Below are 72,089 nucleotides of genomic sequence, written 5' to 3' on the forward strand. Positions count from 1 at the left end.
ATTGAAGTGGTTGCGGTATTTTGGTCTATTACGATTTCCGACAAATCTAATTACCAAAACAATTTATCGCTTCAAGGTACTTAATTCAATTAAGTATATGAAAAACAATCCATTGTAAGTAGATGTGTTAGTCAAGAATCAAAAACCTGTTTGATAATGAATAACTTTAATCTATACTCTTTACAAGAGATCATTAGCAATGGTTCATTTGAGGTTTTAGAAGCAAATTCATATTTGTCTTTAGTTACGATGTTTTAATGGAGATTTGAATAAAAAATCGAAATGATATCGTATATAAATTGTGGTAAAGAAATATAACAATATGATAACGGAATAATGAAAACAAAACATTCATCATTATAATAATACTTGTAAATAACAAGTAAAGCATTTACATAGTGTCCTCTACCCAACTATGATAAATGATTCCAAGATCCAAATTCATATTAACTTGGGGCACGGTGTGCCGAAATACCCATCATCAATATAACTCGGTGGATTAACTCTTTAATCGATTCTACTTTTAGAACTCTTGGTCGATAAAATTACATTAATATTTATCTCTAGCCCGAAACACATCCGGAAATCGTCGTGAATACTTTCGTTGAGTTCAACCCAAATTTCGAATAAATGTGTCCATGATCCAAACTCATATCAACTTAGGGCACGGTGTGCCGAAATACCCTTCATTAACATAAATTCGGTGGATAGACATTTATCCCCCACTTCCCCTATGTAACAAGGTTTGTACCCCGGTGTGGCCGAGTGCACTCCCTCACGAAATAGGTTTTCATGGCTTCTACTCTTTGGTAAGGCTAAGTCTCAATTGTTTATTTTTAGCGAGAGGTCATGTCAATTTATTATCTATCACGTTTTAAGTGAACTAAAGCGGTGAACTACGACAATTGTAATTGACACGGTCGATATACTCGATTAAAATGACAATGCATGTTTTAGTTATGGCGATTTAGTGATGCATGCAACATATAAATAAAATGCAAAGAATAAATTAAATCCTAGTATGGCCTTCCTAAAAAAGAAAATCTAATTAACTATTACATATTCGGAAACCAACTCCATTGGTCCCTTGAACTTCGGTTCTTGGCACGCATCTCGAGGTAACACCGTCTTTATGAATCGCCTTCTTGAGTGACACCGTCTTCAAGGAACTCCGAAATAATTAAATTACATAACAAATTACATAATTTCCCATTATACATTTGTAATTAAAATAAAATAAATCTACTAAATTACAAAACGGTGATACGAGATCACAAAAAATTACAACCGAATCGATATTCCCATACATTTCGGGTAATACCAATTAAAAACTAAGGTCATACTAAGTAAAAATTACATAATTAAGAATTACATAAAATAAAATTATTACAATCATAAATAAAATGAAGCATTATAATATGTATGAACATGCCCAATTTTATGCAAAATCGCCTTTAAGGAGCCAATATCGTATATTAAACGGTTTTTACCGATTTGCGTGATTCAACCTTTTAAAATCACAATAAATTACATAAAATCATATTTATGCATAAATTAATTACCCTAACCAACTTAGGACTTAAAATTAGTCTCCACTAACTTATGACAATAATTAACTTATATTTCTTAATATTGTTCATTAATGGACTTAAAATTACAATAAAATGCTATAAACTTCAAATAAATCACAAAAATTTCAAATAAATTCAAAATTCAAAATTTAAACTCATGAACATTCTGGAAAAATACCATGACGCTCATAATGTTCAAAAACTTAGGTTAAAAATTTCGAAATTTATCGGGAAAAACAATGTTGCGGTCTATCGGATTTATTAATTATAATCATAAAAACATGAGAAAAATTATATTTATCAAATTTTCAATTTTAGATCTGAAATAGGTAATAAAATGCAATATGTGACGTTTTTCGTTAGTCATGAGGTATGTTTTAGCAATTATTCACTAATTAAAGTGACTATTTATGCTATTTTTCATCAAAAATTCATAAATCATGCATGAAGACTTCATTATAGCCTATTATTTTACACAACTCTTGTAACATTGCATGTGACAACATACTAAATATCTATGACCAGATTCGAAATTAATCTCATAATAACCTATTTTTCATCTAAATCCGATTTTTTACATGAGAAATCCATATTTCGAGCATAAAAACTCCAAAAAATATGAAAATTTACAGATCATCTAAAATTAATATATGTGAAAACATATCCAAAAACCACTGGAAAATTCAAAGTTTAGCTAATTTTCGTCCAAAAATGACATTTTTATCATAAAAATCACATTTTAATGCCAATATTATATAAAATGAACAATAAAATCCATAAATTAAACCAAAATATCCTAAAACATTTTAGGACCAGAAACTTTAACATGCATAATAAATTTCGTGATATATCATAATAAACACAAATTTATAACCGATTTGCATGCAAACAACCAAAGGCTCATGATACCGCTTGTTAGAAATCTATATCTCATTACTTAACATATTCATATATGTGATGATTTAATTTAGTCATAAATCTAAATACAAATCTTATGCATGCAAATTAAAATAGATAAGTGAAGAAATCGTTTTCCTTACCATCTAAATTTCGGTCATCATATGGGCACCAACAAGATCTCCTTCTTGCTAGTTCTTGAGCTTTCTAATAATGGATGAACATTCATGACTTCAAAATAGAAGCCCTCCAATTAGTAGCACCCAAGACTATCCCGAAATCCCACAAACTAATATGTTCTAGATATTTGTAATGTGGTTTACCTTAAAATCGGTTACTAATACTCATATACTACTACTAGTATTATTAGTGATTGATATGAACAAATTAGATTCATAAAAAGAACATTTATGAAGAACAAGAGAGAGAGAGAGAGAGAGAGAGAGAGAGAGAGAGAGAGAGGTATTTTCATAAAAAGTGTAAGAATGAATAATAGAGAAAAATCTCTCAATTTTTCTACCCAAAAACCGGTTGGCACAATGGCCATATAGACCATTTCTCTTTTTCCTTTTTGTCTTCACAAGACAAAATGTGTAAGCCTTTGTCCATAGTCATGTCACTATCAAGCATTTTGGACAAATGAATAAGACAAATGGAAAAAGACAAAACTTCTCTAAAGCTCACCAATATTTCGGTTTATGTAGTAAAATGGATTTCATTTTATTTTTGTCAATTATACAATTGTATGTCATGTGACATGTGACATGTCTTATGTCATGTTTTAATTTAAAATGCATATTTAACAAATTAAATATCATTTACAAATTAAATAAATCACATTTAACAAATTGACTAGTAATACAAAATTACTTTCACATAAAATGGTCATTTAATTACTAGTTAATATAATTCACAACATCTTGTAATTATAACTAACTTATCATTCTCATCTCGCGTGTTTCGCAATCACCGATTAATTTTAGTAATATAACTTCTTAAATTACTAAATAAAATCTCATTTAATCACATTATAGTAAGATGTCATACTCTCTTATGATAATAATTTGTTCAATTTTAAGGAATTAATTAATCTGTATCGACATACAATTAATTAACCTTTTCAATTAAGGGAATCGTCCTTTAGGTGTGACCTCAAGGGATCAGTTGATCACCACCGTCGCACGACAGTAATGTCAAACTCTAGCCAGCCAATCATTACCGATATGTGTGGACCAGTTGACTATATATGTAATGTATCATCCCTTTCGTATTCTTGATATGAGATTTAAATATGTAATCAATATGATCGACAATTGTGATCGCATTATTGCCGGGGACACTTACTACAACAGACACGACACAGCCATTCACGGCCAACAACTCACGACACCAACTAACACCAAAACTTCCCATGTTTTCGGGTGATTCAAGCCACCACCACCACAAACCGCCACCTTTACCACCCATGACCACCCAACATGGTCGACTCACCCCCATGGTCCAACCCTACCCCAGGTCCGGTCTCAAAACAGTCACAACATGGTGTTTAAACGATTGAAATCCGGGGTACAAACCCGACAAACAACCCACGTAAAACACCTCCAACACCCCCCCCCCTCCCGCCGGTCAACGGTGGTCAAACCTAGGTCTGGTCACACCCTGGTGTCCCACGGTCAATGTCATGGTCTCCGGTCGGTCAACGGTTGTCAATTTAACGAGTTATAGCAAAGCAAAGTATATACATGAAACGGTCTTAAAGAATTACCTTGAGACGATAAATTAAAGCTGAGTTCTCCCTTTTCGCCCCTCTAAATCTCCCTCTCTCCTTTTATTGTGAGATTATTTATTTTATAAGTGAATAAGGTCTAAAGTTGTATGTTCCCATCTATTTATATAGGTAGGTTAAGGCTATAAGAATTTAATTAGGAAATATGTAATTTACTATATTATTAATATTATACAATTACTCTTATTATTATTGTTATTATTATTATTATTATTATTATTATTATTATTATTATTATTATTATTATTATTATTATTATTATTATTATTATTATTATTATTATTATTATTATTATTATTATTATTATTATTATTATTATTATTATTATTATTATTATTATTATTATTATTATTATTATTATTATTATACAATTACACATAATACTATAATTTTCATTATTATTATTGTTACCCGAGCACACAATCCAAAGCATCCACACGGCTCAATTAACTATTCTCGACACATTCATTATTTTATTATATTATTCCGTCTTATTGCAATTATTATTATAAATACCTTTTAATACCTTTTAAATTAATTACTCGAATTACATAAAATATTCTCATAAATTATTATTAAATTACGGGGTATTACAGTCTTCCCCCCTTAAAATGAACTTCGTCCCGAAGTTCGCCCACAACTACTACCAGAACACTTATAAAATTTCTCATAACTACTACCATCCAACACATTTACGATTATCACCCACATCAATCATATCACAAGGTATACAAATAATAACTCAAAATATTTGTACTATTACATTCCTTCCCCCCTAAAAATAAACTTCGTCCTCGAAGTTCGGAATAACAAACAATAGGACAACCAAACCATTGTTGTAACGTCACACAACATGAAACGCACATTGTAACATAAGACAATACTTATTTCCAACACAACACCAATTAATGGCTAAATGAATAACAAAATCTTTGAGTTACTTCTAAATAGCTAAACTAATCATATAATATATTATAACTAATCTTTATTTAAACTTCAACTTATTACTTTAGCTATCGACGAATACATTGCCAGACTAGATAATAATCTATAACAAAATACGCATACTTGTTTAGTTTAATATTTTCTTCATAATGCTATCTAACTTAGAGATGGATGCAATTAATGTGAACAATATATATATATATATATATAGGCTTAGGAAAACACATTCCGCATGTCACTAGACATGTCATCCTACTTCACATAATTTACAACATCGAAATATCAATGCTCAAAAGATAAGAAACAAAACTTATACTTTTCAAGGCTAGGAAAACAAGTTATACTTCTAAAAATCATAGATAAATAATAACGTAATTAGTTATTGAGAACTTATACTTTTTTAGAAAATAAAGAGAGTTAGTAAACCATGAGAAAAAGAATCAAGTCAAAAACTCATAAGGCCAATTTATAATGCATTTTACAAATTATTTGGTCGAAACAGAAATTTTACAGCAACTTGTCAGAAACTTAGGTCAACTTGTAAAAATTACCATAAATTGTCAAAATATTTCCTTACAACATGGCATATTAACTTAGAAACATACACGAGTCTATTAAACAGTGGAGTTAGAATTTTACCAAATCATTAATTAGTTTTTAAATGTCAAATTTTACAAAAACATGGCGCGAAAACATCACTGTACAGGAATATTTCGACTATTGTCCACTATGTTGGGAAATGTGTCCTCAACAATAGTGCGATCACATGATTTAAATATCATTATTAAATCTCATTTCAAGAATACGGAAGGGATGATACATATATATAGTCAACTGGTCCACACATATCGGTAATGATTGGCTGGCTAGAGTTTGACATTACTGTCGTGCGACGGTGTTGATCAGTTGATCCTTTGAGGTCACACCTAAAGGACGATTCCCTTAATTGAAAAGGTTAATTGGTTGTATGCGTCTGATTAATTAATTCCTTAAAATTGAACAAATTATTATCATAAGAGAGAAAAATGACATCTTATTATAATGTGATTAAATGAGATTTTATTTAGTAATTTAAGAAGTTATATTACTAAAATTAATCGGTGTTTGCGAAACACGCGAGATGAGAATGATAAGTTAGTTATAATTACAAGATATTGTGAATTATACTAACTAGTAATTAAATGACCATTTTATGAGAAAGTAATTTTATATTACTAGTCAATTTGTTAAATATGATTTATTTAATTTATAAATGATATTTAATTTGTTAAATATGCATTTTAAATTAAAACATGACATAAGACATGTCACATGTCACATGACATACAATTGTACAATTGACAAAAATAAAATGGACTCCATATTACACTATAGAAACCAAAATATTGGAGGTAGTATGGGTGAGTGGGTGTTTTGTTTAATGGATAAATAAAACACTATGATTACATACAATGTAGGGTAGTCTTACACCTATTTTACTTAATAAGAACAAAAGTAAAAAGCAAAGACCATGCATTGGTCTTAGAGGACTCCTCCAACCGGTTTTGTGGGCATTAGTAGAGAATATTATTCTCTTAATTTTTCACTTGTATTCATTCTAATATTACATGCAAAAAGTTCATGTATTTTTCCTCTCTTCTCTCTCTTTAATCTTCATAAAAAAGGATGAGTTTTTGATTCAAATTTGTTCAAAAAGATTACTAAAATTATTAATGTAATATATGAGTATTAGTAATCAATTTTAAGGTAAACCACAATATAAATATCTAGTACATATTAGTTTGTGGGATTAAGGGATAGTTTTGGGTGCTACTAATTGGAGGGCTTCTATTTTGAGGTCATGTATGTTCATCCAATATTGGAAAGCTCAAGAACTAACAAGAAGGAGATCTTGTTGGTGCCCATTTGACCGAAATTTATTTGGTGAGAAATTGATTTTCTTATCTCTTTTGTTTTAGTTTGCATGCATAAGATCTAGTTTTAATTTTATGACTAAATTAAAATGAAACATATATGAATATGTTATATAAAGATATCTAGATTTCTAACAAGCGGTATCAAGAGCACAAGGTTGTTTGCATGCAAACCGGTTATTGTTTTTCCGAGTTATATGATTAACAAACAAAACTTATAAATTTTTGTTATTATGATATATCATGAAATTTATTATGCATATTAAAGTTTCTGATCCTAAAATGTATTTAGGATATTTTGGTTAATTTATGGATTTTTATTGTTCATTTTATATAATATTGGCATTAAAATGTGATTTTTATGATAAAAATGTCATTTTTGGACAAAAATTAGCTAAACTTCGAATTTCCCAGTGGTTTTTGGATATGTTTTCACATATATTACTTTTAGATGATCTGGAAATTTTCATAATTTTATGAGTTTTTATGCTCGAAATATGGATTTTTCATGTTAAAAATCGAATTTAAATGAAAAATAGGTTAATATGAGAAATATTTCGAATCTGGTCATAGAAATTTAGTATGTTGTCACATGAAATTTTACAAGATGTGTGTAAAATAATAGGCTATAATGAAGTCTTCATGCATGATTTATGGATTTTGATGAAAAATAGCATAAATAGTGACTTAATTAGTGAAAATTGCTAAAACATACTTCATGACTAAGGAAAAACGTCACATGTTGCATTTTATTATCTTTTTCAGATCTAAAATTGAAAAGTTGATGAATATAAGTTTTCTCATGTTGTTATGATTTTTATTGATAAATCCGATAAACCGCAACATTGTTTTTCCCGATAACTTTCGAAATTTTTAACCTAAGTTTTTGAGCATTATGAGTGTCATGGTATTTTTCCAGAATGTTCATGAGTTTAAATTTCAAATTTTGAATTTATTTGGAATTTTGTGATTTAATTGAAGTTTATAGCTTTTTATTGTAATTTTAGGCCCATTAATGAACAATTTTAGAAATATGAGTTAATTATGGTCAAATAGTTAGTGGAGACTAATTTTGAGTCCTAAGAGGTTAGGGTAATTAACTTGTGCATAAATATGAATTTATGTAATTTATTGTGATTTTAAGAGGTTGAATCACGCAAATCCGTAAAAACCGATTAATATACGATACTGGCTCCTTAAAGGCGATTTAGCATAAAATTTGGCATGTTCATACATATTATAATGCTGCATTTTATTTATGATTGTCATAATTTTATTTTATGTAATTTTGAATTATGTAATTTTACTTAGTATGGCCTTAGTTTTTAATTGGTATTACACGAAATGAATGGGAAAATCGATTCGGTTGTAATTTATTGTGATCTCGTATCACCGTCTTGTAATTTAATAGATTTTTATTTATTTTAATTACATATGTATAATAGGAAATTATGTAATTTGTTTTGTAATTTAATTATTCCGGAGTTCCATAAAGACGGATTCATTCAAGACTTCCGATACATACAAAAGACGTGTTACCTCGAGATGCGTGCAAAAACCGAAGTTCAAGGGACCAATGGAGTTGGTTTCCGAATATGTAATAGTTAATTAGATTTTCTATTTTAGGAAGGCCATACTAGGATTTAATTTATGCTTTGCATTTTATTTATATGTCGCATGCATCGCTAAATCGCCATAACTAAAACATGCATTATCATTTTAATCGAGTTAATCGACCGTGTCAATTATAATTATCGTAGTTCACCGCTTTAGTTCACTTAAAACGTGATAGATGATAAATTGACATGACCTCTCGCTAAAACAATCAATTGAGACATAGCCTTACCAAAAAGTAGAAACCATAAAAACCTATTTCATGAGGGGGTGCACTCGGCCATCCCGGGGTACAAACCTTGTTACGTAGGGGAAGTGGGTGATAAATGTCTATCCACCGAATTCGTGTTAATGAGGGTTTCATCGGCTATCCCGTGCCCAAGTTGATGTGGATTTGGATCATGGACACATTTATTTGAAATTTGGATTGAGCTCAACGGAAGTATTCGTGACCGTAGTCGCATGTGTTCCGGGCTATAGATAAATATTAGAGTAATTTTATCGACCGAGAATTCTAAAAGTAGAATCGATTAAAGAGTTAGTCCACCGAGTTATATTGATAAGGGTTCCATCGGCTATCCCGTGCCCAAGTTAATATGAATTTGGATCTCGGAATCATTTATCATAGTTGGGTAGAGGTCACTATGTAAATGCTTTACTTGTTATTTAGAAGTATTAATAAAACGATAAATGTTGAGTTTTCCACTATTCCGTTGTCATATTGTTCTATTTCTTTACCGCATTTTATACGATATCATTTCGTTTTTGATTCAAATCTCCATGAAAACATCGTAACTAAAGACAAATATGAATTTTCTTCTAAAAACCTCGAATTAACCATTGCTAAGGATCTCTTGAAAAGAGTATAGATTAAAGTTATTCATTATCAAACAGGTTTTTGATTCTTGACTAACACATCTACTTACAATGGATTTTTTTTCATATACTTAATTAAATTAAGTACCTTGAAGCGATAAATTGTTTTGGTAATTAGATTTGTTGGAAATCAAAATTGACCAAAATAACGCAACCACTTCAATGAAAGTTTTAAGACTAAAATGAACAAATGAAGAGTAATCTTCATGAATTCAATTTTGCTCCTCAAAGCAAAGACTCATTGAAAAGAGTGGGAGCATTCTCTTAAACCGTTAAGATGAGGACGAGGTTCAAGAAGTAAAAATTATAATGGAATTGATATAAGGTAATGTTAAAAGTAAAGTTGTTGAGAATAGCGATACTAAACCTATCAATCCCGACCGATAAAGTTTCCATTGTCTTAAATGTTGAACACAAGAAAGGAAACTACCCCAAATTATTGAAGAATCAACAAGTTAGTTGTGGGACATCTAATGGGACCTTCTTCTTTAAATGTTTATTTTATTAAACATAAGTTTTGCTAGTACCACTTCGTCAATATTAGAAACCAGTGGAGGTTTTCATCTTTGTATTCGACACATAGGATGATTAGAATATGACGACTAGCAACAATAAAGTCGAGATAGAGTCATTGTGTACTAAATCTAGTTTTCGGGTTTGGAGTTGTACTTAATTGTGACTATTAAGTGCATAAACTCTAAATAAGAATATAAACTTGTTAAGATACAAAAGAGGTTTTCACTTTTGTGACCCTATGCACCACGATTTGATGTATGGCTAGCCCATTATCAAGGTGATTATATTCTAAACCAAACTAGAATGATATATCATGAAGATGATGCAAGACTCAAATTGGTAACCCAAGATTAAACCTTAAATTCTGGAATGATTAACGCAAAGAGTTATCAAGTACTCTTGAAACCATTAGATTGTTAATGGTATATGCGTATCTTGTATTCAAAGCAAGATATATCGTGCCTTTTGGTTGAAAAGGAGATCGAGGTTGTAAATCATTGATCCAAAATAGGTTGATCATTTTCTTTTACCAACGATTTAGGTTGACATTAATGTGTTCACTTAATAAGGTAAATAGAGAAATCTTTGAAGAAGTTCAAAAGTTCAAAGAAGCACGATTTAGTCGTGATGGGATTATCAAAGTGAAGACTTTGATATAAGCCAAAGGAAATGTGATATAGTATCACAAGTTAATCTCTCTTAGCACGCATTATGGAATAATGTGTGATTGGATAAGAAATCAAACGCTATTCGATATGGTTTGAACTTCAATCAAGTTACTTTGAGTTACTTGATCCTTTTGGGGATTTTATCATTTTGTCTAAATTATTTTTCCATTAAATCGAATCATATGAGATATGAAATGGTAAGGGTACCATGCTTGTAAGTTTTCACAAGAAACAAATGCTCATTTTTCCCTTTCAATTTTCACAAGTACAACGGGTTTGCGGCTCGTAAAGCTGTCTTTCTAAAAATACAAGTTTATTTCTAGAAGACAGAGTGGGAGAAATTATTCAAGAGCCACAAAGAATGTTTATTCAAGAGCCACAAAGAATGTTATGTCGCAAGAAACTGGTCTTTCTTGGCTACATGAGACGTTTTGTGTAAGACATTGTTTCTTTAAAACCTAGGAGGTTAAATTCGTCACTTGTTAAAGATGATGAATTCATGCTACTTTTTTTATTTAACAAAAAAAAAAAAAAAAACTTACAACTTACAAAGAAATTGTTTGATTCAAGTTAATTACTTTTGGAAAGTAATCAACAAATGACTTACATAAGAGTGTTTAAGTCACAACTCAATACAAGGCTTAGAGCCATGAAAATCCGAAATAAAAGGCTTGATTAGTGTCAAAGGGTTTTGCACTAATAAAGACAGTTTTCAAGGCTTGATTGGTGGTAAAGGGTTTTGCGCTAGTTTAAATGCTTAAGTCTATTTGGATCTTCTTAGGGATTGTGTTTCATTATTATGAAATACATAGCGAGTGAATCTAAAACCCACTTCTTCAGTAGAAGGAATGTATTCAATACATGTCTTGAGTTTAGTAGATTCTTGCAATCCTAAGATAATGTGAAACTTAAGAGAGGATCTTAAGTAGGACATCAATGAGTTAGAATCAATGTTTTGATCATGTTATAAAACTTTTCTCGATAAGACGAGAAGTTGTTTTTATACATGGAGTTTAGTGGGAGTTACGGAAATTTTATTTAGTCCGATATGTGGATGACATATTGATCATTGAGAATGATTTAAGACTTTTGGAGTAATATAATACATCTTTAATATCCAGATTTATGAAGATAAATCTACATGATATTAGCATCAATAAGAAGTCTTATGTTGATCAGATTCATGACTAGTTCAATTAAATTGAACATATTTGATCGATTCCATTTGCTTTCGCTGCCGGATCAATTAAATGAGTAATGATGTATAACACTTCATATACTTTGAGTATGATGAATTGTTTTCAAAATCGAATTTAAGTAATCTTTACCAAGTAAGCCATAAAGATTACCCTTAAGTGCTTGTAGAAGCATTAAGGAGGTAAAGCAAAGTGTTTATGATGCAATTTTGTGTAAGGGTGTTACACAAGTGACAATTGACAATTGAGATTGCGCATGGTTTCCGACAAAACCATAATCAAAACACATTAGGATGGTTAAGATACCATTGTGGCAATGATATTTAAGAAATAGATTTTCTAGAATCGTTCTAGGCAATAAAGAACAATGAGAAATGTTTACAACGGAAATTGAGTACACTTTCAATCATGAGATGTGCAAGAAGGATGAGTCCCGCACACTGTGAAAACAGTGGGAGATATTCTAATGCTAGAGGGCCTATGTCTTGATTGGATCTCGACACGTACTCAGAAAGTTTTGTAATGCAAATGTATACATTACAAAGGAAAACGAGTATGTAGTAAGGTTGAGTAAGGTACAAGAAGTTGATAAAACCTACTAACCAAAGCCTTCTCATAGGATTAACATGATGAGTCATGTCATTTCAATTAAATTGAGATGAATAACTACATAAAAGATCAAATTAGATTATAGAATATGAAGTAGTAATCAAGCATTGACTATTCATATGTGATAATCACATTTGTCGTTTGAGTTTTACTCTAAAACTCTTCTTTTATACTTTGTTACATCCAAACGGGTTGTAGAGACAACATTGAACCCCGTTAAAGTGAACACGGATTAGCATTGTATTCACCCATAGTCACTTGTATGAGGTGACGTCTCGAAGTGACTAGAGTGTGATGCGATTGATGGCAAGTTCAAGTGCCATAGAGTCATGTGAGATGACTAGTCGATCACATAGGCATCATTAGGAACACTTTGTCGGGCGGACCGCTTATAGAGTTCTCGCAAATTTATATAGCCTGGTCGTGGCAAGAGCTACTATAGTATTCTAATGAGTCGATTCTTTTGACTAAAGACCTGCTCGCCTAAGATGGCACAGTTTTCGATTAACTTTGATTTGTGTTACTACGACCTTCGTAAATGGGGTCAATTGGGCATATTTTGGGTTATGATGGTCCGTGGCTAGTCAAAGGAATAAGTGCGATAGGAATTGTCCACCCTTTGTCGTGGGTTAAAACAATATCTCAGGGCCACTCGAGGAGTAATGAACTGGAAATGCGTGGCCACGCTCGGAAGGTATCTATGATAGATAAATCCGGTCAATCAGTTATTCTCCAGATCGAGGAAACCACTCTCGATATGATCACTTGCAAGTACGACCCGAAAGAGACCTTGCATTGAGTGGGAGATAGTAATAGGACAAGATAATTGGTGACGCACACTTGTCGAGGACAAGTGGGAGATTGTTGGGAAATGTGTCCTCAACAATAGTGCGATCACATGATTTAAATATCATTATTAAATCTCATTTCAAGAATACGGAAGGGATGATACATATATATATATATATATATATATATATATATATATATATATATATATATAGTCAACTGGTCCACACATATCGGTAATGATTGGCTGGCTAGAGTTTGACATTAATGTCGTGCGACGGTGGTGATCAGTTTATCCCTTGTGGTCACATCTAAAGGACGATTCCCTTAATTGAAAAGGTTAATTGGTTGTATGCCGATACAGATTAATTAATTCCTTAAAATTGAACAAGTTATTATCATAAGAGAGAAAAATGACATCTTATTATAATGTGATTAAATGAGATTTTATTTAGTAATTTAAGAAGTTATATTACTAAAATTAATCGGTGTTTGCGAAACACGCGAGATGAGAATGATAAGTTAGTTATAATTACAAGATATTGTGAATTATACTAACTAGTAATTAAATGACCATTTTATGAGAAAGTAATTTTATATTACTAGTCAATTTGTTAAATATGATTTATTTAATTTATAAATGATATTTAATTTGTTAAATATGCATTTTAAATTAAAACATGTCATAAGACATGTCACATGTCACATGACATACAATTGTACAATTGACAAAAATAAAATGGACTCCATATTACACTATAGAAACCAAAATATTGGAGGTAGTATGGGTGAGTGGGTGTTTTGTTTAATGGATAAATAAAACACAATGATTACCTACAATGTAGGGTAGTCTTACACCTATTTTACTTAATAAGAACAAAAGTAAAAAGCAAAGACCATGCATTAGTCTTAGAGGACTCCTTCAACCGGTTTTGTGGGCATTAGTAGAGAATATTATTCTCTTAATTTTTCACTTGTATTCATTCTAATATTACATGCAAAAAGTTCATGTATTTTTCCTCTCTTCTCTCTCTTTAATCTTCATCAAAAAGGATGAGTTTTTGATTCAAATTTGTTCAAAAAGATTACTAAAATTATTAATGTAATATATGAGTATTAGTAATCAATTTTAAGGTAAACCACAATATAAATATCTAGTACATATTAGTTTGTGGGATTAAGGGATAGTTTTGGGTGCTACTAATTGGAGGGCTTCTATTTTGAGGTCATGTATGTTCATCTAATATTGGAAAGCTCAAGAACTAACAAGAAGGAGATCTTGTTGGTGTCCATTTGACCGAAATTTATTTGGTGAGAAATTGATTTTCTTATCTCTTTTGTTTTAGTTTGCATGCATAAGATCTAGTTTTAATTTTATGACTAAATTAAAATGAAACATATATGAATATGTTATATAAAGAGATCTAGATTTCTAACACACTAAAATATTTATTCCTCCTAAACCGTATATTATTTGAACATGAGACCAGTGGAATATGAAAGCTAACTCACAAGGGTATCACTCATAAAAATCTCGGACAACAATTTTAAACAGACAGTAAATGGAAGCCAAAACAATCAAGGATAAAATGTCGAGAAATCAACCAAAATCACATTCTTCACAATTTCACTTATACCCATCACGCTTCACATATTAATCACAACTATGCCTCCCCAAATACATACCATCACACTTTTCCATAACCATACACATCTACCAATGCTTAAAATCATATCACATCCCCTCTTCCTAGAAGCAAAGTTATGTCCCCGTAACCACAGTCATCAATGAAAACAATATTCAAACAAGGCAAACAAAACTTCCAAGGCAAAATAAACAATATTCATTTTAAATTATCCCACACTCTCAACTATTCTCTAAGGGTTTCCGGTTCAAAACTGAGAGGGCCATGATACGAATTAATGGCGTCTTCTTAACCTCACTAAGAGGGGCACCTAACAGTTTCTACCCGGGGTTCATTTTATTAGACACATCCTAAATTCATTATTGTTCATTAGTTAGGCCTGGGGATCGTTTCGCGCTGATACCACTTTGTAACACCCCCATTTATTCAGGAGTCTTTAGCTAGGCATCCCAAGTAAATGAGAGTGTTACCATCTCGGTTTCCCGAGGTAGTGAATAACAAAGTACAACAAACCAAAGTATTTTACATTAAAACTTTAGTGAATACATGTTTATTACAAATTAACCAACTAAAACTTAATATAAAATATTACAACTCGCAGCGGAAATAAATAAACTGATCTCATAATCTAAGTGGTCTAGACTTCTAGGTAGATTGGCCTGTCCTCATGCATCCTATAGATCACAAGTCAGCTAATCTTTAGTACCTGTCAAATCTGCTCCCCATAAAACGGTTCACCGCAGGTGTTCACGAATACACAGTTAACCACGAGGTTGAGTAGGATAAAATACATTAAAACAACCAATCTCTCACAACTGTCAATATTTCAATCTCAACTGCTCACATGTCACATATCGACATCAACCATCCACGTTATCCACCAGAGACTAAGCCCGGGGCCTTCCAATTATTCACACACGTTATCCACCAGAGACTAAGCCTGGGTCAGTCTAATCATTCACACACGTTATCCACCAGAGACTAAGCCTGGGGCAGTCCAATCACCACTCACGTTATCCACCAGAGACTAAGCCTGGGGTAGTCCAATTCTCATAACCATTCAACAATATAATCGTATAAAATATACACAACTCCAACAACAGACATTAATCACTCAATTAACTTAATTAAATAAGCAGTCATAAACAAATCATCCATCCAATAACATCCACGTATTAAACATGCAAACAGATATAGTTGAGTAGATTATCCTACCTCGTCAGCAAATTCCAATAACGCAATCCGAGTAAACATAAATCCAATTAATACAGCTTCTCACAACTCCGTCACCTAGACAAGTAATTATTATAATTACTAATTATTCACTTGTTCAAATATTTCCATTAATTATAAATTAATTAATTAATTAATTACGTTAATTATAATCTCGTATAATATAATTCAAAAACCCATTTCAATAAGCCAAAACCCGATTACCCATTAAAACCTATGTTTACCCGTCTTTAAAAACCCGACTCAATCCCGACTAATAACCCGCTCTACAACAAATAAAACAAACTTATATCACCAACAGTCTTCACGACTTAAACTTTGCAACACTCACACACACACCTCGTAAGACACCCCTCAGCAGCACCCGACTCACACAGCCTCCACCGTGGACCACCCAGCCACGGTGGCCACCCCCTGATCAGCACCACTTCCGCCCAACACTCCCTGCAACTCCCTCAACAGTAGTAGGTAGAAACGACAACAAGCACGGCCTGCACACCATAACACATCACGACACACAAAGCACCACCACCCATACACCCACAAACCGGCAACCACCACCACCTGAAACTCTCTACGCCACCCCAGCCATGACACTAACCGACACGACACAGCCATTCACGGCCAACAACTTACGACACCAACTAACACAAAAACTTCCCCTGTTTTCGCGCGATTCCAGCCACCACCACCACAAACCGCCACCTTTACCACCCATGACCACCCAACATGGTCGACTCACTGCCATGGTCCAACCCCACCCCAGGTCCGGTCTCAAAACAGTCACAATATGGTGTTTAAACGATTGAAATCCGGGGTACAAACACGACAAACAACCCACGTAAAACACCTCCAACACCTCCCTTTCCCGCCGGTCAACGATGGTCAAACCTAGGTCTGGTCACACCCTGGTGTCCCACGGTCAATGTCATGGTCTCGGGTCGGTTAACAGTTGTCAATTTAACGAGTTATAGAAAAGCAAAGTATATACATGAAACGGTCTTAAAAAATTACCTTGAGACGATAAATTAAAGCTGAGTTCTCTCTTTTCGCCCCTCTAAATCTCCCTCTCTCCTTTTATTGTGATATTGTTTATTTTATTAGTGAATAAGGTCTAAAGTTGTATGTTCCCATCTATTTATATAGGTAGGTTAAGGCTATAAGAATTTAATTAGGAAATAGGTAATTTATTATATTATTAATATTATACAATTACTCTTATTTTTTTTTGGTGAAATATGAGTGTATATATATATATATATATATTTTAAAAAACTTTTCCAATTACAAGAGGACCAACGAACTTTCTACAAATAGAAACAAAAAAGCATCGTTCCTATTAACAGAAACCCACACAAGTCCTTGCATCCAACTCAGTTTGTCCACCTCTACGATCGAAGAACTGCGAATTTGTTGTTGGACCATCATCTTCATCCGTTCTCGCTACTACCACAGCCTCGGACACCGCACCAATTCGCGCATGATTACGTTGAGACCAAACGTGTATCCAGAATAAGACAACACCAGCTAGTGCTTTCCATTTCATGCGCTTCCGAGAGACATTCAAAGACTCACTATCGTTGGGGAAAGGACGTTCAATCCATTCTTCAACATATTCTCAACTTGACAACCGAATTTACATTCAAAGTGAATGATGCTCAATAGTTTCAGATCTGTTCAAAGACATAGGACACACATATCATCCTCGACAAAGACCCCATAAGCAAAGAGCTTAACTTTAGTATTCAGGCCTTCCTGCATTATCAGCCAGGAATTGAAAGAATGTTTGGGCACATTCCATTCATTCCATACTATTTTTGCCCAATCCTGAGTAGGATTTGTTCCCATTAGCCATTCATATCCATTGCCAATTGTATACCCTTTTTGATGAGGAGCCCAGCAGTTGTCAATGAAGCCATTCTTAAGCTGCTCCTTCACCTTACATATAGTCTTCCAAGTCCATGTAGAGTCATTTGAAGGTGTATAATCATTCCAGTTTGCTCCTTTGAGATAGACACTATCTATCCATTTAATCCAGAGCCTATCAACCTTCAAATATATCCAATTCACCAGTTTTTCCACTGTGGCAATGTTCTAAGTACTGGCTTTTTTTATCCCAAGTCCTCTTGCAGATTTTGACATAGGTACTCTGTCCCAACCCACCAAATGAACTCTATGGTATTCAGTGGAACTATCCAATAGGAAATTCCTGCAAATAGTCTCAACTCTCTTAATAGCAGCTTTAGGAATGACAAACATTGCAGCCCAGTAGTTATACAAAGTGTTAAGAACTGAATTTATAAGGACAACCCTACCAGCATAGGATAGCTTTTTAGCTCCAATACTTCTGATTCTTACCATCAGTCTGCAATTCCACATTCATAACATTAAAAAATATTTCTGACTTTGTATTGTTCATCTGCAGGCCTGATGCATTAGAAAAAGAAGTGAAAGCTCTCACAAGGAGGAGGATAGAAGGGGCATCTCCTTTGCAAAACATCAGTAGATCATCAGCAAACATGAGGTGAGTTAGCTTAATTCCTTTGCAAAGTGGGTGATAATGAAATGGCCATCTGGCAGTAGCAAAAGCAATGAGCCTTGTCAAATAATCCATACAAATAGTAAAAATAAGAGGAGAAACTGGGTCACCCTGCCTGAGTCCCCTCTTACCCTTGAAATACCCAAAGTTACTTCCATTCAAGACCAAAGTATAAGAAGTTGTTATACATGCCATAAGGAGTTCAATGTCCAACCAGCTGCTGTTCCACAAAATCCCACTCTACAGTATCATAGGCTTCTTGCAAGTCAACTTTGAATAAACATCTGGGAGAGACATTCTTCCTAGAGTATTGATGGAATATATCCTGGCATATCAGAACATTCTCAATAATGGACCTACCTTGTATAAATGCCCCTTGACTCTCATGGATAAGATCAGGCAACACCAGGGCAAGCCTATTGCAAAGGAGTTTATAGATAACCTTGTAAAGGACATTGCAACAAGCAATGGGTTTAAACTGCTTAACTGATGTAGGTATCTCACACTTAGGAATCAAGCTTATGTTTGTTGCATTTAGTTGGGTTAACAGTTGACCTTTAATAAAGAAATCTTGAACAGCCTCAACTACATCACGTCCAACCAAATCCCAGGAGTCCCTAAAAAAACCACTTGAGTATCCATCTAGACCAGGGGCTTTATCAATAGGAATGGAAATGACAACCTGTTTAACCTCCTCATAAAGCACTGGCTTATTCAGAATAGAGATGTGCTCCTCTGTACAAAATTTCCCAAACTCAAGGACTGTAGGCCTCACATGCTCAGTTTCCTTTCTACTGCCAAGGAGACCAGTATAATACTCTAAGAAGGCATCCTGAATACTCTGATTATCAGTACATATATTCCCTTGCTGATCCTCAATCTGTATAACAGTATTCCTGATGCACCTTCTCCTTATGCTGGCATGAAAATAAGCTGAATTTATATCCCAATCATCAGTCCATTTAATCATAGCTTTCTGTTGGAGAAAACTATTTTTGGCTTTAGTCAATTCTCTAAGATTCTCCATAGCTTCCTTCTCCCTAGTGATAAGAGAAGGATTCATAGGGTTACCCATAATTTGACTCTGAATATCAACTAAGCTCAGTTCTGCCTCATCAGTCTTGACTTCAATATCAGAATAACATTCTTTATTCAGTCCTTTTAACACAGTCTTTAATCCTTTCAATTTCTTAACAATGCAAAACATTCGTGTACCATTCATAGTACTTTCCCATACTTCCTTAACCCTAGGAATAAAACCAGCTGCACTCCCCCACATATTAAAGTATTTGAAGCTCCTAAACTTTGTGGCAACCAGCTGCTTGTTAGAAACAACACATGGATTGTGATCAAGGAGTCCCTCGGGATGGAAATGACCCACCATTTCTTGATACACACTTAGCCAATCATTATTTACTAAAAATCTATCCAGTCTACTATATTTTCTATGCTCAGCATCTTGCTTATTCGTCCAGGTATAGAATGCTGTTGTAGCCTGTATATCAATCATCCCACAAGCATTCATACAGGCAACAAAATCATCCATATCCTCATCTTTAGTCTGCCCTCCTAGTCTTTCTTCAGGATTTAGAACAGTATTAAAGTCTCCAGCTAGAGCCCATGGTCCAGTGCAGGTAGTAGCAAACTGATTCAGACACCTCCACAATTCAATTCTATCCTTCCCCTCATTAAAAGCATAAATCAAAGTTAAGAGAAAGCTTTTCCCACTGACTTTAACATTAATCCGAGCATGAACAAACTGAGGGTTATACTCCAGAACATGAACATCAAATAACTGTGGTTGCCATAACAGCCACACCCTTCCACCCTTATGAGTATGACTATTAGCGGTAACACACCAACCATCAAACAAATTGAGAGCTATATTAGTCACATTGCCACCATTTATTTTTGTCTCAAGTAAGCCAAAGAGGCCTACCTTCTGATTATTCATAAAATTTTTAACTACTTTCTGTTTATTTACATTATTAAGACCCCTCACATTCCAAAAACCAATGTTATTCATGAGAAACAGATTGGTTGGGAGGGTCACTAGTTTTCTTGGCACTACTCTGTTGCTGCTCAATTGCATCCAAGTCAATTATTTCATCTTCAGAGTCACTGTCACCTTTCACCTCAGGTTGCTGTATAGGACGTCCTGGAGTAATTGGACTTGATAGAACAGGGAACTCAGTCTCTGATAACTTTGATGTAACCTTTGGCACAGGTCTCCATTCCTTTCTAACCACAGGCTGTGTTGGTTTCTTTGATTGAGCCTTTCTGCATTCAGTAGTTTCATGCCCCATGCCTTTGCATTTCAGACATATACTAGGCTTCCAATCATACTCCACTTTAACCTTTAGGAGATTACCATTCTCATCTTTAAACTGCACACTAGTTGGGAACTTATGTCACACCTTCAATTCCACCATCACTCATACATATCCCAGTCTGGTTTTTACTTCAGTAGGTTGATCAGTCCTAACAAAAGGCCCTACCAATGCAGCTATTTTAGGTAGGTACTTCCCCCAAAATTTTAGAGGTAATCCATATAATCTTACCCAAGCAGGCACCACTTTTATCTCCTCCTTGAGAAGATCCACATCACTCTGCCATGGTTTAACCACTAATGGTTTATTATCAAACATGTGATATCCTGCTTTAAGGACTTCTTCTTTATGTTGCACTAATGGTTTATTATCAAACATGTGATATCCTGCTTTAAGGACTTCTTCTTTATGTTGCATTGAGTTAAATCTTACTAGAAAAATTCCATTAGGTAAGAACGAGATCTTGTCAATCCCATACTTACTCCAAATTCGATAAATAAATCCCTCTAAGACCTCCCATGGTGGATTTGCCCCTAGGACAAAACACACAACTGCCTGGTTCCAATAGTCCACCTCCTCCTGTACATCCTCAGTAGAAAATTGCAAAATGTTTTCATCCAGTGTGTTGTTAACAGGCAGGGAGTCATCTATCTTGTCAGAGGTCTCTACTATATTCTGAACATTCAAGGTATTATCAACAGGCTTCTTACCACGTATTGTTATCCATTGAACATTCTATGTTGGCTCCTCAACATCATCAAAAGATAGGCCAGGAACCCCATTGATTTCATGCATGGGCTTAGTACGTAACACTTCATCATCAGAAGGCCCCTGTTTTCCTCCTCCATTACAGCTATTACTTGCTTTCTTTTTAGAACTTGGACGTTTGCTACTATCAGATTGCTTTTTCCTTGATTTTGTTGCAGAATTCCGAGCCATAATGAAGAGAAATCAAGCCCTAACAATGGCAGAAAGTCGCCTTTTGTGTCGTCTCAATATCACCTGTCATTAGGGTTGTTGATCTTTTATTATTATTATTATTATTATTAATTACTCTTATTATTATTACTCTTATTATTATTATTATTGTTTTTATTATTATTATTATTATTATTATTATTATTATTATTATTATTATTATTATTATTATTATTATTATTATTATTATTATTATTATTATTATTATTATTATTATTATTATTATTATTATTATTATTATTATTATTATTATTATTATTATTATTATTATTATTATTATTATTATTATTATTATTATTATTATTATTATTATTATTATTATTATTATTATTATTACTCTTATTATTATTATTATTATTATTATTATTATTATTATTATTATTATTATTATTATTATTATTATTATTATCATTATCATTATTATTATTATTATTATCATTATTATTATTATTATTATTATTATTATTATTATCATTATTATTATTATTATTATTATTATTATTATTATTATTATTATTATTATTATTATTATTATTATTATTATTATTATTATTAGTATTACTATTAGTATAATTATTTTTATAATAATAATAATAATAATAATAATAATAATAATAATTATTATTATTATTATTATTATTATTATTATTATTATTATTATTATTATTATAATTATAATTATAATTATTATTATTATTATTATTATTATTATTATTATTATTATTATTATTATTATTATTATTATTATTATTATTATTATTATACAATTACACATTATACTATAATAATCATTATTATTATTATTATTATTATTATTATTATTATTATTATTATTATTATTATTATTATTATTATACAATTACACATAATACTATAATAATCATTATTATTATTGTTACCCGAGCACACAATCCAAAGCATCCACACGGCTCAATTAACTATTCTCGACTCATTCTTTATTTTATTATATTATTTCTTCTTATTGCAATTATTATTATAAATACCTTTTAATACCTTTTAAATTAATTACTCGAATTACATAAAATATTCTCATAAATTATTATTAAATTACGGGGTATTACAGTTATTTATAACAACCCGACCCGCCACTGTCGTAACACAACCCCAATAAGATGGGTGTGTACTTTAGGGCCCATTAATTGTCCTCACTTAAGCCCAAAAGCACAAGGCCTTGTTACCAAGTGGTGGGTGGAAGCCCTTATAAATATATCACAAACTCCTTATTTTCCCGATGTGGGACAATTTTTTTCTCTCAAACTCTTGGGGTGTTACAAACTCCCCCTCTTAAATAACACAACGTCCTCGTTGTGCCCGGAGGCTGACCGCAGCCAAGCCCAGAATCCTCCCCCGCTAGATGGGCGACCCAGGTACTCCTGACCACAGACTCACCACACGGTCGCAGGGTTGCTCTGATATCATTTATAACAACCCGACCCACCACCGTCGTAACACAACCCAATAAGATGGGTGTGCACCTTTGGGCCCTTATTTGTCCTCAGTTAAGCCCAAAAGTACAAGGCCTTGTTACTAAGTGGTGGGTGGAAGCCCTTATAAATATATCACAAACTCCTTATTTTCCCGATGTGGGACTATTTTTTTCTCGCAAACTCTTGGGGTGTTACATCAAATCCCAGGGATACTTCCCGGGAATGCCTTTGAATCCTATCTGAAGCAACACCTTTGCACCCTACAAAGAAGGCAACTCACAAAGAATACCACTTGGACTAGGATACAAACTCACTAAAGAAGAAGTTCTCGAGATGCTCGCTCAAGTTCAAAATCGTAAGAATGTGGGAATCCAAATGCGACCCTACTTCCCTACCCTAAATGGATACTTCTTTTGGGAAGGAAGTCAATATATCTTTCACGGATTTCCCGAACCTTAGCACTATCTCTAAAGGAAGCTAGCTGGAATCGAGATCTTTCACGATTGCTACTTCATTCCTCCCGAAATGGTTCCTACCGTCAAGACTCATCAAGCACCATGCTTAGACGAACAAGCTGTTAGTCTACTATTTGGAGAAGGTCGATTTGTTAGAGCCGCGCAGGATGAGATCATTACCATGATACTTCAAGACGATCACTTCAAACCTACCGCGTTAATCACAGAAACCAACACCAATCAGCAGAAAGGATGGAGAAAATCGATCAAGTGGACAAACAATCAAGGAAGACTCTTCAAGCTCACCACTGGAGAAAGAGAGATGTTCAAAGGAGAACCAGAAGACGATGAATTTGAGTCAGAGTCAGAGTCGGAGTCTAGAGAAGTTCCTAGAGAGTCTCCTCCTTTCGTCATTCCCATTCCCCCTGTTTCTCCTAGCTTAGCATCAGGTAGTAACAGTAGTTCGGGAAATGTCCCAACGGCTGTCCCTTTACCGCCACTTACTACAGATCAGATGGCTTCTCTGTTTCAACTTTTTTCAAACTTTAATATGAATAAATCAGGTTCTTCTTACTCTCTGTGTTATTCTGAATGCAATTCTGTTTACAATGATACTAAGGATGACCCAGATCCAGACTCGATCGAGATACCTCCTTACATATCCAAAGAAATACTACAAGAGGGGAAAGGGGACCAGTAATAGAAAACACTGAACCCATCAACGTAGGAACAGAACTAGAACCCCAAGAACTTAGGATAGGGACGACCTTGAGCTCTACCGAAAGAGCCAGTTTCATAGACCTCCTACATGAGTTCAAAGACGTTTTTGCTTGGTCCTACAAAGACATGCCAGGGATCGATAGGGACATCGCAGAGCATAGAATCCCAATCAAACCGGGTTTCAAACCCGTGAAACAGAAGCTTCGTCGAATGAGGACATAATGGGCTCTCAAGATCAAAGAAGAAGTCGATAAACAGTTCAAAGCCGGGTTCATCAAAGTTTCCGAGTACTCAGACTGGGTAGCTAACATAGTACCCGTACCCAAAAAGGATGGGAGAATTCGTTTTTGTGTTGATTTTAGAGACTTTAACAAAGCAAGTCCTAAGGATGACTTTCCTCTACCACATATCGACATATTGGTGGACAATACAGCAGATCACGCGTTACTATCCTTCATGGATGGATACGCAGGATATAACCAGATCAAGATGGCCATAAAAGATATGCATAAGACCGCCTTCGTCACTCAATGGGGAACCTATTGCTACACGGTTATGCCGTTTGAGTTAATTAACTCCGGAGCTACATACCAACGCACCGCAACTACGCTCTTACATGACATGATGCATAAAGAAGTTGAGGTATACGTAGATGACATGATTGTCAAGTCCAAGGATAGAGAGGGGTACATTGCGAACCTTCGCAAATTCTTCTCAAGGCTACGGAAGTACAACATGAGGCTCAATCCTCAGAAATGCGCATTCGGAGTAACATCTGGTAAACTCCTGGGATACGTTGTTAGCCAACGAGGAATAGAAATAGACCCTTCTAAGATCAAAGCTCTAATCGGAATGCCGCAACCTCAAATGGAGAAAGAAGTTAGAGGATTCCTAGGCAAGGTGTAATACATAAGTCGATTCATATCAAAACTCACCATGATCTGCGAACCTATCTTCAAGAAGTTAAAGAAAACAGATCACACCTATGGGATGATGATTGTCAAGCTTTCAACCGAATCAAGGAAATACTAGCCAAACCACCAGTGCTCATGCCACCTCAACGAGATCAACCTCTAGGTTTATATCTCACGGTAACTGAAACGGCCATGGGCGCCATGCTAGCTCAAACCGTAGGGAAAGAAGAAAGAGCTATCGACTACCTTAGTAAGAAGTTCTTGGAGTACGAGTACAAATACACACCACTCAAGAAGACATGCCTCACTCTTGTGTGGGCAACGAAGAAGCTACGCCATTACATGCTTAGCTACTCCGTCAAAATATACTCCAAAATGGATCCTGTCAAATACCTCTTCGAGAAACCCGTTCTCAATGGGCGCTTAGCAAGATGGACTTTGATGCTCTCAGAGTTTGATCTCAAGTATGTACCTCTGAAAGTTATAAAGGGGCGCGCCGTTGCCGAATTCTTCGCAAAAAATCCCATTAATGATACACAAATGATAGACACCTAGTCGTTTCCGGATGAGGATATACTCCAAACCGTTGTAGAATCTTGTGACCTTTATTTTGATGGAGCATCGAACTTAAGAGGATTTGGAATAGGAGTGTTGCTCATTTCTCCTTAAGGCGAGCATACACCAATCTCTGTCAAACTCAACTTCGAGGTGACAAATAACGCTGCAGAATACGAGGCTTCTCTCATTGGATTACAAGCAGCAGTAGGTTTAGGCATCAAGAATCTTCGAGTGCATGGGGATTCATCTTTGATCATCAACCCAATTACGGGATCTTGGAAAATCCGAAGTGAAAGCTTAGCACCTTATCAAGCCAGAATAGACCAAGTTGCCTAATTCTTCGATCAAGTAACCTACCTACACCTACCTCGAGAGGAGAATCAATTTGCAGATGCTCTTGCAAAACTTGTATCTTTGATTAATATGCCGGATAGCATGGTAGAAATGCCTTTATGCATCGAACGACGGTCAAAGCCAGCTTATGTGCACCAAATCACCGATGAAGAGGAAATCACAGAGGAACCTTGGTTCCAAACAATCCTAAACTTCAAACTCAACGGCACCTATCCATCGGATATATACAAAAGGGGACAACGCATTATACGCTTACTAGCTTCCCAATACATTCTCATTCAAGGAGAGTTATATAAAAGAACACCTCTTGGTGTAATCCTACGCTGTCTTGATCATTCACAGGCACGGAAAGTGATGGAAGAAGTCCATAATGGAGAATGTGGCCCTCACATGAGTGGACCCATGATGGCAAAGAAAATCACACGTTTAGGGCATTATTGGACCACAATGGAATCCGATTGCATCAAATATGTAAGACATTGCCACAATTACCAAATCTTCGGGAATGTGCAACATGTCCCTCCTTCATTGCTTTACACCATGAAATCTCCCTGGCCATTTTCTGCTTGGGGAATTGACATCATCGGCAAGATCACTCCAGCCGGAACAGAAGGTCACTGTTTCATTCTAGTAGCAATCGATTATTTCACCAAGTGGGTGGAAGCGGCTTCCTACACAAGTCTTACAGCCAAGAACGTGGCAAAGTTCATACAAACCAACATCATCTGTCGATACGGTTGCCCACATGAGATCATCAGTGACAATGGATCACATTTCCAAGCTGAGACTGAGCAATTGCTAGCCAAGTACAAAATCAAGCATCACCACTCCTCGCCATATAGACCACAAACTAATGGCGCGGTAGAGGCGGCAAACAAAAACGTTGTCACAATTCTCAAGAAAATGATTGACCACTACCGAGATTGGCCAAGCAAGATACCATTTCCCTTATGGGGATACCGTACATCTGTGAGGACGCCCAGTGGGGCCACCCCTTTCTATTTGACCTACGACATGGAAGATGTACAACCACTCGAGCTAGAAATACCATCCTTGCGTATTTTACTCGAAAGTCAAATCCCAGAAGCCGATTGGAAGAGGGATATATATGAAGAACTCATCCTCCTGGATGAACGAAGATTGCGTGCATTACATAATGTGCAAACATATCAGGCACGTATCAAACGAGCCTTCAACAAAAGGGATAAGCCAAGGAACATCAAAGAAGGAGTCTTGGTCCTCAAATCAATTAGAGCTCTCTTACCTGTCGATCCACGAGGAAAATTCAAACCCAATTGGGCCGGACCATTCCTAGTCAAGTCCATACTTCTAGGGGGTGCGGTTAGGATCACAGACTTAGATGGGAATTAATTTTCCAACCCGACAAACCATGACCAACGGAAACGTTACTATGCCTAGAATAGGAGCAAAAAAACGCGCCTCGCGTAACCTCACGTGTCGCTCTTATGGCACGAAATAAACGGCCCCTGGCTAAGCTGAAATAAGCTAATGTCATCTTTCTCTTGCATTTTGACAATTTGTCATCCTCATATCATCAAATAAACTGAAATGCATTTTAGGAGTAAGTGAAAGCTCATGCTTATTTTCTAAGTTCATTACAAGCTCTTGCTTAGAACAATTATTCTTTTACATTTACCTGAACTACGCGCAAGGGTTTGATTTCATTTTTTAAATGAATACGTAGGCAATCCTTCACAAGATGCAACCCATTAATTATTTTAAATGTAAATAGAAGGACAATTGCAAATGCATTTGGAATTCAACAAGAATAATGATAGAAAATCGCAACGGTTTCATAACCAATCAACCTCTTTTATTCCATGCCTTTTAAATAATAATATGCCACATAATATAAAAAATAAAAATAGGCTAGAATTCTAAAAACCCCACCTTCTTATTACAATAATAATAATAATAAATAATAATAAAGACTCAGGCTATTCTTCCATTTTCCCTTTGCCTTTGTCATTTTTATCATATTTCTTGTCTCGACCTCGAGCCGGACGCTCTTACGCCACTTCATACCTAATCACCAACGGTCTCTCTCGTGGTCTAGCCTTGCCATTCTTGTCAACCACCATCTCGACGACGGGAGAAGTCTTCGGTTTCTTCGAAGGATGAACAACTCGAAACCCGACTTCTTCCTCTCCCTCAGTCAGATGCTTCTCTTTCTCCTTTTCTACATCACGAACCTTGTAGTCATCAGGCTCGCGTTTCCTCAATCTCTCGCGCTCCTCCGGAGTAATAGCTTTCCTCCACCGCAGATAGGAATCCGACACCCATAGAGCACTAACAGAATAGTTCAAGAACCACATATTTCTTTGAGCCCATTTGATGGCCCATTCTCTTTGACTCCCAGTAGTAAGCGACATGGTAGTCTGCGGGACAGTGTCAAGCTTCAGAATCATCTGTTTCAATCCAACCTGCCTCATCAACCTCTCCGGGAAGATGCATATCATAAACTCCAAGCCAGGAATACGCATAGACCGGTTAGGATCCAAGGATGATACTCCAGTGACAGATTTAAGATGCCACCATGGTACGATCCATCTAATCAAGGGGCCATCGTCACTCTTCAATTTGTTTTCCCAATAGTTGCAGACTCGAGTGAATTCCACCATGTAGAGCCTGGTCCTCATCGCGATTGAGCGAGCATCATAAGCAGGAACATTAAATGGGGGTTCGATCAATCGAAGACGCTCCATAAGCCAGACCTACCAAAAGCAGGTATTAGAAACGAAAAAAAAGGAAAAAAAAAAGCGAAAACCAAAAAAGGGAGAAAAAGAGTTCTTTTACCTCCAAAATAATGGGACTTCCCAGATAAGGAAGGTCACGGTTGGCTTTCCTGTTATCTAACCCCAATAGGATCTCTCCTAAACACAGGCAAGCTGGGCTTCTGCGCAGCTACATTTGCTCAATCAGGCTCAAATAACGAGGATCACCTCTCCAATCCTCATCCACATGCCCTTGAAGGACATATACATGTAGTAGGCAAAACCCGAATGCCCTTCGCGTGGCAACATAAGAGATAATGGGATCTGCTCTATTGATGAATCGATCAATGAAGTCCAACATTCGCACTCCCTTTGAGGTCACAAGACGGCCCACCTCAGCTGTTGTCAACCCAAGCACATCCCTAAACTTGTTCTAATATCCTTGAGAAGTAGAGGGAATAACAGGCAAATGTTCCGGGGAAGGTAAATACGTGATAATTTGGGTCCCAATAATCAAGACAGGCCTCTAGGAACGGTTTGAACACCTTGATCAACTTCAAGCTCAAAAGTGATCCAAAATTATAAGCACCCATGTCGTGTTTCTCCACATTGGAGAACTCATTTGTCCATTCTTTTAGACGAATTTCGAGAGTATTCATGATGTATGCTTATTTTGAGAGCTTTATGTAATAAGACGAAGGAAAGACGGAAGAATTATGTGAATAAAACCTCCCTCGACGTCTCTATTTATACTTAAAGCTGTTTCCTAAAATCCGTCAGGGAGGATACACTGGGGAACACGCGCAGCACTTGCTGCGCCTCTTCCTGAGCCTTCTTTCTGTGTTTTTCCGCGTTGGATCTTTCCTAATTCCTCAAATAATAATTTCCTATTCATACGGGTTATTATTTTGGTAAATTCGCCAAATTGCCATGTTTCGTGTTTCCTAATTCTACGGCACGCATTTCGAGGCGATATCGACATTTTCGTCATCTTAGCACGATAATCCATTTGTTTTTTTATTTTCTTTTGGGGAATCATTTCACCAATTTAATTTATTCATTTTCAAACTTATACATTTTCTTTTTAATTTTCTTTTTGGAGAATCATTTCACTCCCGTTCCACATTACATTTCAAACTTATATGTTTCTTTTTTTCCTTTTTTAGGGGGTAGCCCTCCCTACCGTCCGGTCATTTCTGGCAATTTTTTTGCATTTTTTGTTTTGCGCTAATTTAGGCCATGTGTACAAATGTATGTTCTATGTGATTTCTGTGTCAATTTCGGCATCATGACGGCATAAACCGTCATCTACCAAGCCTGTTCAAAGCTAACCTGCAGGTACAAACAAATCAACCCAACAGCAAAGGCACTCAGGTCATCATATATACAACCAAGAGGGGATATGTACACCAAACTGGGGGCTCGAGCCCCAAACCAAATCCGAATGTCCAAAATGTTGGTCCTAAAAATGTACAAAATGTGCAAAATACAGCCGAAGACAAAAAACAACAAGCAAACTACTGTTGGTCGCCGCCTAGCTCCGCAACTCTCGCCTCGAGAGTAGAAATCTCGGCGTCATGGCCCTCGAGCTCCCCTAGCAGACGAGATGTCTCCTCCCGAGACTGGGCAAGCTCTCGCTCCAGCCCACGCTCCCTCTGCAAATGATAAGAATTGGCTCATGTCAATCATTTCAAGCAATACGGAAAGTTAGAAAATTCGAAAATGAAGTAAACGGAAGGTTCATACCGGACGTCCTCGACCGCCAGCTAGTCCCTCGACGGCAGTAGCCCGCAGCCAGTTGGCTACCCTCCACAAAGCCATGAACCGGGATGGCGCATACTGCATTTCGAGAGAAGACATTCTTAACAATTCAACAGACTCAAGCAAATGTGTTCTTATATAAAATTATACAAGTTAGGAGACTCACCCTCCGAATCACATGCTGTCACTCGTCCAAGCCAGCATCTCTCACCGCCGCATCAAAGTCGCGAAGCTCGGAGATCATCGTCATCCCCGTCGCGTCATTGTACTCTAGGGTCTCAAGGTACTCTGGGGGCTCGATGACCGCAGCTTCGACCTCCTGCAAAGTCAAATGATTTCCATTAACCGATGATCATTCATCGTGTGCTCAAAATGATCAAAAGTAAGAGTAACACACTTACCACGACCGACTAGTACGCCAGCCTCCCGTAGAGGAACGCCGAGTAGTCCTCGCCCGGAAGAAGGAGGGCGTCACCACCAACGCCAGCTAAGTCAGCCTCCCTCTCAGCATCAGAAGGCTCCCTAAACATCGTCCGAGGCAGATCGATGGGAACCGTCAAGACATCCCGAGAGCACTGACGAGCCAAACGCTCGCCCAAGTACCACACAGGACCTATCGACGTCCTAAGCAGCAACCAGCTCGAGCTCCTAGATCGAAGGACCTCATCCACAAAGGGAGGAGTGCCAGCGTAGTCCACCCAAGGCCTGGGCACCCACTAGAATAGCAAACGAAGGGTCATTCTTATGATCACATGTTAGGATCAATTTATTGGATGCATTACATGCATATAAATCGACAATATATCGAGTATAGACAATTTTCCCTAATCATTAGTAGAAGCCGCTACTGAGGTGGGCGGGATTAGATGTTCGATCAAAAGAGCTTCCTAATACGTACCCTCACCCTTTACTCCAGATCTCTGTGAACATCCGTGTTCATTGGCATCCACGAGAGTCATTCTAGACATAGAATGCTAAGGGTAACGAGTGCTTAGTGTTCATGTCATTACTTTGTTTCTTGACATGACACGAGGTATTCGAACGGTTTCCAATTTTCCACAATAAATTGGTGGCGACTCCACAAATGCAACCAAACAAAGAGGAAAAGCTTCCTTCGCTTTTCACCCCCGTGGGCCCGCGTCCACAACCCCACACCCTCCATGCCAAACTACCATCCCCCACGGTTCTCAACCATTTCGGGTCGAGGAAGTAGGCCCGGTCTAAGGTAGGCATTGTGGTGGTCAAAGGAGTATAAGCTGAGAAGGCCTCAAAGGATGTCAGTCTCTCTGCTAACCGAGTGGCAATGGCCCCATAACTCAGGAAGCGGGTGTCGGAAGAAGCCATGAGCGCTAAACTGGCACACACCATGGCAGGGGCACTAAAGGTAACTCTCTGAGACCGCTCGGGGTTAAGGTACGCCATCAACAACATCAAATCATGTGAGTTCAACTTACTCACATCCTTTCTCTCGTAAAGATGACATGTCAAAGCACGAAGAAGATATTCAAAGTGACATGTTGAACATCATTAATCAACATGTTACTTGAAGTAGGAGCTGGTTTCCCGGTGAGACAAGGCATAAGACTACTAACCCCACACTCCGTGGGTATGTCCCGAAGAGCTCCCTTGGCGGGTTTAACAAGACCAAGGTGAGAAGCAAACAGGTCCATGGTCAAGATAAAGTTGGTGTTCATAAGGCGGAACTCCACAGTTTGTTGAACCGCCTCGTATTTAAACGAGCTCATGAACTCAAGAGTCAAAAAGGCATAGGAGTGCTTACGGAGGTGATACAACCCAGTCATCCCCAAGGTCTCGAAAATATGCCTAACGTCGGTTTCAATCTCCAAGTAAGTTAGAAGGGTCGTGTCTATACAGTGGGTGGGTCTCTTCTTACGGCTCTGCAAAGCCACAAACCTCTTCATTTGTGTGAAATCCAGAATGACTACAGAGGGGTATTCGGGTACAGCCGGAACTACCGGTCCACTCCCCTCTCCTACCTCTGCCTCAGAAGCCCTCCCTCTCTTGCTCTGTCGGGTTCCCACTGTTGGTCTCGACATCTGTTTCAACATATAACTTAAATATACAACCACATATATATGAAAAACATACAAGGCAATTCATGATGATCATAGAAAGAAGCAACTAGGTACACATTATCACCATCAATCCAAAATTTTTAAGTAAAATTCTAAATTCTAGTCATCAGACGGTCTCTACAGCTGTAGAAATTTTGACATATTTAGCATGAATTAACATAACCACTACTACTTTTAGGATTCAAACCTTCAAAACATCCTCATATATAAACCAATTTCACAACAACATGAGACGAATTTCAGTTTGGGGCACTTTTAAGACGGAGTTTTAAGACACATTTTTAAGTGAAAATCACAAAAATGAACCATAAACATGATATATATGACATAGATTACCCAATTTTCATCCTTTTACACACAAAAGACAACCAAAAATCAATCTAAATTTCCAAACCCTAGAAAAGTCGAGTCACTTAAACCCCTATTTTGATTCGTTTTTTGCATAGCTATCCACAATAATCATTAAAGGAAAGCATCTAGATCATATTGCAACAATTAGAAGCAAGATTTAATTCATATAAATCGATTTCCAACAATTTCCAACATCTTATATGTGTCTAACTAATTAAAAACATCAAAATAGGATAAACATTCATACCTTTACTGATTAGCAAGTAAGAAGGAACGAATTAAGCAAAGAAATCACCAAATCCAAGCACCAAACCAACAAGAATCAAAGTATTTTCGGTCGAATTTTCGTAGGAAATTCCAACTTTCTCGACGTTATAGCTTCCTAACTAGATCGAATGAGGTCAACTCGGTCTAGTAGGCACTCATACTCGGTCAAGTAAGGTTAGGTATAAGATCGGAAATATCTATAAGATTAACTAAAGATTCCTGTAAAACAGCAACGCGTGTCGATTCCAAAAATGAATTCGAATATCGGCACTGGTTAATATAATCATTCACATCATATCACTACTACACAAGTATAACGTATCAATTCAACTAATACATTAATTCATTCAACTCTTCATTTTTATTCCATGACGACCATTACGCAACCATATGATAAAACTTTCAGCTTTCTAATGCATATTCTTAACATGTTCCCTTTGTTTATAAGCATACAATTACAACCATAACAAAATAACTTTTAAGCACATCATTCTCATCATTCATATAACATTCAACCCTTCATTAACTTTCAAGATTTCTACAATCTAACTTTATCACGACCATCAACGAAATAACTTCTAACCATATTACTTTAATCATACATCTAACACTTACCACACACTAACTTGATTACTCAACTGAATTATACAACACGTGGAAGCATTCAAGCGTTCATCTATCACATTTACTCCCATACTTTCTTGATAACTACCACAACAATTTTACAACCTACTAACCATCACTATCACTACCATATACAAGGCTCACAAGCTTTTATATCCGTCACTAATATCAACCATGTAGAACAGGCATTACCAACACCATATCATGCACACTATCTCGTATTGCAAACACATCACCACTTCTGCTACTACTCAACTATAGACTTTTCAAAGTTCTAATCACGACCATAAACATTTAGAATCCAAAAAGACTCCGCTACAAACGTCTCTATATCACTATCACACACACTCTAGGCACATAATTCCCGACTCACTATCCCCTTGACCAGTTGAAGTAAAAACCTCAAGACTCGGATTTTGGTCGAAACTGACTCGATTGGGACAGTGATATGGACTGTTTAATTGTGATAAAAACGACTAAAAACTTAACAGAAACTCCGAGGACTGCAATCGAACAGTCGACAGAACTGTTTATAACCACGGTTCCAGAACTCTACAATCGAATAGAGTAAAGGATGTGATTGGGATATGACTTAATCCAAGCACTAAGCCACTAGATTAAGCCTAAGAGAAATTTCAAGAACTAAGCAAAGAAATTACCCAAACCTCAAGCACTAAGCAAAGAGGACTATTCAAGCACTCAGCAAAGAATAGGTTTTGATGAAGAAAACACTTGGTTTCTTACTCATTCTTTAATTCATCCAATCTGATTTTTACATGAGGAAAAGCCTTGCTTTTATAGGCCAAGCCAAGCAATCCTATCCTTTCATCTAATCCTAGCATCTAAAGGTCCAAAAGACCCTAGAAAACTGGTACAAAAGTGGCCCTAAAGCCTTACACAAGTTCTTACACAAGCTAAAAATCAAAAGCTAAAAACAAGGAAAGTAAACTAGCAAGACAAGGATGATGTAAACATAGAGAAAAACCCTCTTGGAAGCTTCAAGGGTCCAGCCACCAAGGTTTATAAGAGCTAGAGAATGTAAGAAAAACTCAAGGGATTGTCTTGGACAAATTGGGAAGCTTGAAAGCGACCTTTGTCCTTGATGTTGCAAACCGTGCAAAAAGGGGCCACCAGTTTTGTTCCTTGCCTTCCTTTATGATTATCACCTTCCCAAGACACAAGCTCTTAAACAAAAATACTCTATACTCATCATATAAGTGTCTAGAGTCATAAAATAGCACATCTTGCTAGACGTATTTGGAGTTGGACCTTGAATTGTGATGATGTCCAAAACCGGGCTTGACAGCAGTCTCAGGAAACCAGGCGCATCTTGTAGAGGGCATATCTCATAGCTCACAATGAATTTAAGGGATCATGATAGCTAAATGGAAAGCTAAATGCGTTAGCTTTCATCTCCAAAAGGAATAAACCTTAATCATTGAGTAAATATTGATATATTGAACCTTTAGTGCACATAGGTCATGGGCTGTTCCGAAATGCGTAGTCTGTTTGCATCGACCATAACTCAAGATATAAAATAGATATGATGGTAATTCCAAATCCCTGATTTAGATAAGACCTTAAGCTTTCCAATGGCATAGGAATCATATGACTTGAACCGTTAGAACTTGAGATATAGAGATTGGAAGTCAGGCCTGCTGGAATAATACTTCAAATAGCGATGAAACACTTTCAATTGTTAACCATTCCTTGGACTGTTTCTTTTGGCCTTAAAATGAATCAAAACGAAACAATATTGAAACAATTTTGTTTCAAACTCCCTTTCTTGAAAAGAATTTCTCCTCAAATTCTGTTGGTTCAAATTAAAGAGACTTGTTGCCAAGACTTTTGTCTTACCACTTATCAAAGCGCCTAGCACACTTCAAGAGATGGCTCTCATGACTTCCTCCCGGATCATAGACCCAAATTGTGTATAGAAAGAGAGGTGTCGTGCCATTCCCAACTTTACTTTGCTCACTCACCCAAATACCTCTTAGCCTCCTTGGAATAAAGCTCAAAGTTTATTGGTTAGGCCGAAAGTGAGTACCACCATCATATAGAGACTCTCTTTCTTCATCCGGATCCTTGATTGAATCCCAACAAATGCCATCATTGAACATGCCCACGGACTGTCCAATCCCTACAGTTTGAAGGTCAAGTAGTCCTTGATCGACAATCACATCTCTCGGCTCCAAATCAGTTGCTTGTTCATTGATGGTCACATGGGAGAGGATATGGCTATTCTCCTCCTCACTAGTAGGCTTATGTGTTGGGTTGAAGGGGGTTTTAGTTTCAAAACATGGACTCTCAAATGTAGCACTACATGGGTTAATCATCTCACCACAAATGCTAATGACTTTTGGCTGAAGGGGTTTAGACTTAGGACAAGTAATGTTCAAGCATGGCACAACATCTTCTTGGTCTAAACTCTCCTCTCTCCCATCTGTTTTGGTTACCTCTAAACTAACCCCTTTAGCTAAGACCTCATGGTTTTTAGGCCTTGCTAAGCTCTTCTCAACATCCAAAGCCAACCCAAGCAATTCTCCATATGAATGCACCATTTCTAAGTTAATTTTTCGAGCAATTTCAGATTTCAAGCCAAGAAAAAATCTGATTTTTTTTTAAAAGATTAACTTCATTGACACACACAAAATGTAGTTCCTCAAATAATCTAGCATACTCATGAACACTCAAGGAATTTTGTTTAACGGTTTTAAGTTTAGCCCATAATTCATTCATGGTAGAGTAAGGTAGAAACTTTAGTCTCATGTTCTTTTCAAGTTTAAACCAAGACCTAATTTTACCCTTCCCTTTCACGATCCTTGCAAAATTAAGAGCATTATACCAAAACAAAGCACTACCCTTTAAACAAGACACAACCAACTCAAGCTTCCTTTCCTCCGAAAAATACTTGCCCTTAAAATAGCATTCAACCTCATATAACCAAGACACAAAGGCCCTACTGTTTTCACCATTAAAAAAGGAAGTAATGGTGTTTTACCTTTGTCTCTAAGGGTGGGAGAGGACTTAGGACAATCACGGAGCAAGTGGTGCTCTCCACGGCTTAAATCTGGTGGTTTTGGCTCCCTCGGAACTCCATGACAACCGGTTGCACTCCTTGTAGGCACATCACCTTTAAGCCTTCTTATTTGGGCTTGCAACTTCACCTTAGTTGCTTGTAAGGACTTGGAAGTGGAACCAAGATCACAAGGCTCAATCTTTGAGCATGGAATATAAGGAACATACTCCATTGGTACTGATTTTCCAATGGGAAAACCGAATGACAACACTTTAATAAAAACAGATTTTTCAAACAACAAACCAAAGTTTTGATAAACTCTCTTCACTTATTGGGTTTGTTTTTGTGTTTTTGAAAGTAGTTGAGGTTTTGTGGACTCACAAGAAGGATTACCAACCCAAGACTAACACAACAATGGAATTGTGTTAAACCTTTGCTCTGATAACCAATTTGAAGTAAAACCCTCAAGACTCGGATTTTGGTCGAAACTGACTCGATTTGGACAGTGATATGGACTATTTAATTGTGATAAAAACGACTAAAAACTTAACAAAAACTCCGAGGACTGCAATCGAACAGTCGACAGAACTGTTTATAACCACGGTTCCAGAACTCTACAATCGAATAGAGTAAAGGATGTGATTGGGATATGACTTAATCCAAGCACTAAGCCACTAGATTAAGCCTAAGGGAAATTTCAAGCACTAAGCAAAGAAATTACCCAAACCTCAAGCACTAAGAAAAGAGGACTATTCAAGCACTCAGCAAAGAATAGGTTTTGATGAAGAAAACACTTGGTTTCTTACTCATTCTTTAATTCATCCAATCTGATTTTTACATGAGGAAAAGCCTTGCTTTTATAGTCCAAGCCAAGCAATCCAATCCTTCCATCTAATCCTAGCATCTAACGGTCCAAAAGACCCTAGAAACCGGTACAAAAGTGGCCCTAAAGCCTTACACAAGTTCTTACACAAGCTAAAAATCAAAAGCTAAAAACAAGGAAAGTAAACTAGTAAGACAAGGATGATGTAAACATAGAGGAAAACCCTTTTGGAAGCTTCAAGGGTCCGGCCACCAAGGTTTATAAGAGCTAGAGCATGTAAGAAAAACTCAAGGGATTGTCTTGGACAAATTGGGAAGCTTGAAAGCGACCTTTGTCCTTGATGTTGCAAACCGTGCAAAAAGGGGCCACTGGTTTTGTTCCTTGCCTTCCTTTATGATTATCACCTTCCCAAGACACAATCTCTTAGACAAAAATACTCTATACTCATCATAGAAGGGTGTAGAGTCATAAAATAGCACATCTTGTTAGACATATTTGGAGTTGGACCTTGAATTGTGATGATGTCAAAAATCGGGCTTGACAGCAGTCTCAGGAAACCAGGCGCATCTTGTAGAGGGCATATCTCATAGCTTACAATGAATTTAAGGGCTAATGATAGCTAAATGGAAAGCTAAATGAGTTAGATTTCATCTCCAAAAGGAATAAACCTTAATCATTGAGTAAATCTTGATATATTGAACCTTTAGTGCACATAGGTCATGGGCTGTTCCGAAATGCGTAGTCTGTTTGCATCGACCATAACTCAAGATATAAAATATCTATGATGGTAATTCCAAATCCCTGATTTAGATAAGACCTTAAGCTTTCCAATGGCATAGGAATCGTATGACTTGAACCGTTAGAACTTGAGATATAGAGATTGGAAGTCAGGCCTGCTGGAATAATACTTCAAAAAGCGATGAACCACTTTCAATTGTTAACCATTCCTTGGACTGTTTCTTTTGGCCTTAAAATGAATCAAAATGAAACAATATTGAAACAATTTTGTTTCACCAGTAACTGGCTTAAGCATGATGGGGCCATGATTTTGAAATGAGGGCGCCTACTCGCCCAAAATCTAGCATCAGTTGGGGCTCCCAATATACATACACCAGGTTCATTTTATTAGACTCACTACATTCATTAGGCTCATTTGTTACAGGTTCCAAAATCGTCGCTCTGATACCACTTTGTAACACCCCCATATACCAAGGAGCCTTATCAAGACCTTCCCTAGAATATAAAGGCGTTACCATCTCGGTTGCCCGAGGAAAGCAATCATCAAAAGTCGATAAAAGAACATTTAAAATTTATTACAAGTGATTAAACCAAAATTACTAATACAAAAGATACAACTCAACATCCTTATGTGAACTATCTTTGACGTAACTTGTGAAAAACCCATCCCTGCCAAGACTCCAGCTAACTTTCAAGACATCACCTGTAAGACCGAGTGCTCACCATAAGGGATCACTGCAGACACAACAGAAGCAAACAAGTGATGTGACCATTATTTGAACATATTTAGTCCCCGAAATAGCCTTGTTCCCATGCTTTATAGTGCATATTTAGGTCATTTATTGTTTTTAGTCCTTTGTTTTGCATATTCTTTGAGGTTTTGATCCCTTGGTTGGAAAGGAGTGCAAACCTTGCATTTTCATGGCAAAATGGAGCTAAATTGATTGAATTCAATGACCAAGCATCAAATAGAAGACAAGACTAGAAAGCCTTTGTACATATTATAGTAGTTGGGCAATGATGAGAAAAGATCCTTGCGTCTCCGATGAAATCCCCAAGGATTGTATGAAGAAGAAGGAAGAAAAGAAGAAGGGAAGAAGCTGATCAAAAATCCGAGCGGATTGCACCCTAGACGCTGGTCCTGCACAAGGAATCCAAGCGTCTTCCTCAGAAGGACGCTAGTCCAAAACCACCATAATCCGCCCGTCCACCCCACAAATCCGCTCGTCAAAAAGACCCACAATTCGCTCGTCCTGTGCACTGGACGCTCGGATTGTGTGACAACTATTTAGTTTTCTACTTGTTCTATGAAGGATGCGCATACCTCGGGAAAGACTAGCAAAAAGGAGACTCGCATATTTTTCTAAGAGGAGCGATTCCTCAAGGACTTAATCGTCATTTAAGCCCTTAGTAAACCCTAATTTGCGTACCTAATCCCCACTATAAATACCCCAATAGTCTAATTAGATTATCATGTTCTTCTTATCAATCTCTAGTGTAGTTTATATCAATCTAATCTCTCTTTAATCTTGTAATCAACTTTTAATCAAGTCTTAATACAAATCTCATTTCCTTAATCTCTCTTTTGTTCATCTTTTATTTTGGGTAATTGAAGATTATTTGGGTTATTATTGGGAGATTGACAACCTTCCAATCAATCATCAAATACTTCTATTATTCTTTGCTTTATTATTGTAATCATTAGTAGGTATAATTCTCTTAATCCCTTTTTAATTATTGTTAATCATCTTCATTTATTCATCATGTTTTACTTTGTTGGTATGATTGACAACCTTGCTAGCATGTTAAACATGATAATGAGTGAGTAGTTTCCTTAACTAGGGTTAATGGGTAATTAGGGGAAACCAACATGGAGGATGATTCATGCTTAAATTAATATGTTTTCATAGTTTATTTGCTTGCTTGTTGTGATCTCAACTTATGCACATGTTATGTTTGATGAAATGCGAGCCTATGAATCCTTGTATTTTTTACCCATCACCTATCTTTTCAATGAGACTTGTAAGACATAAACCAACTCGAGTCTCATTAGACCATGCATATAGTTGAGAAGGGAAGATTAAGTCGACTTGTAGGTGTTGTATAATCTAATCGATTCGGCTCCGGGACCCAAACTTTCCTAGGATTGTAAGATATAAACCAACTCGATCCATCATAACAATAATTGCTTGCTTATAATTTGAGTATATGTATGTATGATCAATTCCCATGAATCCCCACTGACCCCATGACACCCTAGTGTCTTTTATCAATTGTTTACATCCCTTTTTAATCATCTTGCTTGTTTACTTTCATTGCTATTTAGTTTAGTGATCTTCAATTCAAACCCCAAATTGTGACACCCCTAGACACCGCTAGTTGCAATGGAAAATCTCCCTTCAATACCCGTCCCTTGGGATCCGACCTTTACTTGCCTCTTTACTAATAGTAGAGTTGTTTGTGGAGTTATAAATATTGTTTTGGTCTAGGTGCTCCTAACGACAAGTACCGAAAACTAAACCTCTCAAGAGGGCTCGACCAAAAATGGCGCCGTTGCCGGGGACGGTGTTAACTTGATTTAGATTTTCTTAGATTGTTATTAGTTGTGTCTTTCTTTGCCTTGGGGAAGTAAAAATCCTCAAGGTTTGTTCTAATTATTTTCAAGTTGTTTGATATTTTGCATGTCTAGAAGATCACAGGGCTTGTTACCCTTTGATCATGAAATTGAAAGGACTTTGACAAACAATAGAAAACTTGGTAGAGGAACTTTGATAGGTATTGGTGAGGTTGTAGTTATTCAACCAAATACTATTGAGTTCGTCAACCCTTTTGCAAGAGAAGGTGAGGAGAACCCAACACAAAATCCAACACAAAATCAACCCACAATGCCTAAATTTTCATCACATTCCGTAAAAACCGAGGAGAACCTACCCAATGGTACTCCCACACCTCAACACTTAACCGGAAATTTCATTGCCAAACCCGCATTTATCCAATTAGTCGAAAGAAGCCAATTTGGGGGGATGCCTAGTGAAGACCCTCACTCTCACATGGAGACTTTTTGTGACTATTGTGATGCGATTTCTCAAACCGGTGTAACTCAAGACCAAATTGGATGGGTCTTATTTCCTTTTTCTCTAATTGGCACTGCGAAACAATGGTTGAAAGGCCTTGATAAGGCTACTCTCGGAATTGACTTTTGGAAGAAATTGGCTCTAGCTTTCTACAAAAAGTTCTACCTACCAGAAAAGACTAACATGCTAAGAGCTCAAATTACGGGCTTTAAGCAAAGAGATGAAGAATCTTTGTATGAAGCTTGGGAGCGATTCAAGGGAATTTGTCGCTCATGTCCTCATCATGGACTTAGCGAATGGTTCTTGGTACAACAATTTTGGAATGGTCTTTATGAAGACTCACGAAACATTCTCAACATGGGATCAAATGGTATGTTCACCAAAGTTGACGATAATCAAACTTGGAACAAGATTGAGGAAATGGCGGTCCATAATTCACAATATAGTAGACCTCGCTAGGCTGCTAGAGGAGGAAAGCATGAAGTGGACTCTATTACTCAATTGGGTGCTCAACTTAGTGCTCATATTGATATCATCAATTTGAAGTTCGAAAAAGCTATGGCTAGACTTGAAGAAGCCTCAAAATCACCAAAGCAACATGTTAATTCCATGACGACATCTTCATCAATCCCAAGCGGGATATGTGAGAATTGTGGAACTTTGGGACATGACCAAAGTGAATGTAGGGGAACAAGTGAACAAGTGAATGCTTTTCAAGCATACAAGAGTGGTACCCCTTATTCCAATTATTACAATAAAAACACCAAATTCCAAGGATGGAGAACCATCAAAAGAAGAAGTTTTAAAGAAAAATTAAGACAATGCCAAGGAGAAGGAACCCATTGTGATTTGATTTCCTTTTCCAAGTCGTCAATCCAAGCCCAAATTTGATGACCAACTTGGAAAATTTATGGAAATTGTGAAGAATTTGGAAGTCTCGATTCCTTTCACGGAATTAATCAATCACGTGCCGGCCTATGCAAAGTACATGAAAGACATCCTTACGAAAAAGAACTCGATCCGGAAGCTTGAAACTATCGCCTTCACTAAGGTGTGTAGTGCAATCCTTCAAGGGAGTTCACCTCCAAAACTTAAAGATCCGGGAAGCTTCTCAATACCGTGTACCATTGGCGACACAACGATCAACAAAGCCCTATGTGATCTAGGGGCTAGTGTGAGTGTTATGACGTATTCGGTAAGTAAAAGGTTAGGGATGGGAGAGCTTAAATGCTCCAATATCACACTCCAAATGGCCGATAGATCGACGAAGACACCATTAGGGATATGGGAAGATGTTCCCGTAAGAGTTGGGAAATTTTTCATCCCGATGGACTTTGTCATTGTTGACATGGAAGAAGACTCCAATATTCCAATCATTCTAGGTAGACCTTTATTGCACACCGCGGGTGTGGTAATAGATGTGAAGCATGGAGAGCTCACTCTAGAGGTGGGAGATGAGAGCATAACTTTCAATCTTGACAAGACCATGAGAGCTCCCCGTTTGCATGAACCATGTTTTATGGTTGATCATTATAGCCGGAAGGATGATAGGAAGAAGTCGGAATTCCAATGGAAAAAGAAAGTTGATGATGCTACATCAAAAGAGCAAGAGAATAGCAACAAAGAGAGCTTGAAAAGCTCACCCATGACAAGTGAAGAGGATGGCCTCATTGGCCAAAACAAGAAAGAAGGAGAGTTGTCTTTATAAACTCAAGAGATTTTTAATGATCAAGTAGACGAAGTTTGTGGTCTTTGGGATGATGAGTTTGAAGGGATTTTCAATCCTTATATTGGTAATGCTATCGATCAAGACCAACATGAAGGACAACAAGTGCAAAGATCTATTGAAGATCTTTATCATGATAATGAACAAGCTTTTGACTACTTCTTCAAGGTGTTGAGTAACATCAACAACACCTTGATCATGACCCCATGACATCTCACTAAGGATGAGAGTTTGGTGGAGTCCTCTCCAAACCACCATTTGTAAATATTTCTAACTCCCTAACTCGCATTTCAATTCTTGTATTGTATTTTTTGTCATTTTTGGATTTTTAAGCCTTCATCAAGATAATTATCATTTTTGAGAGAAGTGAGGGAGGGACTAATAATTTCAATTGATGTGTAGTGCTTTAGCTTAGTGTGGGGATAGCAATTGTCTAGGCTATTCATTCCTTTGTAGTGCCCCTACAATGAAGAACACGGGATTTGAAGAATGAAAATGACACGGGATATGCAAGTGCACGGATGGACCTGAATCCAGGTAGACCAGGTGGAATCCGAGCGGCTTCATGGTAATCCGCTCGTCTTATAGGAATCCGAGCGTCTGTGGAAGAATCCGTCCGTCTAAATGAGCTGCAAAATGAAAAATTTTGGTCTGTAAGAGAATCCGAGCATCCCATCTGAGAAGACGCTCGTCTGAAACAGGCCGCTCGTCTTTGTAGAAAGACGCTCGTCTTTTTGCCAGTGCATATTAAGAAAAGTTCCTGTAAGAGAATCCGCTCGTCTTTGAGGAAAGCCGCTCGTCCTGAATTGCAGAATCCGCTCGTCTTAACTGAAAGACGCTCGTCTTTAGGCGAGTTTTCCTGAAGCCAATTTGAGCAGAATCCGAGCGTCCCGATGGGAATCCGCTCGTCTTCCCCCTGCAGTTTTGAATTTTTCGGGTGTTTTAATACCCCTTCCCACATTCATTTCATTCATTCAAACACTACCCATAAACCCCAAAACCCTCATCCTCTCCATCACCAAAAACAAAATTTCCTCAACCAAATTCAACAAAATCAAATCCAAACTTCCTTACAACAACAATTAATCACTCCTTTTGCAACAATAATCAATACAAGCACCAAAATCTTCAACCTATGAGTCGATTTTTGAAATACAAAGACAAATCCTTTCATCTTAAATCGATTTGGGTATAATTAGAAATTGAAGGTTTTCAATCTTTTCTTGGTGTGATCAACAATGGCAAGAACAAAAGGAGCAACAAAGGCACTCAAGGCAAAGACACTTTCGAAAAGGCAACAAAGCCTTCAAGCAAAGAAAGCTTCAATGGCTATGGTGGTCTCTAATGCAAACTTGGAAGTTCAACAACAATAAGATCCTCCCTTGGAAGCAAAAATATCAACAACTCCAGAAATCGCTCAATTACCCAACTATCCGGAGGTAATTTTCATTTCTAACTCCCATAGGGATACATTTGCCAAGTATGCTAAGAAAGCCGGTTTGCCCACAAATTCATTTGTGAAGATGCCTTGAACAAATTGGGTGTCTTTGAACAAACAAAAGCCTTCTTTGAAGCCATGAGGTTGGGTAAATTGTTTACTACAAGAGAATTGACATACCCCTCCCTTACCTTTGAATTCTTAAGTTCATTGAAAGTGACTAAGGTAGAGACTAGAGAATACATCGAGTTTCGTCTTGCCAGTGTGAATAGGCGCATCACCTTTGATGTTTTGAGTAAGGTATTAGGCCTTAGTGATACACCATATTATCACAAGATGCCCGAAAAGTATGACCCCGCTCCTCTTTGGGAGGCGATTTCCGGGAAGAAATTTGTGAGCTTTCATGCTTGTCGCGCTCTATTAGTCCACCATCCGGGCATTAGAGTGTGGCACAAGGTCATCGGGAATACCATAATAGCGAGAAAAGGCACTAATCACTTTACAAAGCTCGATTGTGTTCTACTTGAGTCGGCCTTAAATGTGGGAAGGGAATTCACCAAGCCCTACAATGCTCTAAGGCTTTTGATGGAAAGATGGCTTAATGTTGATTATGGCAAGGAAGGCACCGCTCATATTGTAAATGGAGGTCTAGTTACTCTCTTGGCCAAGCACTTTGACGCAAATTTCAACAAGGATAAAAACTATGTGGCGATCAAAGGGGGTCATCTCATTGACATGGATGCCATGATTTACAAGTATAAGTGGGTTAAGCATAACTCTTTTGACACCAACTATGGGTGGCTAACCAATGATACTAGATCTTTCACTTTGCCTTCCAAGATATGCCGATTAAGTGCTCATCGAACAAACTACCTTCTTCCACTCTCCAAGGACGCCGAGTACATCATCCGTCAACAAAGGGGCGAGATTGAAGAGCCCTCCTCCTCCATTGTCACACCACCATACCCATTCAAATATCAAGATTTCAAACCCAAAGATGTTGAAGTGGGCAATGACTACATGACCCTACATGACCCTACTCATGCAAGAGATGCACAAACAAGCTTATAATGATCGAGTAGATACATACTTGGCCCAATATCCACCCCTCCTTCATTTAGCTAGGAAAGGACTACTTGACCCATCATGTCCTTTGCCTAGTTGGGCGGATAGGGAAGTCTTCTTTCCAAGCACATCTAGGGGTGAAAGACCGGGTGAAGATGAGAATGTCGATGATGAGGTTGTTGATGATGAGGGTGTAAATGAAGAGGTAGATGAAGAAGAAGAGGCTAATGAAGATGATGAAGGAAGTGAGCTAGATCAAGGAAGTGAAGATGAGAGTGGAGATGAGTCCGCTTTTATGGAGAAAAATGATGACAATCATGATATGGTGGAGGACTAGCAAACTTTGGAGGCTCCTACCCTCTTCAGGTTTGTCTACTTCTTTCTTTGTTTTCTTTATTTTTATCTTGATCATAGTTTGGAGAGTCCTAGCAACATGAGGACTAACACCTCGGCCCCATTGAGGCGTTCTTTTTATTGTTCCCATTTGAAAAATCCAAAATGACAATATATAGTTTCATGCATTGCATCTTGTGCGCATGAACTACCCCAAAATTTAAGACATTAGCAATAATGTCTATCTCGGTTTGGGGAAGTACATGCATACGCAACGGGAGGTAATCTAAATTACGCTCTCTATCATAAACAAAAAACCCATGCATCATGTAGTGTAGATTAGTATAGCTTGCATTTAGTATAGAAATCATGCATCATACTTGCATAATTTCCTATCATATTGGCCATTGAGGACAATGCCCATATTAGTGTGGGGATGGGAAATTCTAACTTAACTTTTATTCAAAAATCCAAAAAAATCAAAAATTTCGAAAAAATCAAAAAAATAGAAAAATAGAAAATCCAAAAACAAATTCATTTCCTTTGTAGTGTAGACTTGTATATATTATGTTTGTCTATCCTTGTTCACATTGATCGACTACGCCACATACGAGACATGAGGATATTGAAGACCGCATGGTATGGTCTTTCCAATCTCCTTTTTCCTCTTTATGTTAATGACTATGTGGCTTTATTTTGATTGATGCGGTATAAACAATGTGAATCTAGGACTTGTATTTAGATTATTTGGCATACTAGTTGGTAGAATCATATGCATTAGGATGTATATATGTTAGTTGCATGTTAGAAAATTTTGCGAAACCGTCTACTTGGGAAGCTTGACAAGTGTATATAGGCCCTAGTAGATGCCTTTTCTTCCTAAGACTTTGCTTGTTAGAATATTTGTAAAACACCCTAGGATGTGTCATGCTAGTATCCTTTGACCCATGGATTAAGGCCTAGTCAAGAGTACCTTGTGGTGTGATAACTCCTTGGCTACCGTTTATTCCAAGGTGACCCTTGAAACCATGCATCCATCATCCATGTTTTACCACATTTTTGTCATCAAAGGGAATGGGCACAAAAAGAAATTGATTTGAGTTCAAGAAATGAAAAGAAATGAAAAGAAAGAGTTTGCAATTGCATCAAATGAAAAGAGGAGCAAAAATAGACTCCTAAAGCTTCAAATATAAGGCACCCTCACTACATATGGGGTGACTTTGAAAATGTTCAAAAGAAAATGCAAAAAGTTGAAAGTTGTCAAGTATAGAAATGCCAAAAATCAAAAGAAATGGCAAAAAGAAAGTGTTCTCAAATGTTATATGCCACAAGAAATTGGGGGGAAAAACAAAAACAAAAGCATACTCCCAAATGAAACTCAAATTTTATTGATCCCTTTATCCATCGTATCCATTTTTGTGCGTGGTAGAGAGGGGACAACCCTTCTTCTTGTCTAGGCAAGAGGGGGAATTCTGCGATGCTCAAGTGTTTCTAACACCATAGGGAGTCTACTCTCGACGAAAGCATTTAACAATTGAGGACAAAGGTACCCTAGCTTGACACAACTTGGAGGTGATTTATTGGTATCCTTCTAGGCTTAGTAGTTTGAAGAAATTGCATCTATGAAGGAGTGTGTACCCTTGAATTGCTTCCCTTGTAGATAATTTCCGCCACTTAGATGAGGAAAGTGGCTATTCTTTTGTAGATGCATCCATTACTTGATTTTATGTGCTTTAATGTTTGGATGTGTCGCCATTTTGGAAAGACCCACCTTGTCTTGCAAGAAGGCATCCTACCTCATGGTTGTCTTGTTGTGAGTTGAAGGGGCGGAGTGAGACCCGCTAATTATCTCATATCGGCTATGCTATTAGGTTAGTTTAAATAACGGTCCTAGTTTTTGTCACCTCTTTACTCGGGACGAGCAAAGGTTCGGTTTGGGTATATTTGATGTGACCATTATTTGAGCATATTTAGTCCCCGATTTAGCCATGTTCCCATGCTTTTTAGTGCATCTTTAGGTCATTTATTGTCTTTAGTCCTTTTTTTTTAATATTCTTTGAGGTTTTGATCCCTTGGTAGGAAAGGAGTGCAAACCTTGCATTTTCATGGCAAAATGGAACTAAATTGATTGAATTCAATGACCAAGCATCAAAGAGAAGTAAAGACTAAAAGGCTTTGTACATATTATAGTAGTTGGTAAATGATGAGAAAAGATCCTTGCATCTCCGATGAAATCCCCAAGGATTGTATGAAGAAGAAAGAAGAAAAGAAGAAGTGAAGAAGAAGCTGATCAAGAATCCGAGCGGATTGCACCCTGGACGCTCGTCCAGCACAAGGAATCCGAGCGTCTTCCTCAGAAGGACGCTCGTCTAAAACCACCACAATCCGCCCATCCACCCCACAAATCCGCTCGTCCAAAAGACGCACAATCCGCTCGTCCCGTGCCCTGGACGCTCGGATTATGTGACAGCTATTTCGTTTTCTACTTGTTCTATGAAGGATGCGCATACTTCGGGAAAGACTAGCAAAAAGGAGACTCGCATATTTTTCTAAGAGGAGCGATTCCTCAAGGACTTAATCGTCATTTAAGCCCTTAGTAAACCCTAATTTGCGTACCTAATCCCCACTATAAATACCCCATTAGTCTAATTAGATTATCATGTTCTTCTTATCAATCTCTAGTGTAGTTTATATTAATCTAATCTCTCTTTAATCTGGTAATCAACTTTTAATCAAGTCTTAATACAAATCTCATTTCCTTAATCTCTCTTTTGTTCATCTTTTATTTTGGGTAATTGAAGATTATTTGGGTTATTATTGGGAGATTGACAACCGTCCAATCAATCATCAAGTAGTTCTATTATTCTTTCCTTTATTATTGGAATCATTAGTAGGTATAATTCTCTTAATCCCTTTTTAATTATTGTTAATCATCTTCATTTATTCATCATGTTTTACTTTGTTGTTATGATTGACAACCTTGCTAGCATGTTTAACATGATAATGAGTGAGTAGTTTCCTTAACTAAGGTTAATGCGTAATTAGGGGAAACCAACATGGGGGATGATTCATGCTTAAATTAATATGTTTTCATAGTTTATTTGCTTGCTTGTTGTGATCTCAACTTATGCACATATTATGTTTGATGAAATGCGAGCCTATGAATCCTTGCATTTTTTACCCATCACCTATCTTTTCAATGAGACTTCTAAGACATAAACCAACTCGAGTCTCATTAGACCATGCATATAGTTGAGTAGGGAAGATTAAGTCGACTTGTAGGTGTTTTACAATCTAATCGATTCGGCTCCGGGACCCAAACTTTTCTAGGATTGTAAGATATATACCAACTCGATCCATCATAACAATAATTGCTTGCTTATAATTTGAGAATATGTTTGTATGATCAATTCCCATAAATCCCCTATGACCCCATGACACCCTAGTGCCTTTTATCAATTGTTTACATCCCTTTTTAATCATCTTGCTTGTTTACTTTCATTGCTATTTAGTTTAGTGATCTTCTATTCGAACCCCAAATTGTGACACCCCAAGACACAGCTAGTTGCAATTGAAAATCTCGCTTCAATACCCGTCCCTTGGGATCCGACCTTTACTTGCCTCTTTACTAATAGTAGAGTTGTTTGTGGAGTTATAAATATTGTTTTGGTCTAGGTGCTCCTATTGACAAGTACCGAAAACTAAACCTCTCAAGAGGGCTCGACCAACAAGAAACAGCCACACAAGGCCAATAACTAAGGGAAGACACAACATCAACTGCCAACATACTATAGACGCAACCAAGCACACACGCAAGCCAAAAATACTCCACCCAATCACCGTCACCGACTGTCCACTGGACCAGCCCCGCCAGTGGGGGACCGCAGTCGTGCCCACCAAATTCCCGCTCATCATACTGAGCGATAAATCCATGACCATTAATGTGTAGATCCCCTCCTGTGGTGGGTTCCAAAGAGGGCAAATAAAGGGTGTGAAGCCACTCCCGCAAGTGACTCCACTCAGCCAGGGACGCGCCCCGAATATCACAGACAGCTATACAACAATCACAAACACACCAACCGAGACAACACAACACCCACCGATTATCACAATCTATCAATCACATCGACACAACATTAACCAACTCATATCAAAAGACACACTAGACAACCAACAGTACTGAGTAGGCGAACCTAACTTTAGCCAACCGCAGCGATTCCTCGTTCAATCACATGACATCAACCAAGGAAGCAATACACCTATACAAACAGTACAAACACCTATTAATATCATTACAACCATACAAGAAACAACAACGACAAAGATGACAATGATGACATACCTACGCATAGCATACCGGCGTCAAGACCGCTACCCGACTCAAGCAACCTATCCCCAAGGCACAAGCATCCTCAAAGGCTCCAATGGAAGAGGTTATGGTGAAGAGAAAGAGAAAGAGAAAATGCGACATCTAGGTTTGGAGGAAGGAGGCGAAAATGATTTGCGATTATACCAAAACACGATTATAAATCCCCGCTGAAAAGACGCTACTCGATTGAGTAACTGACTTACTCGATCGAGGGACCCCTACTCGATCGAGTACTCAAGCTACTCGATCGAGTAGCCTCGACTAGATCGAGTACCACTCACCCAAAGCTTATCATGACACAAGATATCTCCTGTACGATTTCCCAAAGACAACAACATGCCCCTATGGTCGGTCAACGGGTCCCTAAAAGGACGGGTATTATAAATGGTTTACGTTAATATAATCTACAACAGATTGTAATTATAGTTAACCGATCATTCTTAATTTAATTGTTTCATAAACAAAGTTTTAGTAATATATAACATTTTATTTACTAAAACGAATCTCATTTAATCGAATTACAATAAAATTCATATTCTCACTCACGTATGTAAATTGTTCAATTTTAAGGAATTAATCAATCCGTATCAGCATACAAATAATTAATTTATCTATTAAGGGAATCGTCCTTTAGGTGTGACCTTAAAGGATCAACTGATCACCACCGTAAACGACAGTAATGTCAAACTCTAGTCTGCCAATCATTACCGATTAATGTTGATCAGTTGATGTATAAATATGAATCATCCCTTCATGTATTCTTATCATGAGTTTTAATAATGTGATCGCACTATTGTCGAGGACACATACTCCAACAAATTCCTCAAGGTAGTTTTTATTATTTTCTAGTTGTTTGATTTTTGTATGTCTAGGAGATCACAAGGTGGTCTTTTACCTATTGATCCCGAGATTGAGAGAACCTTGACCAATATTAGAAGAACCGTTAAGAGGGAATTCGACAAGGTTGGGTATTGGAGAACTTGTGGACATTGGTATCATCCAATCGGATAGTGTTGAGTATACCAACCCTTTTGCAAGAGAAGGAGAGGAGAACCCAATTCAAAACCAACCACAAAATCAACCTACAATGCCTAAGTTTTTATCTCATTCCGTACCAACCGAGGAGAACCTACCAAATGGTACTCCAATACCAAACCACTTGACCGGTAATTTCATTGCCAAATCCGCATTTATACAACTAGTTGAGAGAAGTGAATTTGGAGGGATGCCTAGTGAAGATCCTCATCTACGCATGGAGGCTTTTTGTGACTATTATACAATTTCCCAAACGGGGGTAACTCAAGACCAAATTCGATGGGTGTTGTTTCTTTTTTCCTTGATCGGAGCCGCAAAGCAATGGTTAAAGAGCCTAGAAAAGGCCACTCTTGGAATTGATTCATGGAACAAGTTAGCACTTGCGTTTTACAAGAAGTTCTATCCTCCGGAGAAGACTAACATGTTAAAAGCCCAAATCACCGAGTTCAAGCAAAGAGATGAAGAGTCTCTATATGAGGCTTGGGAGAGATTCAAAGATACATGTCGCACTTATCCCATCATGGACTAAGCGAATGGTTTCTTGTTCAACAATTTTGGAATGGGTTGTATGATGACTCAAGGAATGTGCTCAACATGGATTCTAATGGAAGATTCACCGAGGTAGATGACAACCAAACTTGGGCAAAGATATAAGAGATGGCGGTTCACAACTCTTAATAAAGTAGGCTAAGAAAAGCTACTAGGGGAGGGAGACATGAAGTTGACTCCATCACACAATTGAGTGTCGATTTGGGTGCCCAACTAAGCGTGCCTGAAGTGTCTATCAACAGCCGAAATACTCAGGGGGGGGGGGGGAGGGGTGAATCGAGGATTAAAAAACTTAGGGAACTTTTTCGATTGTAAGTAATTAATTATTTAATGTTTATTGATTAAACTTTAACTAATCAACTAATTAACGAAATAAGAGAAAGCGTAAAGAAAAATGAAACAAACGAAAGAGAAGAGAGACACACTCGATTTTTGAAGTGGTTCAGTTTCACAAATCGAAACCTACGTCCACTATTCTCGATTAATAAATTTAGTACCTTTCTACGGTTTACAAATTTACTAACGCAACTCGTACAACTAACCCTAGTTGTAACTCAAGTGAGTACCGTTAAATAGTCGAGTGACTAACTTACGCTAATAAGAAAGCACTAACGATTCTACTAAAAGTCCACGTTAATGAACGAGTAAGAAATCAATTAAGCACTATTATCTTATAGCGATAACGAAAGAACGAATGCACAAGTTTATAAATGTAACACCCCCATTTATTCAGGAGCCTTTAGCTAGACATTCCCAAATAAATAGAACTGTTACCATCTTGGTTTCTAGAGGTAGTGAATAACAAAGACCAACTCACTAAAGTACTTTAAACTAAAAGTTAGCGATTACATATTTATTACAAATTAACCAACTAAACTTAATATAAAATAAATACAACTCGCAACAGAAATAAATTAAGGGATTAAACATTCTATGTGGTCTAGGCTTCTAGGTAGATTGGCCAAGTCCTCACGTATTCCCATAAGCTCTCAAGTCAGCTAATCTTTAGTACCTATAAAATCTGCTCCCCATTATGGTTCACCGCAGGTGTTCACGAATACACGGTCAACCACAAGGTTGAGTAGAATAACTAACAACAGTAAATAACCACGACAATATAACTCCGCAATATATGACTTATTGGCACACTTCAGCGGAGCTCTACTCGTTACACTAATCATCCCGCCAATCCCTGGCCGGGGCAGCCTCAACCCGAAGGTGAGTAACCACACACTACATTAACATAAAGTAATGTCTGCCTCAACTAATCGTTGAGTAATATCCACCAGATGGCCTGTAGACCCATCTGGGGCCTGCCTCGAGTAAACACGATAAATATCGTTTGCCAGAATAAATCTGTTTAACCACTCCACATTACTATAAGTAATGTCTGCCAGAATAAATCTGTTAATATTACAACAACACTCCACCACAATCAAAACCAACATACTCCAGCCAACAAACTCATGTGAAATACAACAATAACACAGCCAGTTGAATAGTTATCCTACCTGATCAGCAATATCCAATTAAGCAGCTCAAGCGATCCAATTAATTAAAGCAATCCGACCCGATTATAATTTCTTCACAAACCGACCTATCATAAATATTATAATTATTCCATCAATTATTAATTATTTACTTTTCATCATTATTTATAAATTATCTTTATACAAATTAATTAATTATTACTATTATTACTAAAGGTCCACGGTATTAAAACCCCGACTCAATTACGTACAAACCCTAGTCACCCAAGCAAAACCCGTCTTTAAAAGTTAAATAAAAATCATACCCAAACCAATCACAAGTGAAACACGTGAAAACAAGCACAACACTAACACAAATACTACGGTGAAACCATGTCCCAACACCCATCCCCTAACCCGTGTAAACCACCAACCCGACGTTTCCCCAAGACACCCACCAGCCCCCACCGCGAGTCCCTACTACCGACAGCTCCACCACGGCCCAAACAGCAGCAACGACCACTTTACTCAACCACCGTCACACGCCCTAGCTACCCACCTCGCACCATCCATAACTAACACCTTCACGCAACACCCAACTCAACCCCTCACACACCACCACACATGAGACCCCACCGTCTATGGCCACCCCTTCGTCACCATTGACTCACGGTGGTTCAATAGTTGGTCCTCTCGTCCCCTCAACAGCACTAAAGTGGCCACGACAGACAATTTAAGACGGTCACACACAAACACCCTTATCTCCCTTGTTTTACGAGTTTTCCGGCCACCACCACCATAACCCGCCACCATTACCACCCCAACATCCACCAATATGGTCGACTCCTCCCCCCACGACCAACCAACCCCAACCAAGGTCACGATGGTAAAAAATAAAGGTTAAAATTCCTGTTTTAATTATACGGTTACACCTCGAACAAACACCACGAACACCACCCATAAACCCACCTGAAAAGTCAACAGTGGGCCATTGTCAATCCCTAGTGTTCCACGGTCACAGTCACGGTCACGGCTCATCCAATGGTGGCCTAGTGTACAAGTTATAGCAAGGCAAAGTGTATACATGAGACGGTTTAAAGTATTACCTTGAGGCGATAAGTTGATTTTGCTAAATTCCTCCTTTCCGTCTTTAGGTCTCCCTTATCTCTTTAATCAATTATTTTCATATTCTTATGAAGAATAAAGCCTATTGTTGTAGGTTGCCTTCTATTTATATAGGTAGATTAAACTTATATGGAAATCAATTAGGAAAAATATGTAATTACCATATTATTATTATTATTATTATTAATATTATTATTATTTTACCAATATTATTTTCCTTATAATCAATTATGTAAATTAGTATAGTAATGCCATTATTACTCCATATTACACATGCCCAAGTCGACACTAGCAATAAGCCCGTCTTACCTTATTATTTAATTCTTTTAATTACCGTCTCACAACAATTATTATTATAAATACGATTATTACTAATTAATTAATTATTTGAATTACATAAATTATTCACTTATCAACCTTTATAATTATGGGGTATTACAATAAATCACACGACCTTTTTCGAAAAATAACAAAACGGTTTTCTTGCTTTAAAACACGGTTTTTGCTTTTTGAAAATAAATCAAAGTTATGCTCAAAGGTCTTACTTTCAATGTAGCAAAGAGTAAAGTATTTATAGTAAAAGAGGAGCAAGGGTGGGAGGACTTTCGGTCTCCGTGAAACCCTAATATGGCCGAAATAATATTATATGAAAATAGAATCATATCTTATTATTTTTATCATAAAATATTAGGAAAAGGTATAAGTTGTTAATAGATTATCTTATCATATATTCACCAAATATTCTTTCCTCAATAACCTAGATATACCGAATGAAAATAAGGAAAAATCATAACAACTTTCCTTATTTTATTTAAGCAATCTCTTAGAAGAGATATAGGATAATTATAAGATAATCCAATCAAATATATAATTAATATATTTTCCTTAAACCCCTAAATGGCCGAAATATAAGATATGTAAACAAGTCATATCTTATTGTTTCTATCCTTAAAATCTTAGGAAATGATAGAGAATAACTAAAAGATAATTTTATCAATTATTCTCCTATTATTTTTTCCTTAAATCTTAAGATATGATAAGATTTTTCCATAACTAAAATATCTTATCATATATAACCATATCATGCTAAATATAAAAGATATGTTAAGATAATTCTACAGAATAAAATCTTAACAATACTTAACTTATATTATTAGGTTTACACGAGAGTCCACACGGCTCATAGGCCTTGTTTTTCGTGAAAACCCTAGCTTGACATTAGGTTAGATTTAGGGTTTTATAGTACGTAATATTAGAAACCCTAATTAGTAACATGACTCAACTCATAAGTTGATTCAATACAATTACAAATTATAAGCTTATAATAAAACCATCCTCAATAAGAATATAACCTCACTTGCATAATAAATACTTAAAAGAAACAAAAACATTTTTCAAAAACAATTTGAAAACATTTTCGTCGTGTACTATATAAACTTCACATCTCAATGTTATAGTAGAAGAGCTATAACATTGAGCTCTTATAAAAGCAATGTTATAGCTGTGAGGCTTTAACTTTACCAATCTAAAAAGTGTATTCTTACGTTACCGTTATGAGATAACCACCTACACTATCCTAATCTTCTCAGGAGATCTTAGAATGTAGGGTTCTTCATTATCCATGCTTGACTAATCTTTAAATCAGATTCATCTTCTGATGAATGCTTGAATAATACTTTAATATCTTGTAATATCTTGATCCTTGATTGAGGGCTTGATCATGATATAAACGCAACATACTTCCATCACAATTCCTTAATGCTTGCGATTAGTACGTCCAATCTAAAAGACTAAACAAACAATTACGCGCAACGAGTATATAAAATATCAAGTACTCTTGACATCATCAAAACATAAACATATATTTATATGGTCCAACAAATTCCCCCTTTTTGATGATGGCAAGTCTCCTAAAATTGTGTCTAAGTATGTAGTTCCCCCTCAATATAATACCGTCATCTTTATAGATAAAGACTAACGCATGATCAAGCAATTACATACAAGACCAAAACTTTAAGGACCCTAAGAGACAATTTGTTCTCACAAGGAGCAAGCTTAGGCAAATACTAAATCATGGTCATTTCTTCCCCTTCTTGACATCATCGAAAGACGAGAACGGACATAAAACGACTAGAATGATATCAACCGAGGCAAGAAATACATATTAATAAAAGCATATATTATAGCATAAGAACGACTTCAACATAAGCAAGCCCTACATATAAAGTGTGTAAAACAAACCAAGTTGAGTACAGATCTTGTAGTAGAGAAAAAAATTAGTCACTCACCTAACTGCGACCTACAGAAGCATACAGTCTAACATGATAGATATCTCTAGTTACCGTACATATGCACTCCAACCAAGCGAGGTCCAAACCACATGCCAAGGACTTACATATGAATGTGAGAAGAGGTAATTGGGTAAGAAGGGGTAAAATAATTTGGATATGTGGAGGTAAAAGCCAAGCTAGCACCGATCACAACCAAAAGTAACCATATTCCAGTTTCTAACCCAACATTAAAGATGATGCACCATGCCATGTACGACACACACTCACTCACATCAACAAGTAGTTCTCCTCAATTAATATGTAAATGAATAAGAATAGGAGTAATAAGAGATTTCTACTTTTCCATCTTTTATAATAACATTTTTCTCCCTTTTTTTGTATTTTTTTTTCAGTCCATCTTTTTCTTCCTTCATACCAATACAAACATCAACAAAATTAACCACAACAAGACTTCCAAATTTACCAACAAGACTAGCTTGACAAGGGTAGGCCATATGGAATGTAGCTGATTAAATAGGTCAAAACAAGACAAATTTGGCAAATGTGAGGTTAGTAGGTAAAACGTAAAGGAAGGGTCGCCTCTTCACATGTGTCACCACCACAAACCGAGTGTATACAGGCAATAAGAGACAAATTTCATGCTTATGCAATTTGATGTTACATGCCTTGTAAGGAGTACTACTCACATCCTAAATGAAACCAATCATGAATGTCATTGGTTTATGAAGCTCTAAACCTTAGAATGTATAAGTAATGAAAGATATGGTTTGTATACAACACAAAATATAACAGACTAGCAGAAGGAATATTCTCATAACATAATAAAATATTATATAAGAATGTACTTGCAATGGAAAATACGGACACAGGCATACAATCTTGTCTTAACTAGTCAGTCATACGGTTAGGAAATAATTATGATAGTTTAGGTGCCACCGATTAAACCACTTTCCAACCGTAAAGTCCCAAAACGTTCTCTAGCTAAAGGTTTTCTCAAAATGTCTGCCCATTGTTTTTCAGTACTACAATATTCGAGTTTTATATTCCCTTTTTCAACCAGGTCACGTATAAAATGGTGTCAAATTTCAATGTGATTAGTACGCGAGTGCTGCACATGGTTTTTGGAAATAATAATGGCACTCGTGTTATCGCATAAAGTAGGAATACAACTTACGTCAACACCATAATCACATAACTGTTGCTTAAGCCAAAATAATTGAGTACATACCAGTCCTGCTGCAATATATTCGGCTTCTGTTGTTGAAAGGGCAACTGAACTATGCTTCTTTGAACCCCAAGTAATAATGCAAGGTCAAACAAATGTGGCAACACCTGACGTACTTTTCCTATCTAGGGATCATCCTGCGTAATCGGCGTCTGAATATCCGACAAGATTAAAATGTGTAGATACCTCATTTCTGCACCTCCCGCAAACCACCTGGTGATGATCGGGCCGCATGTTTGGTACACGGAACGATTTATGACAGTTCGTAAGTCTATCATCAAGTGATAGCTCAAATACTCGTGTGTACCCCTTGGTCGTCATCTACGCGCCGTTATGGTCGTTTTGACAGTAATTAGAGTACATTTGGAGTCCGGGTCAAAAACCGTCTTCATTTTCTAATAACCGTTTAAAATGCCGAGTCAAAATATTCTGGAATGTTCCGGATATTTCTATTCCATATTTTCAATCTTTTAATCTTTTGGTAAAGTATTTCCCGAAATTATATTATAAATAATTAGGAAATTAAGATCAAACCGCAATTCCATAATAGAAACGCGGAAAATCTTTCTTCCGCAGGAGGAAGCCCTTGGGGAAAGGACGCAGCAGGTGCTGGCTGCGCCTCTTCTAAGAGACGTAATGGTTGCTGCGCCTCTTCCCCAGCTCTTTTCTGCGTATTTTAAGATCTTTTCGATATTTACTTCCAAAGTTTCTCCGGAACCCTAATTCCTTTGTGTGATTAGTATAAATAGGGACCTTCGTTCCACATATTTCTCACGCGAGTGTCCGCCCTTCTCTTCTCCCTTTGCATTCTAAGACCGCGCTCTTGGTTTTTGGCGTTTACGTGCTTGAACTTTCGACCATGTATGCTCGGATCTTTCTCAGTACCAGCCTCGTTTTGCTTGACCGACCAATTTGACCAACTCCACATCAATCAACTTAATCAATTTTCTTCGTTTTCCTCTTAGAGGGCACTTTCGTCGTACATTCTAGTCGAGCATCACTAAACGTTAACCTAGTTAATCTCGTTTCGTCAAACATGTAAGTCTGAGGGTGTAAATCCCATCTTTTACTATTCAAACCCTTATAAAACCTTTATTCAAACCCTTTTTACAGAATAACGGGAGACAGACGTCGAGATGGAACGCAAAGAATCGCTGCGCCTCTTGAAGGGGACGCAGACTGCTTTGCGCCTCTTCCTGAGGGCTGCCATTTCCTCGCTTTCCTTTTTCTTCCTTCGTCTTCTGTTTAATTCGTTTGTTTTTCTTTCGTCTTTGCTTGTTCTTATTTCATTGGCAAGATAATTTTAACATATAATCCTTAATAATTTATCATCTTTTAATTCCCGACTTAAATCCCAAGTAATTAATATTTGCTTGTTTCGTCATTAAAATCAATCCGGGTTTTAGATATTCGATTCATCAATATCAAATTTTGTAAAATCAAAACCTCTTTTAAAAATTTAAATTTTCGAAATAGGCTTAATATTAGCGCAAAACCAGTCAAAACTCTGTCCAATTGTCGAGTCAAAATTCGGGCCTCAAAGCCCATTTCAAAACCGCACTTCGAGTCCAATCCTACAACTACACTATAGTTGAATAGGACCAACATTTTAAAACTTTGTCACTTTCAAACCTCACTGACACAAGTGGCACACTCCCACTTCCCGAGTCGAGTCTTTTCTTTGAGTAAGTGTGCTAGAATGGTCGATCGTGTTTCGATTCATCATCGATCTCTTGCCCAGTTTCCAAGATGCCTGACACTAGCACCACAAGCAACAGTCAACCCCAGAATGGTAATAATCGAATCCTAGCCGCGCTCGCTCATCTCCAAACTAGGCAAGACCAAGTGTATGATCGCCTCAACACGATCGAGGGCCGAACTGTTGCTGTAGAAACTAGGTTGACTCCTGCAGAAAGTGAAGTGCTTAATGATTTTGTGAAAATTTTGTGAATGATAATCCTCCACCTTTTGTGGGATCACAAGAAGTCAACCCTCCTGTAGGTCTGACTGAAGCTGAAAAACGACTCCAATATTTGGAGGAACAATTGATGTACCTCAAAGGGGATGATATCTATAGGGAAAACAATCGCAAGTATGAGGCCGTGAGTTCCAAATTTCCAACCAACTTCAATATGACGGATATCCCAAAATTCAAGGGGCATGAAAACCCTTTGAACCCTATCCGCGCTTTCAAGGATTACATGTCTTAGAAAGGCATTAAACCCGAGATGTTCTTAAGGATCTTTCCTTCATCTCTTCATACCATCCCGAAGCAATGGTTCTATTCCCTAGAACACTTGAAGATCGCCACTTGGGATGACGCCGCAATTTAGTTTCCTAAACAATATGCGGATAATGCTGAGATCCAAGTCAATATGCGCACTTTAGAGGTTCTTACCCAAAATGAGAAAGAAGGTTTCACCGACTTCCTAAGCAGGTGGAGGAAAACTAGTACCCAACTTGTCGAGCGTCCAGATGAAGCTACCCTCGTGGAAAAATTCGTGGACAACTTAAAGCCTATTTGTGCAAATCATTTGAGGCACAAAAACATCAAAACCTTCAAGGACTTAACTGTACTAGGAACAAGGATCGAAGATGACATCCGTAAAGGACACTTGTCCAAAACGGTAGGTTGTGGATATCAGGGCTCAACAAGTCGTTCTTACGGCTCTACTAGAAAGACTGATGAGGTTAACCTTCTCGAACCATCAAATAAGAGTAACCCACAAAGGAAGTTCACAAACATTGGGGATACATACTCCAACGCTCTGAAGAGATTGATGAAACAGGGTAAGCTCCAACCCATAAGGCCTACACCCGAACCAGAAAAGAAATCTAAGTCCTGGGACGAAAATTCGTACTGCGAATATCATAGAGGTAAGGGAGACGACACAGAAAAATGTACAAGCTAAAACATGTACTCAAGACATGATTGAAGACGGTCGCCTAACAATACCGCCTGGAGGTAAGCCCAACAATACTCAGAATCCTCTTGGAATTCTGATGATTACAAGTGAAGAATCTACCTTAGATTGTTCATACCTCATTTCTCCAGTCGAAGAAGAGATCCATTCAATAGAAGATGAAGGGAACTACTCCACCATTTCCCCTACTATCACCGACTTTATCGCATGGTCAAAGAGCGTGAATAGACAAGTCTCAAAACTAGAAAGTGTAGTGGCGACCCTACGTAATCTAAGTACAACACCTAAAGAACGTGTGGCACTAAACCTCTCACAAAATGATACAATGCAAGAAGTAGTAGCCGTGGTTGATGAGCTAATTGACCAAATCATCCAATTGGAAGCCGAAATCATAAGGTTGAGAGAACTTGCTACTATCAATGGAGTATGGGCCGATGATGATGAAGATGAATACCTCACCGAACACTACCTAGTCAAAACCAGTGAGGAAATAGTCCAAAACAGTGAGGACCATGATATAGACCACCTTACTCGTTCGGGGCATCCATATCAAAACGTTTCTCAAAATGGTCCCATAGCAAATGGTCCAATCACCAATACCAACGTTGTCACGCCAAATGATAGCGAGGATACCTCTACTGACCATTTACTAAAGCAACTACATAAGACAAAGGTTGATCTTTCAGTCTGGCAACTAGTTTCAAGCTCATTCCAACATCGCGAAGCTTTACTGCAAGCTTTGGCCAAATTAAACGTGGCACGTGACTCCACACCTGATGACGTAGTCAACTTGTTCTTCCAAGATTCAACTAAGCTAAGTAACCCAGTTACTTTCTCGGATGAAGATATGCCACCTTTCGGCGCTAGTCACAACTTAGCTCTATACATTACTGTCATTTGTTTAAAGAAAAATGTGTCAATGACTTTGGTAGATGATGGCTCAGCAGTCAACGTCATACCATTGAAAACAGCATACAAATTAGGCATGAAAGAGTTGGATTGGACCCCTACCAATCAAGTTGTTCGCGCATATGATGGTACACGACGAAAAGTGGTAGGACTAGTAAACCTTACCATAGCCACAGGGCCTATCGAGCGAAAGGTTAACTTCCAAATAGTGGACATCGAAGCATCCTTCAACATACTTCTGGGAAGACCTTGGATTCACGCTTCCAAAGCGGTAACATCCACCCTGCACCCGAAAATCAACATCCCACTAGATGGTAAAGTGGTGACGATCACTTTGTCACCCATTAAAGTACTAATAGAAAAGAGGTCAAGCAACTAAGTAATTGCAGATCCTCAGAAATGCGCATTCGGAGTAACATCTGGTAAACTCCTGGGATACGTTGTTAGCCAACGAGGAATAGAAATAGACCCTTCCAAGATCAAATCTCTAATCGAAATGCCGCAACCTCAAATAGAGAAGGAAGTTAGAGGATTCTTGGGCAAAGTGCAATACATAAGTCGATTCATATCGAAACTCACCATGATATGTTAACCTATCTTCAAGAAGCTGAAGAAAACAGATCACACCATGTGGGATGATGACTGTAAAAAGGAGTTCGACTAAATCATGGAGATACTAGCCAAGCCACCAGTGCTCATGCCACCCCAACGAGATCAACCTCTTGGCTTATATCTCACAGTAACTGAAACAACCATGGGAGCTATGCTAGCACAAACCGTGGGAAAAGAATAAAGATCTATCTACTACCTTAGTAAGAATTTCTAAGAGTATGAGTGCAAGTACACACTACTCGAAAAGACATGCCTCGCTCTTGTGTGGGCAACGAAGAAGCTATGCCATTACATGCTTAGCAACTCCTTTAAAATATACTCCAAAATGGATCTTGTCAAATACCTCTTCGAAAAAACCGTTCTTAATGGCCGCCTAAGGTGATGGACTTTGATGCCCTCAGAGTTCGATCTCAAATATGTACCTCTAAAAGTAAGAAAAGGACGCGCTGTCGCCGAGTTCTTCACATAAAATCCTATCAATGATGCACAAACAATAGACACCTGGTCGTTTCTGGATGAGCCGAGGTAGACTCCTGGGACCTATATTTTAATGGAGCGTCGAACTTAAGAGGATTTGGAATAAGACTGTTGCTCATTTCTCCCGAAGGTGAGAATACACCACTCTCTGTAAAACTCGACTTCGAGGTGATAAATAACGCAGCAGAATACGAAGCTTGCCTCATTGGGCTAGAAGCAGCAGTAGGTTTAGGCATCAAGAATCTTCGGGTACATGGAGATTCATCATTGATCATCAAACAAATTACGGGATCCTGGAAAATTCGGAGTGAAAGCCTAGCACCGTATCAAGCCATAATAGACCAAGTGGCCCAATTCTTCGATCAAGTAACTTACCTACACCTACCTCAAGAAGAGAATCAATTTGCAGATGCTCTTGCAAAACTCGCATCCTTGATTAATATGCCGGATAATATGGTAGAAATGCCTTTATACATCGAACGACGGTAAGAGTCAGCTTATGTGCACCAAATTACAGATGAGGAAGAAAACCTAGAGGAACCTTGGTTTCAAGCAATTCTGAACTTCAAACTCAACGGCACCTATCCACCAGATATGGATAAGAGGGGACAACGTGCTATACGCTTACTAGCCTCCTAGTACGTCCTCATGCAAGGGGAATTGTATAAGAGAATACCTCTTGGTGTAGTTTTGCGTTGCCTTAATCATTCACAGGAACGGAAAATGATGGAAGAAGTCCATGATGGAGAATGTGGCTCTCACATGAGTGGACCAATGATGGCAAAGAAAATCACGCGTTTGGGGTATTACTGGACCACGATGGAATCCGATTGCATCAAATATGTCAGACATTTCCACAACTGCCACTTTTTGGGGAATGTGCAACATGTACCTCCTTCGTTATTATATACCATGACGTCTCCTTGTCCATTTTCTGCTTGGGGAATCGACATCATCAGGAAGATCACCCCAACCGGAACAGGAGGTCATTTTTTCATTCTGGTGGCAATCGATTATTTCACCAAATGGATAGAAGCGGCTTCTTACACTAGTCTCACAGCCAAGAACGTGGCGAAATTCATACAAACCAATATCATCTGTTGATACGGTTGCCCACATGAGATCATTAGTGACAATGGGTTACATTTCGAGGCTGAGACTGAGCAATTTCTAGCCAAGTACAAGATCAAACACCACCATTCCTCGCCATATAGACCACAAACTAATGGCGCAGTAGAGGCAGCAAACAAAAATGTTGTCACAATCCTCAAGAAAATGATTGACAATTATAGAGATTGGCCAAGCAATATACCATTCGCCTTATGAGGATATCACACATCTGTTAGGACGCCCCACTGGGGCCACTCCTTTCTATTTGACTTATGGCATGGAAGTCGTGCAACCAGTTGAGCTAGAAATACCATCCTTGCTTATTCTCTTCGAAAGTCAAATCCCAGAAGCCGATTGGAAGAAGGATAGATATGAAGAACTCATCCTCCTGGATGAACGAAGATTGCGCGCATTACACAATGGGCAAACATATCAGACACGTATCAAACGAGCCTTCAACAAAAGGGTTAAGCCAAGAAACATCAAAGGGGGAGACTTAGTTCTCAAATCAGTTAGAGCTCTTTTACCTGTCGACCCACGAGGAAAGTTCAAACCCAACTAGGCCGGTCCATTTTTTGTCAAGTCCATACTCCCGGGGGGTGCGGTTAGAATCACAAACCTAGATGCGAATGAATTTGCCAACCCAACTAACCTCGACCAACTAAAACGATATTATGCCTAGAATAGGAACAAAAACGCGCCTCGCGTAACCTCACGTGTCGCTCATGTGGCACGAAATAAAAACGGCCCCTGGCCAGCTGAAATAAAGCCTATGTCACTTTGCTCTTACATTTTGACAATTCGGCATCCTCGTATCATCAAATAAACTGAATCGTGCTTTAGGAGTAAGTAAAGCTCATGCTTATTTTCTAGTTCATTACAAGCTCTTGCTTAGAACAATTATTCTTTTACATTTACTTGAAATACGCACAACGGTTTGATTTCATTTTTAAAATGAATATGTAGGCAGTCCTTCACACTATACAACCCATTATTTTTTAAATGTAAAAGAAAGACATTTGCATATGCATTTGGAAATCGACAAGAATAATAAAAGAAAATCACAACGGTTTCATAACCAATCAATCTTTTATTCATTTCTTTCCATAATAATACTAATATGCCACATAATAAAAAATAATTTTACAATAAATAGGCTAGGATTCTAAAAATCCCACCATTTTATTACAAGTAATAATAAAAATAAATAATACTAAGACTTAGTCTTTTTTTTCCATTTTCCCTTTGCCTCTGTCATTCTTGTCATATTTCTTATCTCGACCAATAGTCGGGCGCTTCTGCGCTATCTCGGACCTAATCACCAATGGTCTCTCTCGTGGTCTAGCCTTACCATTCTTATCAACCACCTTTTCAACGACAGGAGAAGTCTTCGATTTCTTCGACGGATGAACAACTCGGAATCCGGCCTCTTCCTCTCCCTCGGTCAAATGCTTCTCTTTCTCTTTCACTACATTACGAACCTTGTAATCAACAGGCTTGCGCTTCCTTAGCCTCTCGCGCTCCTCAGAAGTAGTAGCCTTCCTCCACTGCAAGTAGGAATCTGATACCCATAATGCGCTAATAGAAGAGTTTAGGAACCATATATTACTTTGAGAACATTTGATGGCCCACTCTCTTCGACTCTCAGTAGTAAGCGCCATGACAGTCTGAGGAACAGTATCAAGCTTCGGAATCATCTGTTTCAAGCCAACTTGCCTCATCAGCCTCTCGGGGAAGATACATATCATAAACTCCAAGCCAGGAATGCGCACTGATCGAGTAGGATCCAAAGACGATACTCCAGTAACAGACTTGAGATGCCACCATGGTACAATCCATCTAATCAGGGGACCATCCTCGTTTTTCAACTTGTTCTCCCAATAGTTCAAACCCGAGTGAAGTCCACCATGTAAAGCCTGGTCCTCATTGCAATTGAGCGAGCATGATAAGAAGGAACATTAACTGGGGGCTCAATCAGCTGCAAACGCTCCATAAGCCAAACCTACCAAAGCAGGAATTAGTATCCAAAAAAAAAATGAAAAAAAGAAAAAAGAAAAAAAAAGAAAAAAGGAGTGTATTCTTTTACCTGCAAAAATGATGGGACTTCCTTAATAAGGAAGGTCGCGGTTGGCTTTCCTGTTATCCAACCCCAATAGGATCTCTCCTAAACATAGGCAAACAGGGCTCCCGCGCATCTCTATTTGCTCAACTAAGCTCAAATAGCGAGGATCACCTCTCATATCCTCATCAATATGCCCTTGGAGGACATAACCATACAATAGGGAAAACCCAAATGCTCTACGCCTCGCAACATGGGAAATGGAAGGGTCTGCCCTATTTATGAACCGATCGCTGAAATCAAGCATTCGAACTCCCTTTGAGGTCACAAGATGGTCAACCTCAGCTCTTGTAAATCCAAGCAAATCCCTAAATTTGTTTTTATACCCTTGAGAAGTAGAGGGTATAGCAGGCATATGTTCTGGGTCCCAACCGCCAATTGCAGGAATTTCTTCAGGAAACGAATAGATATCGCCTCCGGGGAAGGCAAACACGTGGAAATTCGGGTCCCATTACTCATGACAAGCATCCAAGAACGGTTTGACCACCTTAACTAGTTTCAAGCTCAAAATCGATCCAAAGTTGTTGGCACCCATATCGTGTTTCTCCACATTTGAGAATTCGTTTGTCCATTCTTTGAGACGGATTTCTAAAGTATTCATGTTGTATGATTAATTAAAGAGTTTTGTGTAATAGACGGAAGAAAGACGAAAGGATTATGTGAATAAAATGTTGGAGTATGTGTCCTCGACAATAATGCTATCACATGTTTAAATTAGTCAATTAAGAATGTTTCCCTAAAGGTATGACCTTAAGGGATCAACTGATCACCACCGTCACACGACAGTAATGTCAAACTCTAGTCAGCCAATCATTACCGATTAATGTGGATCAGTTGACAATAAAATGTTACAATCTCTTATGTATTTTTAATATGAGATTTAAACATGTGATCGCATTATTGTCGAGGATACATACTCTGCGATTTGGCATTTCACATTGCATGTTTCATACATATATTAATGTTGCATTTTATTATGATTGTCATATTTTATTTTATATAATTTTTTAATTATGTAATTTGTACTTAGTATGGCCTTAGTTTTAATTGGTATTTCCCGAAATGAATGGGGATATCGATTCGGTTGTAATTAATGTGATCTCGTATCACTTTTATTTTATTTAGTTTTGTTTTTCTTTTTATATTGTATAAAGTAGAAAAGCTATGTAATTTATTTATTCCGGAGTTCCTAGCAGACGGTGCCATTAGGAAAGGCGTTCCGACAAGACAGTGTTGTCTTGGAATGCGTGCCAAATGAAGTTCAAGAGACCAATGGAGTTGGTTTCCGAATTTGTAATAGTTAATTAAATTTTCTTTTTAGGAAGGCCATACTAGGTTTTTATATTTATGCTTTCCATTTTATTTATATGTTTGCATACTTCGTTAAATTGCCATAGCTAAACATGCATTTTATTTAATCGAGTCCTCGACCGTGTCAATTATAATTATTGTAGTTCACCGCTTTAGTTCACTTAAAACGTGATAGATAATAAATTGACATGACCTCTCGCTAAATTAATAATTGAGATTTAGCCTTACCCAATAGTAGAACCCACGAAACACAATTTCATAAGGGAGTCAATCCGGCTTCACCGTAATACAAACTTTGTTACGTTGGGTAAGTGGGTAGTAAAATGTTATTACATCGAAATTTGGATTGAGCTCAACGGAAGTATTCGTGACTGTAGTCGCATGTGTTCCGGGCTAAAAATAAATATTAGAGTAATTTTATCGACCGAGAGTTCTAGAAGTAGAATCGATTAAAGAGTTAATCCACCGAGTTATATTGATAAGGGATTAATCGGCTCACCGTGCCCGAGTTAATATGAATTTGGATCTCGGAATCATTTTTAATATTTGGGTAGAGGTCACTATATAAATGCTTAAAACTTGTTTAAAATGTTAACAAGTATTATTAAAACAATAGATGTTTATTAATTCCTTCCTTTTTATTTTGTAGTCAAATTTGTTTTCTCATTTGCAATGGCAACTCCAAATTCAAACGCATCCACTAGCTCAAACACTCTCACCAATTTTTCATGGCTCCGATCCTTCATGGATCGTTGTAAACTAGAAAAGAATGGGTCAAACTTCGCCGATTAAGATGCCCAACTTCGCTTGGCCACGGAGGGTGATCATAAGATTCGTTACCTCACCAAGGCCTCTCCCGCCGCACCGACCGCTAGGTCTACACCCGCCGCTAGGCAAGCCTATGAGACTTACCAAAAGGAGTCGGCCGCGATCAAAAATGTGTTAATCTTTTCTATGGAGGCCGAACTCCAAATGAGTGCTATGAAGATTAGCACCGCCTATGAGATCTATACGAAGCTTGTGACCATTTTCACAAGCTCTGAGGATCATTTAATATGAAGCGGCATCCGCATTCTTCGATCTCAACATTAAAGAGGGCCAAAAGGTTAGCCCTCACGTGCTCAAGTTGATGGAGCATGTTGAGACCTTAAAAATGCAAAAGGTAGACATTCCCGAATAACTCATCATTGATCGAATTCTTCATTCCTTGAACAAGGTTAAAGCATATGTTCAATTCCGGGTGAGTTTTAACATGCAAAACTTGAAAGTTTCCCTCGATGAATTGCACAAAATTCTTGTGCAAGCCGAGAGGGATATGGGGCTAAATGCTAGCACCACCAAGGATGTGCTCAACATTAATCATAAGAGCAAGAGAACCTTCAAGAAAGGTGGCCACAAGGGTAAGAAGCAAACCCTCTTTAAGAACAAGGGAAAAGCTTGTGAAGCTAGCTCCTCTAAGCCCAAGAAGAGTGCCCCATCCGGGGACAAGTGCCACTATTGTAATGGCATTGGGCATTGGAAGAGGAATTGTCCTAAGTACCTAGGCGATATCAAAGCTGGAAAAGTTTTTCCAGTAGGTAAATAATTATCCCTATCTTTTTATGTTTCGATCTCAACTTTGCTATTTTGGTACAAGTTGTGATAATTCCCTTTTTATTGTAACTAGGGCATCCGAGCAAGGATAAGGGCAAAGAAAAATAAGCCTAGAAGATCTCGAGGAAAGCTAGATGTAGCCGCCCATAGTGCTAGATCGATGGAAGCTTGGCTTTATTTTGTCTTTATTTTATGTTGTATTTTGGAATTTTAGAACTACTTTTCAATTTCCTCGTTCGACTTGGGAATTAGTTATTTCCTTAAACAATGGTTGTATTTTGGATTAAGGTGACTTGGTTTGCAACCCAAGTCACTTACTTTATCGTATTGGTTGTTCTAAAATTTATCATCAGACATTACATACATCTAGAAAGATAAGATTATCGACTTAAATTGATTATATAGACAATTATAATGATCGCGTCATTATATGTCCATAAGCTATGATTTCGATTCTCCTTATGTCATAGTGACTAAATATCACAACTCACTTATGTGAGATCAATTATGAAGTTAAGATGTGTTCTTGAACTTATATAAGGGAACATTACCTATCAAGCTTAAATCGTCTTGTCTATACTATCCTTTTAAAATGTCTCTATTAAAATCACCATTAAATAGATATGTGATATCATTCTCCGTAACCATCATTATTTGTCGCTCAAATGCTATCTTTGGAGGAAAAGGGTATTTTTCTAAACATAGAGTGGGAGTAATTTAGCCACAAGCCTTGAGAAGGTAGATACTACGTGAGGAGACCAAAAGAAGATGTTCTTGAGGATACTACGTGAGGAGACAAAAAGAAGATGTTCTTAAGGATACTACACGAGGAGACCAAAAGAAGATGTTCTTAAGGAAACTACGTAAGGACACCAAAAGAAGGCGTTCTTTTGAAATTTAGATTATGATTTATGAAGTAATTAGACCTAGAGATTTTAAAATTCGACATTTTACTTAAGAGCTTTAAGAAACTAAAATGGTATCTATGCAAGTAAATGGATTTATTTGGGATTCTTGAGTTCAATCCAAAGTAAATAGAAGCTTATGATTAAGAGTTGCATAGAGTGGCATGTCGATGTCTACAAAACTAAGTCAATTGTTAACTTAGCTAAGCACTCAAATAATTGATATTCAATATGAAAATAAGTAAAGTATCAAGACCACCTTCTAAATGGGTATTTTGAAAGTGATATGTGAATGACATATATGGTTTTGATTAATACTTTGAAAAGCAATGAACTTTCCATCATGTAAATGTTTCCATGGAGAAACATGTGTACACATGGACTTGAGTGGGAGCAAGAAACTGTCATGTTCAGACATGGAGTTTAGTGGGAGCAATCATCCTTCATGAATTGTATGACTTATTACTCATTAAAAATGACGTGAAAATAGGTTTTCAATTCTGGATGAAATTAGACATTATGCATATCTATTAAAACATGGGTTGGTACTTAGATGGGTATCTTATTATGATAATGATCCTTCTGAAATCAACCAGTTAAGTAGTGATGGACAGGTGATGTCGTCGGGTCACATCCAATCAAACACATTTATAATACTCAACAAACAACTAGTTAGCGGTAAGTCGAGGTCGATCCATGGGACGGTGTGCTTTGGGTTCTAAGCCTATCTATCTCAATTTATGCTAGTGTCACAATTGATTTGGGTTTGTAGTTGTGTTCTACACTAATGCAAGCAATAAAGTAAAGCAAACAATGAACTAAGAAATGTAAACAAATGACTAAAATCGCTAGGATGTCATGGGGTTATAGGGGATTCATGGTGTTGATCATACAAACATGTTTACAAAGTTGCAAGCAATTAATGTTGTAAAGGAACCGAGTTGGTTTATGTCTTACGGTTCATAGGAAGAGTTGGGTCCCGGAGCCGAATCGATTAGATTGTACACCACCTACAAGTCGACTTACTTTCCTCCTATTCAACTTCTATGCATGGTCTAACAAGACTCGAGTTGGTTTATATCTTACAAGTCTTGTTGAGTAGATAAGAGATGGGTAAAAATGCAAGGATTCATAGGCTTAGCATTTCATCAAACATAACATGTGGATAGGTTTACATCACAACAAGCAAGCAATTTAATTATGAAAACATATTAGATTAAGCATGATTAATCCCATGTTGGTTTCCCCTAATTACCCACTAATCCTAGTTAAGAGACTACTCACTTATTATCATGGTAAACATGTCATTAATGGTGTCAATCATCACAACAAGTGTAAACATGATAAGAGAATGAGGAAATAAACAATAAAGAGTAAAGGGTAAAAGAATTATACCAACTTAAGATGGTTCCAAATAATAAAGCAAAGAATAAAAGAAGAGAACTTGATTGATTGATGAAG

General features: G+C 37.3%; 1 protein-coding gene and 1 non-coding gene across 2 annotated transcripts; both read right to left on the reverse strand.

Annotated features, from left to right (window-relative positions):
* Positions 1–17,936: 17,936 nt before the first annotated feature.
* LOC141619110 (uncharacterized) lies at positions 17,937–18,993 on the reverse strand. The gene is made up of 3 exons (XM_074436135.1): positions 18,758–18,993; positions 18,408–18,624; positions 17,937–18,308 (listed from the first exon to the last, which is right to left on the reverse strand). Exons 1-3 carry the CDS (start codon positions 18,991–18,993, stop codon positions 17,937–17,939), a joined length of 825 nt encoding a protein of 274 aa, XP_074292236.1.
* Positions 18,994–42,226: 23,233 nt separating this feature from the next.
* Positions 42,227–42,333, reverse strand: LOC141625800 (small nucleolar RNA R71). The gene has a single exon (XR_012535553.1). It is a non-coding gene; the product is annotated as a small nucleolar RNA R71 (small nucleolar RNA).
* Between the last annotated feature and the right edge of the window lie 29,756 nt (positions 42,334–72,089).

Source organism: Silene latifolia, chromosome X (genome assembly GCF_048544455.1).
Source record: "Silene latifolia isolate original U9 population chromosome X, ASM4854445v1, whole genome shotgun sequence".
In the NCBI taxonomy this organism is placed as follows: Eukaryota; Viridiplantae; Streptophyta; class Magnoliopsida; order Caryophyllales; family Caryophyllaceae; genus Silene; species Silene latifolia.

Bases quoted from the DNA above. Each gene is read 5' to 3' on its own strand.
- LOC141619110 (XM_074436135.1), bottom strand. From the start codon at position 18,993: ATGGCATGTATAACAACTTCTTATACTTTGGTCTTGAATGGAAGTAAC. The intron at 18,625-18,757 runs GTTTTGCAAAGG...GTGGAATTGCAG, and splicing joins TTTGCTGATGATCTACTGAT to ACTGATGGTAAGAATCAGAA. The intron at 18,309-18,407 runs GTACCTATGTCA...ATATATTTGAAG, and splicing joins ATTTGGTGGGTTGGGACAGA to GTTGATAGGCTCTGGATTAA.